Below are 69191 nucleotides of genomic sequence, written 5' to 3'. Positions count from 1 at the left end.
TACAGGACTTTTTTTGAGTTGATACAATGAATTATTTGCCAACATTTACAAGGTTAGAGACAACAAAACTTTGAAGAATTTTGAAGACCACTTAGTAGCAAGTAGTATTAAACAACCATTAAATGCATGCTCTGCTTTATTTTCTGAATCAAAATCTATTATTACTTTTTTGTACAAAATCCTTTTCTGACACACATTTTCTCTCTTTTTCAAGTATTTGTACAACCACAAAACTGTCTATTTTGTGGTGAGACCCTTCAGCAAGGCACTGAACGCCCTGGGCACCACAGTAAAAATTGCTGCACATTGCTGTGTGTTCGCAGTATGTGCACATGGAAGGGTTAAATGCAGAGCACATTAATGTTACACCATACTTGGCTACATGTCACATCACAAAACCAGAATGCTCTAAATGGCATGTAAAACCAGAATACCCTGCTATATGAACCAGACCTTTTGCTGTTTAGTAAAACCTGGCAACATGAGACTAGATTCGTGTGCACTGCTGCATGTGACCCCATCCCATTAGTAGGTAGTAAGTACTGGCCTTCCTCCCTTAGTGACTTTCCATCTGAAATGCTGCAGTGCCGTCAGTTGGTAATGGCACTTCTTAGTGCTCTCCTGCCTGTCATGTCAGAATGACTTCAGACCTGGAGCCAACCCAAGAGAGCGAGCTTTTCCGACCAAGACTTTACTCCAATCCTTAAATTTGATCTGCTCCCAAATCAACAAAGACAACACTCATTTATGTTAGTGGTAATATAAAGCCCTAGAAACACAAAAAGGGGCATTGTGGCGAGGAGGGGAAAGAGAACGAGGGAGAGAAATAACGAACGGCTGAACGCAGAGTGGGAACGAGCAAAAGAAATCAATAGCTAGGTTTCATGCAGGGCAGGTTGCTGTGGGCTGTGTTGTCAAGGTGACAGAGGAGCTATGGGGCTAGGTGGCACAGGCTGATGAATGGGCAGCGGTTGAATGACCTCATGCTACCCATACTGCTCTGCTCTTCTCCAGCCTGACTGAACCTGCAGCGCACACCTCCTACTACTGTATCAACACCAGCTCGCTTCGTGCCACCTGCTCTTCACAATGCCAGGGCCAGATGTGGGCACAGATGCTTACACAAGCCTGGCTGGGTCTTGACGTATCTGCACATAAATCTAATCAACAAAGGAATACGGTTGTTTCTGCTACATAAAGATTCTGGTTTAGTCAAAGCAAGTAGTTGCATATAATAGTTGCAGGACAAATTATGTGAACACTGACATGGATTTCTGTATAAAATGATGATAAAATGTTGTCTGATCACTAGACAAACTGCTTAAATAATACACAATAGCATGTTAATCGAAAAATTAACACACTGAGTTTAGCATGAAAAAGTATGTTAACACCTTTATATTTCAATAACTGGTTGACTCCATAACACACACACACATATACTGTGTGTGTGTACATCATATATATATATATATATATATATATATATACAGTAGCTACTTTACAGAAGTCTTAGACCATTAGACCTCCACTTTTGTCCTTAGTACACTTGCACATAGTTTTTCAGGTATCTTTGCAGGTAGGTTTCTCGAAGTGTCTTGGAGACATTGCCAAAGTTATTCTGCATTTTGTCGGTCACAGTTTTTTTTTCTGTTTCTTCATGTCATTCCAGACAGACTGGATGATAGTGAGATCAGATTTCTGTGTGGAGCACTGGCTGCCGTCAGACTCCTTGCGCACACAAAAATCTCAGTGCATCATTTCAATTAATGGCAAAAGAAATGTTTAGAAATGTAAACTAATATTTCATACTGACACATTACAGCAAAATAGATAAATAACTGACTTAAAACCATTTATTTTGTTGGTGAAAATACTAGTGGCCTCAGACATTTGGACAGTAGAGTATATATATATATATATTAACACACTGAGTGTGTGTGTGTGCGTGTGCGTGTGCGTGTGCGTTTGCGTGTGTGTGTGTGTGTGTGTGTGTGTGTGTGTGTGTGTGTAAAATATAGCACTAGATTTTTTGCTGAGGTGAAACTCTTAGAGTTGGAAAGCATGCAATATTTAAACATGAAATAAATAAGATTGCTGCTCCACCTCCTAATGCCCTTTATAGTGTTTGATGATAAAGAGAGGGAGAGAGAGAGAGAGAGAGAGAGAGAGAGAGAGACAATTGACGCATACTCATGCACTGAGTCGTGCCATCTGCTCAACTTGGCAGCTTAACATTATATATGGGTGGAATGCCCCTCCCTCTCTCTCTCGCTTTTCTCTCTGATGATCAATCAGCAGTGGTTGCGGTCACCACAAAGTTATCTGTGGGGTCACAGCAGGCACAGTGGGCACAGCAGACATTCTGAGCACTAGTAAATCAGCAGGGGTGGAGCATTCATTCAGAGAGTGCAGGACAAACACAACACTCATAGAGACACAGCTCTGTTATACAACAGAAACATTGTTCATGTGAAAATAAAATATGAGCTATGAAATAAAAATATGCTGTTAATTTGTTTTTTTTTTGACAAATCTTTGTCAGAAATTATCAAGGCACAATCTTTCTGCACTTTATCCAACTATTAACTTCCTCAAAGACTTTTGAAACAAAATACTAAATGGGTTTGTGATACTTATGTGTAAATGTATAATAATTATAACGACAGCACTAACACTCAAGCAGTGTACTGTTGCTATGGTTACTAACTCAGGTGAGTGGTTCAAGCAGCTATTTAGCACTTTCTAACTAACTTTTATTTTAGAAATGTTGTGTGTGTATACACACACACACACAGGTTATATATATATATAAAACCCTGGACCACAAAACCAGTCATAAGTTAAAATTTTTCGAAACTGGGATTTATACATCACACGAAAGCTGAATAAATTAAACAAACAAACTTTCCATTGATGTATAGTTTGTTAGGATCGGACAATATCTGGCTGAGATTCAACTGTTTGAATATCTGGAATCTGAGGGTGCAAAAAAAATCGAAATATTGAGAAAATCGCCTTTTAAGATGTCCAAATTAAGTTCTTAGCAATGCATATTACTTATCAAAAAAATAAGATTTAATATATTTACAGTAGGAAATGTACAAAATATTTTCATGGAACATGATCTATTTAAAATCCTAATAATTTTGGCACATAATAAAAGTCTCAAATTTTGATCTATATACAATGTATTTTTTGCTATTGCTACGAATATACCCAGCAACTTTAGACTGGTTTTGTGGTCCAGGATCACACACACACACACACACACACACACACACACACACACACACACACACACACATCCTGTATATACACATGTTTAGATCTAAGGGAAAACAATCAAGCAGTGAGCTGTTGCTACTGTTACTGTCTCACATGAATGACAATATATACACAGAATGAGACTCCATTTATTATTATTATTGATATATAAAGACCCGCCCACTTAGACAGGAAGAACCCATCTGACTGACATGCAAAGACACCAAACATGGCACATTAATCATTATCTACACCTAAAATATGCCTATAGACATGTTGTTTCATGGTCAACGAGAAACCAGGAATATGTTCTACTTGGCAGTTCACGGTCACTTCTTTTTCACTTATAAGAGTTATGGAAATAAGGAAATAGATGCCTTTTAAAAGAAAATAACAGTATACTCTACTGCCTGCTGTTGTTTGCCCACAAGCTTGGTGCATTTGTGTAGTAGAAGGCCATGCTCCAGCGAGATAGAAAATGAGGCACAACAAACCCTCTGACTCATCTCATGGAAGAAACAGAAACAATGTTCCTTCCCTCTATTCGCATCTTCCCCGCTGCAAAGCTAGATGTGGGCTAAGATCAACCTCACTCTCTCTCTCTTTTTTCCCTCAATTCATCGTTTATCTGAGACCCAACCCCACAGGGGGGAGACATTCCTTCACATCTGATGGAGTGATAAAGGTGCCCCCTTTCCGTTCACTTGACCAGACATGGTCGCCACACTCTGTCGCTCTCTCCTTCTTTCTGTCGCATGCACACACACACACAAAATGCCCCCGTTGATTCAGGTTGATGCCGTCAGAGGAGGATCTCAGGGGAAGCTAATTAAGTTGAAGGCAGGCCCTGCTGTCTGCTGATGAGCTGCAGAGACTCAGACTAGCCAGCATCTGAGTTCTCATAACTTGCCTGTATTATCTACAGCACTGCCTTCATATAGTTCGGTTCTGCCTGTCAGGAGATTACTGTCTGTCATTTATGCATAACTGGCTAGGAATGGAAGATTAGGAAGAAAGAGAGCGAGAGAGAGAGAGTGAGAAGATGGATAAATCAGTCTGAGAGCTGGTTTTGAGAAGTCTGATAGTAGACAGGGGGCACCATTGAGCAATTCATGCTTTTTTATTAGTTGGAAATTAATGCACACCTCTATAATACCTGGGTTGTTACTGAAATTGCACCCATATGCGTATTTAGCACACTAATTGAGTGGACAAACATTTGTAAGGGTGTCAAAAAAAAAAAATTGTGGACATTATCAAGTGCATTAGTTCAGTCTCACAATGTACCTCAATAATGAGTATACAACCGACGTGGCTACAGTATATATGCACTGTGAGAACTGCAGCGTCTGAATTAAATCATTATTTTTTTTTTATTCAGTGGACTATATTAGTGGTCTAATGTCGGAAATAGTGAATGAGGGTATTGGGGGGATTTCGGATACTGCCCTGGAGAAAGTCATCCGTTAGCATTCCCATGCATATCAATAATCTGAGATGTAAATGCCATGTTACTAATCATAATAACACTGATTGGCTGATGACACCACAAGAACAACAATAAATCCTTCACTAGCGTCTCTCCAGAGCTGTGATGTCAAAGGCACCAGACGGGGCAAAATAGTCTATGTCTCACTTTTAAGACCACTAACAAAACAACTGGGAATTAAAATAAATAAATAAATAAATAAATAAAAACTAATATATTGTAATAACATTTTACATTTAAATGATGCTTGCATAAAAACATGTTTGCTATTTAGTGAGAACAATAGTAAATTCAATTTGATGGCCAATGGAGATCTTGCAAAATTATATATTTCTTCCCCAGTGCTTGATCAAACATGTAGCCCATTATCATGAAGACTTGTTCTAGTTAATAAAGAGCTTTTTTCTTTTTTTTTTTCTTTTTTTTAACATGGAATGCAAATCTAGTAGGCTAAGCTGTTAGCTTGCTAACCAAGACACTGAAAACAACAAAAAAATTGAAATATTTGACTATTTTTAGCTTTAGTAATGTACGGTGATACAGTAATCTCATTTAAACACATTGCCATGAGTAAATATACAATTACATGACTTCATCAAACAAACATTGAATAGAGTATCCATAAAAAAACTCTTAATCAGTGAAATTCCTTTGTTAAAATGATTCTACATAGATTACATGTGTATAAAATATCATGAAAATAACTAACTGAACAATGTTACTGTACGTCCAAAAATGTCAGAAAACTGGAAAAGTGCAGACCCTGAACAATCACTTGACTTCATACAGAATACCTCTCATATTGACGGTCCTCTTTCTTTGAAGGAGTCAACTAATTACAACTTTTGGGTCTATTGATTTAAATAATACCTTAACAACTGAAAACATGTTCTCATCCTCTTCTCTTCCACAGTGAGAATTACTGTAGGAAAAGGGAAAAATATGGCGCGGAAAAGCTCCCTCAGCTTGTGTACGCAAGAGCATTCTTCCTTACCCTTTCTCATTTTACATTCACATCGTGCTGTTCTCAGCAGCATCCAGATTGCCTGTTGTTTTTCTATAGCGACTCAAATCATGTTAGCCACACATTTAAAACATTTAAAAGATTTCAGTGGGTGGAGCTAAAGAGTGACGAGCACTTGAGTGCTGAATGGCAGCAAAACAAACCCTTGATGATTTTCTGTGATTAGGCTACCCCTGACTTGTATATACCCTGTAGGTTTTTTCTTCTTCTTTCTTTCTCTTTTCTTGTACCTTTTGTTTATTTTTTTTCTCCATCTTTCAGTATCAAACGATGTGCAAATGCAGGCACATTTTTCTGGGATAAATGGCTAAATAAGGAGTTCCACCCTGGCACGGAAACTTTGGCTGGGGACATCCCATAGGCGTAATGGTTTTTATAAACTGTATATTCTATGGCAAAACACCAACCCTACACTTAACCCTAACCCTCACAGGAAACTTTGTGCTTTTTTACTTTCTCAAAAAAAAAAAAAAAAAAAAAAATCATTCTGTATGGTTTATAAGCATTTTGAAAAATAGGGACGTGGGTTATGTCCTCATAAGTCACCCTCTCCTAATACCTGTGTCATACCCATGTCATCATACAAAGTTGTGTCCTGATATGTCACAAAAACATGCCCACACACACACACACAGCAGTGGGCAGCCATTTATGCTGCAGCACCCAGAGAGCAGTTGGGGGTTCGATGCTTTGCTCAAGGGCACCTCAGTCATGGTATTGCCAGCTCAAGACCCAAACCCAAAACCTTAGGGTTAGGAGTCAAACTCTCTAACTATTAGCCCACGACTTTCCATGGTATACAATAAGATACAAATGTTTCAGAGTAGGATGCTAAAGTGTTGTCACATGACAAAACATTAATTCAGCACAGCTGCTGAGGTTGTTACCTCACAAATAAATGTACTAACCATTCTTTTTACAAAGGCTTGTTAATTAAGGATTCATAAACAATGCTATATTGCCCAATTGAACTCATTTAATAATTAATGGACTTTTCATACTGAGCAGAACTATTAATAATTGTGTAACTAGTAGTCAGGTGGTAGATATTTATATTTCAGTACTGTAATACATTATAAAAAAGTATGAGATGTGTTTAAATTATCATACTTTTTCCTCTCATTGGTGGGCGGAGTAAATATAAATAGTCTTTGCCAACAAATTACGTTATTTATATATTATATTACCTTCAATATTTTTATTTTTCAATATCTTTTAAATAAACTGTACTGTATAAAGCACTATAGAGATAATGGTGGCATCGTTTGACTTGATCGGAAACATGCTGTAGAGATTGAAGTACAAATTTACACACAGTTCACAGCATACATACTGGATCCTGCAGAAATAGTAAGAGTAGTATGATCGTACGGCATTTTGAACACAGCATCAGTCTATTCTTAGCATGAGAATCCAACTCTTTAACACTGTAAACAACTCTGAATGCATGAAACAGCATTTTACCCCCACTTTAAAGAGCAATAAGTGTCTTGGAATTTCTTTTCAAATGCAATTGAATGGGCATATTTCTCTAAACATATATAAACACAGCGTGTTTACATTTATTAAAATATTTGAACTGAATAAAATTAAATAAATAAAATGGAATAAATGAAAATCAAACATAGCTGTTAATAATGCACAGTTTAATATGTATATATATATATATATATATATATATATATATATATATATATATATATATATATATATATATATATATATATATATATATATATATATATTAAACTGTCTTGTTCCTGTTAGCATTTACAACTATAATTTTCAACCATTTCCACCTCAGAGCAATAAATTAAATTGTGAGGTGAAGTATAAAATGAGAAATAATCACATTATCAGATATGAAGTCACACTTATGAGAAATATATAATGAGAAAAACTTTCAATAGTGAGATATGCAATTGCAATTATACAAGATAAATTCACAATTATAAGTAAAAGTTGAAATGTAAGAATGTGAAATGTAAGTTGCAATAAAATAGGTCGTTGTAGTAGAACCAAGACCACTCTAAACATACCTAGACAAGCCTTTAATAAAATATTGTGGAATATATCAAATGCTAGATATTAACAAAAATAATAATAACAATTCAATACTGGGCATTTTCCCCTGAGTGTTTAAATATCTGTGGCCTTTTTTCAATGCTTCCTGTCCAACAGAGCTCTTACCTGTTTTTACATTATCCTATATGTATTCTGATATGTATTCTCATCTTTTTCATGTTTTTGCATACTTCCTTTTCTCTATCTCACTGTTTGCTCTCTCCCTCTCTTTTCTGCTAATACCCTGGTGCTCAGCAGGGCCCTACGCCCCACAGTGTGTCTGCCTGCATCTCACGCTCATTAAGATTAAACATGGGACTCTACCAGTGCACAGGCAGAGCTGTGAGCATGAAGGTAACCCAGGTTCACCAGCTGATTGTAGCAATTATGATTTTATTTTTAGCTGTCAGACGAGGAACATGAGCGTGATTCAGTGTTTAATACAATCCCGTGTTCCTCATGCAAGTTCACATGTCCCACTCTTAACAAGTGGGATAAAAATATGCTGTTCTGTCTCAATAAATGCTGTTTGTTTCATAAACATAAACTTCAGCAAATTCCAAAGCTTCGATTCAGACAGAAATGGAACAAATAAATAAGACCAACTCAGTCATTATTTCACTTTATAAGTCAACCAGCTAATTCTCTTTGGCTGGGAATTTCGCATGGGAATGCGAAAGATGATATTAAGCAGAATGTCTGTTTTTGCTAGTACAGTGGAAGTAATTGGGGTACAAATCAACACTTTATGTACAAAAAAAAAAAACACTGAAACATTTTAAAATATTTCACTAAAGAAAGAAAGTAGTACAGGTTTGGAACGACAATGAGGGTTGAGTAATGATGACTGAATGTTTTATTTTGGGTGAACTAACCTTTCAAGAACAGTGTGAACATTTTGTTCCTCAAACAGAAGCTTTTAAACTATTGTGTGCTTTTAAAAGTCAGCTGCTAACAAGTTGCTAAGAAATACCACTACCACAAGAAAGTGAGTTTTATGTGCTTTCTGAATCAGAGAACCATTGTATTCCTTAGGTCTCTATTCTAAAAACCCATACACAATTCCTAAGGGAAATTCCCATGACTTATTATCTTTTGGGTTTCAGAGCTACAAACTGAACGGCTCAATCAGAATGTAATGTTTTCACAAGCCCATGCTGATGCATTTTTGAGTTTGAAAAAGTTACGTTATAAAGCCGCACCATCTCAATGATCCTGTGTTTGGCTGTTGGCGCAATCCGCCTTCCTTCACAGACAACTCGCTCTTCATTATGCATCTAGGAAGATAGGGGTCTCGTCTCTGTAATATTATCTCATGCTTGGTAAAAAGGCTGCTGCATAATTAGAGGTGGGAAAACTGATGGATGGGGGAGCAGTGCAGTGTGATGCTGTGAGCGGTGTGACCCCTCTGACCTTGTTATCATTACGGGTGGTAGGGTTGACCAGTCCAGCCCCTGCTTCAGCAAGCAGCTGTTGCCTTTAATGGCATAATTTGCACTTGACCTTGTCACCCCTCTACCTTTTTCCCACTAACTCTCTCTCTGTCTCTTCCTCTCTGTGGTATCTTGTCTCATGGTCAAGGGCAATAGAGAGCATGCCAAATCTGACTGGCAGCCTCATCAAGGTGAGGACTCCAATGGCATTGGAACTGTACCACCAAGATGGGATGATTCTTCTGAAAACCTTAAAGATATATATTTTTAAATAAACATTTCCAAATAGACTGTATATGAATTTAAAGATTACTTCCTTCATACATGAATACAAAATATATAGTAGATGTCTGACTATTATTGCATTTTTGCAAACTGAGTTGTCTCCATTTTAAAGAAAAAGAACACAATCAAAGAAGTTATATTTAAAATAGATCCAGCATTCCAAATAGAAATTTGTAGACACTTACCAATTGTACGCTGCCAATTTCACTAAATTTGCTTGGAAACCTGCAAGCTGACTTTACATATCCACTGAAATTACCAGCTGGGTAATATAAATTGTAATTCAAAATAAAGAGAAAAGTGTAAGTGTGTCAAACACTTTTTGGAGAAAGAAAAAAATACAGGAAATAATGAATTACAGAAATAACTACAGTACTACAGAAAGAAATAAGGAACTACAGAAAGAAAGGACTACAGAAGGAAAGAGAACTACAGAAAGAAAGAAGGAAAGAAAGAAAATATTAAATAAAGAAATAAAATCAGAGACAAAAGAAAAATACAGAAATACAGAATGAAAAAATAAAATTAGTACAGACAGACAGAAAGAAAAAGAAAGAAAGGTTTTCTTAATGATCTAACAACTCTTTGTGCAAGTAAGGGTGACGGAGACACAGATGTTCCTTCTGTTTTTCTCCTTACAAATGCGGAAAATATTGCTCGGTAGCTGCTTGACAAATGTATCATTAAAAATCCAGCACAACTGGCTCACTTTGGTTACATGTGAGGAGGTGCCGCGGCCGCTTCATCAGTGAGCACGTGATGGGGAACTTAAGCTTTAAGAGAATGAATCTCCTGCTGTGGGATTAAATTGAGTTCTCTGGTAGCTTGATGAGTCAGTCTCATACGCACACAGTCTGAGGCAGCCTGAAGGCCAGGCGACACAGCAGACTCTCCTGAGCTCACTGAATTTAAGTGGCAGTTCAGAGCATGGCCATCTGCACTATTTAGGTCAAGGACTTTGGGTTTCGATGTGCATATATGACAATGCAGTGCTTAGCTATGGAGATATCTCAGTGTAGTGAGTGTTTCCGAGAGCTCCTAAGCAGGTGTACTGTCTGAGAGATTGGGAGGGTGGAGTGAGAAATAATGGGAATGAAAGCTGCAGAATGCCGCAGTGCTGGAGCTCACCTTGTCAAGCCCCTCTCTGCGGGTGGGCCTTGTCCTTGCAAACAGCAGACCACAGGCAGGTGTTTGGAGTTATAGGCTACAATGCGGCAGCTGAAATGGCAGCAAACGGGACCAATTTTTTTTTATTATTTATCAGTAATGTACGTTTGAACCCACAGTCCATTCTAATGGACAGACACATTTGAAAAAAATCCTGATTTAAAACTTGCAATTCTACAATCGATTTTAAACTTTAAATAATAAGTTCAATCCTTCTCTTTGACATACAAACTATGAAATACTGCCAAACATATATATATATATATATATATATATATATATATATATATATATATATATTTTTTTTTTTTTTTTTTTTTTATAAACCCATAGAAAATGCTGCTAACTTCTGTGTTTTGAGTTAAGTGCTGCCATGCTTCTCTTCAATGTAGTGAGTTTTTTTTTTTTTTTTAATTACCACATGCAGAGCTTTACTGCCATTTGATTGGAAGACAAACGTCCAATCTCATGGACTGCAGGCTTTGGTGAAATGCTCCAGAAGTAAAATAATAATAATAATAATAATAATAATAATAAATAAATAAATAAATAAAAAGCAAAACAGTTGGTACAGTCTTGTGTCACAAGAAATAAATCTGCCATTTCACTTTAAGATTATTCACTAATGACACCGTAATGAAAAATTACACGGACCCAACCCCCCATAAGATCATTAATATTTTAATGTTATTTTAACATTAATATATTAAATGATTTTGTTATAGTAGTCTAGCCTACATTATTTTTTTATGTATTTATTTTTCAGATAAAACGTGTGTATTATTTGACCTATAAAACAGTTTAGATTGTTTTCCACACTAAAATCGTGTTACTATTCATATAGTTTTGAAACGAGTACTTTGATGTTGTTACTTTTGGCCCCATTCACTTCACTGTAAGTGCCTCACTGTGAAAACAGATGTTTGGTTGTTTAAGAAAAGGAAGGACGGTAGGAAATGAATTTTGCTGTGATCAACATTATGACAGCAATGTTGTTTAACTTGTACTTAGTAGCCTGTCTTTACAGTACCCTTCGTCACTCTGAAGCGGCTTCCTCGAGCACACCGGAGTAGTTCGCTCCGTGTGTTTACTTCTCTCGGGTACGTTTCTTCTCCCTTCCAATATTTTGCAGCCTCTGATTCCGGCAGCTTCAAAGACTAACAAAATAAACTCTGATGCAAACTTCTCTCTTCGCATTAGCGCATCACAACAACAAGCGATGAGGGTTTCTGACAGAATCTTCTCTGACTTTATCGCAAGAGATATCAAACAGTCAGACTAGTTCTGAGGCAGCAGTTAGTTAGGCTGATGCCGTTCCAGGCAGCTGTCATGGAAACAGATGTCTGTTCGGTTACAAGCTGCAGATTTGCTCCCGTGGTAACGGGTTGCCGGTGCCTTTGATTGTGCCTGCTCCGAATGTGGCTTCCATTGAAGTCCCTGCACAAAGATGCCTCATCGTGTGATTGTTGGATTCATTGGTGGAAATTCCCTTGCACTTTCTTCCAGATTTGAGGGCCGATTCAGCTGTGACATGGTTTCTGAAGAGAGCAGAGACCAGATGTGCTGTAATGATGGGGTGTTTTTGGTGTGCCTCCTCCTTCCCTTAATCTCCAACAAATTATCACCGTGTTTGATTAACAAACAGCCTTCAGATGAGTTCTAAACCTTACCAGTTGGAACAGCTAACTTCTATAATTATTACAAAATGAGCTAATCTACATTCCCCATTAGGCTTGGGATAGTTTTCATCTTCAGATCCCACAATTAGACATAAAGAGACTTTTAGTATACATCTTACCATCTGTCATACAAGGTAGACTCAAGAAACCTGAAGCTGTGAAAGGTTTCAAGCAATAAATCCTCTGTTTTCACCAGGCAAGGACGAGCAGAGTCTCCTGACCTATAACTGTTGACCGCACATCCTGCTCTGAAGGGCTTGGATCTCAGCAGGAATTCAGAGGAGCTGAGCTCTGCAAGTGAAGGTCAGGAGGGACTACACTGAGGCCCCGGGGTTGAGATTCTCACCACTGTTTATTTCATGAAAGAGAAGATGCCTTCACTCCTCCTCAGCCTGTTGTGCAGCTTATCTGGTTTAAAGACGACGTTTAAGGCTTCTGTCTAGACACAGGCTCAAAGCAAAGAATCGGACAGGACCGTCATATAGCTCGAGGCAAACGACAGCACTTAGAACATTTCTGGAGCACTGATCATGAACAACGGACAAAGGCTCTATAGTAAAAAGATAGTTAATCGAAAATAAATATAAATAACTGTTAAACTGAAAAAAAGTAGTAGTCACAGATATTGAGCAAATTTGATGGAGTTGGATGAAGTTATACTCCGCTATGGAGATTTTTTTTTATTTTTTTTACAAAATTAGAATATTCCCATCATTTAGTTAAAATAATGCAGGGGGAGATCGGAAAGACTCAGTAATAACTAAGAGCAAAGCTAGATTTTTGTAAAGATAATAACTGTTTTTTTTTTGGCATAAACTGCAGTGACATCTGCTGTTCATATAGAAGCATTTCAGAGCCATGACCATTTCTTAACTGAAAACCTCTTTCAGAGATAAAGAATCAATAATACATTACAGTGGCAGAAAATTAGCCAGGTTGGAGACGTAATGCTGGTACTCTCACTACAGTTATTTTTGTCACCCAAAAATGTTCCAAGTGCTTATATTTCAGAAAGATGGAAAAATAAGTACCAGGAATCATGAACAATATATATGACAGTTTAATTGACAGAACAATAAAAAAACAAAAGTTTTGGATAAACATTGCTCTTCAGAAAGAAGACAACTTGTTTCAAGTGTTGTTTGCAGCATTACAACACTAGCACAACAAAATCAAAATAAGTCCATTGTGGATAAACAAACTACAACTTCGTCCTAGGTACCTAAAACAATGGATTATTATAAAATGAACGTGATAAGGAAGGGCTAACATGGGGGCTTTGCCGCTCCCTCCCTGGACAGTCTGTCTGCTTCCTCATTGCCTGTATAGCCAGCATGACCTGGAATGTGCATCTAGAAATAAAGAATAATGGATAGTAAATTGTTCCATTTGCAGTCATTTCACTGGCCATGCCAGACATTTGTTTCATCACTCATTGCATAATGCCAAGCATGCATGAGAACAACTGAAAGTAAGCAGAAAGGTTCTGACATGGAGATGCGGCCCTAAAAAAGATTTCACCACAGCAAAAAGATGCTACAAACACAATTTCTTAAAAAAAAACACACACACACACATACATACATACATATATATATATATATTTTTTTTTGAATGTACATAAAATTAAATTAAAATAAAAAAAATGTATTGTAGCCTTAAGGCATATCTCAAAAGTTCTGGCAAGTTTACAACAAGACCTAATTTTGACCAAGAGGTATATACAGTATAGTTAATAACCTACATTCAGAAGGATAGTGAACTTGCAGACAATATAATGGCTATAAATCACAGCATTCTAAATGGATCAGCTGCTCTGATCTTTCTTGCCATTCTTAATCACCAGCATCAGAGAAAATTATGCAGCTATGCAAGACATCTATCTGTGTGTTTCTCAAAAATGATAAGATTGGAAATGTCTACAGCTGCACATTTACATTTCATAAGAATGTTTATACCCAAAGGTTGGGACAACATGCTTAAAACAAACAAATTGAATAACAGATGCCCTAAAGTACATCACTGTGTTAATACAGAAAACATACCCATACGACCTCAAGCTCTGCATTTAGGTTATCCAGCTTCTGAAAGTCTTCCTTGTTGACTATGACCCCGCCACCTTTAAGCCTCCAGCCATTAGACTTCCAAGTCTTTACCCAACTTGTAATACCTTTAGAAAGCAAAAAAATAATAATTATAATATATATATTAAGGCTGAACGATTTGGGAAAATAATCTAATTGCGATTTTTTTCCCCAATATTGCGATTGCGATTTAATATGCGATTTGTTTGGTAAAGATTTTTTTTATCCTCTTTTTTCCCCAACAAAACGTAATGAATTATTTAAATATGACCAACACAATATTAGATGCATTTAGTGTGAAAATGTTCTTTCCCATAGGCTGGGCCTATTTGTTATAATTAAATTAAAACATGTATGACTTGAAATAAATGACATTTTTATTGAACTGTTCGTTACAGAAACATCTATGGCTTTGCCACTGTGCATTTCAATAATTTAAACAAAGGTATGCGCACTTTGTAAACACTGTGTGCAGCATCTTCTTTTTTGAAACCAAAATAGTTCCACACCACCGACGTGCTGTTCCTCTTTGAGATTAAAGTCGTAGCTGTGTCAGTTACTGACTGTTCCGTCGAGCCAGAGGCCATTGCGCTACAGGTTAAAGATGAACTGACAGGATGAAAAGTTGTTGCAGCCGAGTTCTCCGCTCTTTCGCTCGCGTCACGTGCTCACCTCAAATCGCGCACGTTGCGATTAGAAAATCGCATTTTCTCATATCGCGATATTATTGCAAATGCAATTAATCGTTCAGCCTTAATATATATATATGTATATGTATGTGTGTGAGTGTGCTATGCATATATATTTAAAAATATCTATTAATAACAATAAAAAATAAGTACTTCACAGTTTTATGACCAGACATTTTCACAAGAATTTGAACAGAAAAGCAGAAGGCGCATACCATTAATGGTGAACTTGCTGTCCGTGTATATCACAACTTTTTTTAAATTATTTTCTCTGGCTTGCTCGAGTGCCTTGCAAGCAGCCTGTGATGACAAGTTTAATGATACAGTTATTAATAAAAGGGTATGAGAAAGAACACTGCTTGTAAGCACCTCACTGTTCTCACCTGCAATTCTGCTCTTTGGTTGGTCTGTCTCCCTGGAAGCCTCTCAGCCACATTACTGTGGAAACAATAAAAAAATAATAAACAAATTACTTTCACTACAACTGACACAAAAACAGTGAAAATGTTGGCAGGGATTTTTTTTTTTTTTTTTTAACAGTCATGAAAATTTTGTTTTCTGAAGTACCAGTTTTTTTTTCAGAATGCTATTAAATCACAGATGACTTACAGTGGATGATCACGACCCCAATATACACCAATTCCTGCACGGGCTCCTATTTTCCCATTTGCTGTGCAACAGCCATCAGTGTATACTACTACAGCATCACCTGTAAAAAGTGCACAGAGTAAAACATTTTACTGTGGTACTTAATAGATAGTCAGTAAAACCTATAATAATAATAATAAAAAAATATATATATATATATCCGTTATCTATGACTAAGTATGACTATAGTACACAACAGTTACCCATATATGTAAATCCATCACTACTGGGTGCAGCTGTCTTTGGCTGTGGGACCTCAATGAGTTTCACTCGTTTTGGATAGGACGGCCCCTTATCATCAGAGACCTCATGGGTCCTTTTACTTCCAAGGGGAACAGCCATTGAGGAATCAGGCACATTTCTAGAAGGCAGGACCTCATAGTCACATCCTTTAATGGAAACAAATGTCAAGGTTAATCACTTGAATTACAGTATGTTTAAGCAGCCTATCGGTACTTGGATACACAATAATTTGGGTATTTTGGGAACAATTCCTGCTATGTGACAAGCTACAATCCACCTAAAATCATTTTAAACAACGTTTCATCAATTCTATTTTAATTAAGATTAATTATGATTTTATAACATATTTATTAAGAGACCACAAAGAATAATGCATTAGTTAGAGCCAGGGCCATTTAATAAAACTAGGGAAAACAAAAAGGTAAAAAATAAATAAATTGTGACCAGTTATAGGAGATAAAATAGGAACAAGTGGGGTAAGCTGTGGCACTTTTTACATAAGTTGTCTTTTAAGCAAATAAATAAATACAATTCTGTAACAAAAGTCATATAAATATGATTAAGTGACAAAGCATGCTGCACATTAATGATAAAAACAAAGTAAACAAATAAAAAATAAATAAAGTCAAAAATAAAGTACTAATTTGCTAATACATATGATGACATCTTAACCCTGTCTTGTACACTGTCCCTTATACACCTGAAAACTTGACGATGCATAATGGCAGATCTTTATAAGGGGAGCCTGCCATCTTAAAACGAACACCTTTCATAGTACCTTTTGCTCCCCCATAAGATGGTGCTGCTGACTGGCTTTGTGCTGACCTCACAAAGGCCCAAGCATCCTGTTCAGAAGCGAACTTCTTAAAAACCGCCGAGGGAAACTTGTCCACCTGATGTTTACATTCCTCCCTTTAGTGGAGAAATAAAACGTAGTTAAGCAATGCAATGCGAAATGTGCTTACAATTACAAAAAAAATGGGTATCATATAGTTGCTCACCATGTTTGATATACTCCTGGTTTTGATCCTTTCCTCACAGCGTAGAAAAAGTTTCCTTTCTTGCCCATCTCTTCCGCGGCGTCACAGAGAGCCCTGCGTACAACATTGAAAAACCCAGGCAGTCTCAACATATTCTCTGCTTAGAGCAGAGTAACGTTAAACACGGCAATATTCTTTAGCGGTGGCATTTCTAAAAGACAGTGACCATAAACAACAACCTGACAAAGACGAAATCTTTCACACAATATTTTCAGTGATTTTGTCTGTCGTTTGCAAAACCTCTTGTAGCCACCTTTACTGTCTATGGTAGCCACCAACGTTACCGGTCAGCTGACCAATCGCGATGTTGTTCTAATCTTCTTCTTCTTTTAGGATTTAAAGACGATTGATAAATCAACTTAAAATGTGGATTACCGCCACCTACTGGAATGGCGTGTGTGGCACAATGAAATGGAAGTTTTGAAACAAGAGCTACTTGTTAAAATTGTTTAAAAAAATTGCTTCCCAACAAAATCTACAACAAGAGAGATAAACCAGTATCCTAAATCATATTAATCATTCATGTTTCCTTTAAATAAATAACTAATTTGTGATATATTCTTGATTGTTAGGTCCATCACTAAAACCTGGAGTGGCAGATAATTTATTTTCAGAAACGTTCTCTTTCATAAGCCTCACATTTTATAAATAGCCTACATGTTCCACAGTTTCTGTTAACCCACATTTGTCACAATTTTCATTTTCATGTTTTCATGTTGATTTAATAAACAATGCCCAATACACATTCTTGCTATTAAAAAGTCCTTTCCTATTTCAAAATCTTCTTCTCTCTAAACCAACTTTTTCTTGTAAACAGTATAAATGTCTACCTTTTGTTCCTTCTTTCCATTCATTCTGCCATATTCCCTATATTTATTTCACTATTATCCATTTTATTTCTGTTTTACTTAATGCCACTTCAGTGTCTATTTGTGAATGATTTAATGCCTGTTTAGCCAGATAATCACCCTCCTCATTTCCTTTCACACCCTTATGTGATGGTACCCACACAAAATTTACCAGAAGTCCATACTGTCTTGTTACGAAAAGATTATGGATTACTTCATTTTCCACTTGACAAACTATGCTGAAAGAGGATCTGTGCATATCACTGTCTTTGTTGGTTGTATTTCTTCTATCCCATGAAGTGCTAGTAAGATTGCTATTAGTTTTAGACAGATCTGAGGTTATTTTTGACATTTTAATTTTGATCAGGGGATGCTGCTATAGCTATTTTCCCAGAGTCTGGATCCTTTGAACTATCAGTGTATATTTGGACTCCAGTCACCCGTCCCACAGACTGCTCTCTCTGCTGCCCTCAGGAAGACGTCACCGTAAGCATCCGATCCCGCACTAGCCAAATGAGGGATAGCTTTTTGACAATAAAAGTGACTTGACTTGACTTAAAATGTAAGATCTATATATTTCTGTACAACTCAACTTTTCTAATACACTTGTTTCATTGTTATGTTTATCTTTATGCAATTGGATATCAATCAAAGGCATTGGGAAAGGCCGAGGAGGAATTGCTGACCTAGCCACAGTAGGGGCAATATGTTTTTGACTTAAACCTATTTTCTGTGGTTCTTCATTGGCCTTCCATCCAAAACTTGATAGCTTTTTATTCATATTCCCAACATCAGTCTTTCAACACCATGATTGTCAGAATTTTACTTTATGCTCATCCAGTACCTCATCCTTAACTTGAGCCTATGGATTTCTTGAGGCATCTCACCCACGAGATGTATTGCCAACTCTCGCGAGACAAATAAACAACCGCAGCTTCAAAAACAAGCCCAAAACAAGCCCAATATTTTTTGATAATTTATTATCATCAATATGATTTGTTATTAGTTATTTATTACCAATAAATAAATAACTAGAAAAAGACTGCAACATATTAAACTGAAACTACCCTTTTATCTGCAAAGCGAAAACATAAGTTATTTTACAAAAATCAGCAAACTGCAACAAAGCAGGATTAAAACTCATCTCCAGTCATCTGTGAGCAGAATGGGATAGGAGAGATGGAAATGGAGAAAAATATAAGAGCTTCAAACGGGAGCTTTTCAATGATTCCCCAAAACAATAATGTTGGTATTCGTGCCCTTCTTTTGTAAATATAAATTGTTCTATCACACTACAACTTTTTTAATGGTAGAATATCTTAATATGATTTTTAAACTTCGTCATAGATAGCAAGTCAGTATCTTCAGAAAAAAAAAAACTGACTTATTTTAAAGACTGCCCAGAAAACTATTTTTATAAAGTTGTATATGTGAATTAATAAAAAAGAAAATACTGCTTTTTTTTCCTTTACACAACATAAGTAAGAGCGGACGTAGGGCGCCCTCTGCGCCCGGAATGGAGATTACATTTCCCATCATGCAACACACCAACGCGCATTTACCGGCCTCTCGCGAGAATACGGCCTTTTCCCAGGCCGTCGTTGAAAGAGGTGAGAGTACCGAATTTACCCTGCTAAAGAGAAATTAAGTTAAAATGTCTAAAATAAATGATATTTGGCTCCACGTACGAGCTGCATGTGATGTGTAGACTGTGATGCGTTAGATGCGAGTGTATTACACAGTGGATGGGTACTTTAGAAATGGGAATTTGTATATTTATGGTGTGCTAGCAGACGCGTTGGTACTACAGTATTACTGGGGCACATGTGCTGCTCTAAGATGGTCTAAAATGCCTATATGTAGTAAAATATATGTCGACGACCTGTATTTGCGGTAGAATTAATTCTAATGTAAATGTAGTCGTTCTGTACTAGTTGGTCAATGCTAGCGGTATGCTAAGAACATGCTTTGGAGTTAGCCGCAATAGTCTGATTACTAGCTGGTGAATTCCCGAGAACAGCTGAAGTAAGGATAATATAGTTATTGAGACTTTAATTAAATCCCGAGTTATATAATAAAATGTCTCTGAAACTGTTATTATGGATTCTAATGTTTAATGTCACCTTGTTCGCATAAGCAGACGTTGCAGAATGCGTCATCTTTGAAGGATAGTTAACAATTAAATAGTCTTTATTTACTCACCCTCATGTTCTAAACCTTAGTGACTTGCTTCTGCAGACCACGAAAGATGTTACGGCGTGATGCCTTTACATTCACTTTCATAGTTGTCAGCTTCCATTATTATTTTATGTATAACGAGGATGTAACTTATGTTTAAGCTTTGAGCAACATGGGAGTTAATAAATTAGACACTTCTCCCTTTTGAGTGGGCTTTTTCAACTGTATGGTCTTGTTCTAATAAGCTTGTTTGTGTCTTTCAGACACAGGCCATGTTCAGTACCAGCGCGAAAATAGTGAAACCGAATGGCGAAAAGCCAGACGAGTTTGAGTCCGGCATTTCCCAGGTATAGTATATCATATCTCTTTGAAATGTGATCGTGCATCTGTAACCTCTAATGATGAGCTGCTGTCTGTTTGATGCAGGCTCTTCTTGAGCTGGAGATGAACTCTGATTTGAAGGCTCAGCTGAGGGAGCTTCACATCACTGCTGCTAAGGTAAAAGCCCTGCTGGTTCATTTTGGATGAGTGCAGTTACATTAATTACATTTTAACCGCATCAAGATAAGTAGCTGTTTGTACTGATTGACACAACCAACGTGGACATCCTGTGAGATGGCTCTCATGTGGCTCTGTCCGTGTGGCATGAGGGAGCGCAGCACTTTGGTGCCATGACGTACAATCCCGTTCCACGACGTTGGATAGCAAGCTTGTCCCCGGCCTCTGGCTGGTGTGGACAGCGTCCTGTATATTCCTACATCTTCCCAGAGCCCTTTGGGCCGTTACTGGGGAGGTAAACCATGCGGTGCACATGCCCTTAACTGTACTGGACCTTGCTGAGTGCTAAGTAATATATTTATGCGCTTGTAATTTCATGCTATTCTCTTTCTATCTCTCAGGAAATTGAGGTTGGTGGTAGCAGGAAAGCCATCATCATCTTTGTGCCTGTGCCTCAGCTGAAGTCCTTCCAGAAGATCCAGGTGAGGCTTGTGCGTGAGCTGGAGAAGAAATTCAGCGGCAAACACGTGGTGTTCATCGCACAGGTAAGACTTGTCCTTTCTGATCATGTGTCTCTAAGCTGTTGCTGTTTTTTTTTTTTTTGATGCTGATAAAACATTAGTGTTTAAACCTTTTTTTGTTATCCCTTAGAGTGGTATTTTTAAAGACCTCAAATCTTTTTTTTTTTTTTTTTTTTTTATGAATTGTTACCGTTTAGTCCATGTCTGTTTTCTTTAAGGCCTTAAGGTTGCTTTGTGAGTATGTTCTTTACACTTTCACTCATACACGTATTCCAGGTATGCACAATTTAAAGATTGTCCAATCAAATGCTGTCTAGATCTATCTTTTTTCGTAAGTCTAATCATATTTCACTGGTATGCACTTTTTTTTTTTAATCTAGAGACCACTGGATTGGACAATTAAATTTAACTGATATTTAGAGAGCACTGAATAGGATGACGTTTTTGAATTGATGTGCATTTGAAAATTTAAATGGTCCAATCACATTTTGCAGACAAAGAAAAATTTAAAATGAATTTGTCCAATAAATGCTTTTTTTTGTTTGTTTAAATGTCCCTCTATATCTGCAATTTAATTAGCATTTACTGTCTATTGACTTTTTTTCTCAAAGGATCCTCCTGCATCCTTGTCTGCATTTTTTGATTGGAGAAACAACAAATGCTCTACACTGCTCAAAAGTCATGTTTAAATCATCAGTGCCAAATCCTGTGTTGAAAACGTAGCTACTTACAGACTGTGAGTCCGAAGTGCCAGACTGTCTCGGCATTGCCCCACTTTATAGAAACAGACACCTGCATTGTAGGCTACCCACCCAGGAAACGGTCCTCGTCCTCCATAAAATGCGCTGCACACATCAGAATATTTGGGTTGAACTGTCCGGTGTATATACTAGCATGTGAAATGTTATTTAAAAGACATTAATGGTCATTAAAACAAAGTTCAAACAACATTTTTTTCGAATGTCAACATTAATTTCACTTACACAACGTAACTGCATCTCCACGACAAGTAGCCAGCAGCAACTGCGAGAATAAGAGTTACGCCTTATTTCTTTGTGCGAACATTTGGGCGGTGTTATGCAAATCTTCCCTCATCCTGATGTAGATGTGGGTGCGTGTTTAAACGAGGTCTCTATGGGGGGCGTGGACAAGTCTTTTTTTTTTTTTTTTTTTTTTTTATATAAAAAATATCTCTTTGGGTTTGAGACTTAAGTTTCTGCAACTTTACAGATCATCTTTATTCACCAAGAGCTTTGTTACACCAAAGAGAAAGGAAGAAATTAATTTGCATCATGTGACCCCTTTAATGTGAATGAACATAATCCTGTATCAGAGGCAAAATGACTAAATATTGGGAAGGCGATGGCATGTATTATCTTTGTCTAACTCCAAATGATTGGACACTGATCCGGACCAGTTGATAACCTGTTATTTGATTAGTCTCAACTTGACACTCAAATTAACTGAACACATTTTAATGATGCAAAAGCAGTGCACACAGTGAAGTGAATATGAAAGGCTGAGTGGTGTATGTCAGTCTTTGCAGGGCTGGAGTCAAATAATGACGCGGTTACAGGGCGCGTGTTGTTTTTGTTTTGTTAGTTTTTTTTTAAACCGCTTAGTCAGCACTAACAGTACCTATCTAGTTTCCACTGGGATCAGAAACATTCAAGTGATTTCATGATTTTTAGTCATGGTGTGATTAGATTTTTCCCAACGTGGACATCCTGTGAGATGGCTCTCATGTGGCTCTGTCCGTGTGGCATAAGGGAGCGCAGCACTTCGGTGCCATGACGTACAATCCCGTTCCACGACGTTGGATAGCAAGCTTGTCCCCGGCCTCTGGCTGGTGTGGACAGCGTCCTGTATATTCCTACATCTTCCCAGAGCCCTTTGGGCCATTACTGGGGAGGTAAACCATGCAGTGTACATGTTGTTTTGAGCAACAAATATATATTTTTGCTTCAGTATTAGCATGTTGACCACTAAATTAATGATTTTAACCTTGATTTATTCTGTTTTCTAGAGAAGAATCCTGCCTAAACCCACAAGGAAAAGCCGTACAAAGAACAAGCAGAAGCGCCCCAGGAGGTAAATGTCGTCTTGTTGCATTTTGGAAGCTGTTTTGCTGAGTTAGGGTTGGTAGTGCTTGCTTTTTTTCAGTGTGAATTTGCCTACAATAGCACTGTTGTGCTGATTAGCCTGTTAGTGTATAGCAAACCCAACGTGGACATCCTGTGAGATGGCTCTCATGTGGCTCTGTCCGTGTGGCATAAGGGAGCGCAGCACTTCGGTGCCATGACGTACAATCCCGTTCCACGACGTTGAATAGCAAGCTTGTCCCCGGCCTCTGGCTGGTGTGGACAGCGTCCTGTATATTCCTACATCTTCCCAGAGCCCTTTGGGCCGTTACTGGGGAGGTAAACCATGCAGTGCACAACCAAAACTGTTTTAAGATGCTTAATTTTGGGTCATGTGAACTTGTTTTTTTTTTTTTTGTTGTTTTTTTTTTAGTGCAGAAGTTTAGGGTTCGTCCATTTAAACTCTGTTTTCCCTTTCAGCCGAACTCTGACTAATGTGCATGACGCTATCCTTGAGGATCTGGTCTTCCCCAGCGAAATTGTTGGCAAAAGGATTCGCGTGAAACTGGACAGCAGCAGGCTCATCAAGGTCCACCTCGACAAGGCACAGCAAAACAATGTTGAACACAAAGTGAGTACTACTCTCTTAAAAAAAAAAAAAAAAGAATTAATCACCCAACGTGGACATCCTGTGAGATGGCTCTCATGTGGCTCTGTCCGTGTGGCATAAGGGAGCGCAGCACTTCGGTGCCATGACGTACAATCCCGTTCCACGCCGTTGGATAGCAAGCTTGTCCCCGGCCTCTGGCTGGTGTGGACAGCGTCCTGTATATTCCTACATCTTCCCAGAGCCCTTTGGGCCGTTACTGGGGAGGTAAACCATGCAGTGCACATTATTAATTGCCAGAGTGGAGTTGCTATTTTTGGGCTTTTGCTGAATTATCAGGCAATCCTAATTTGATATGTGTGCAATTTAAACATTCTCCGTTAGTTTTAATCCTTGTTACTTCAACTTAATATATAATATAAATTATATGATGTAGCTTTAAGACATGTTTAAATTTGAGTCCATTTTTTATAAACTGGATATTTATATAAGTAATCAAGCTAAGTTGTGTTTTGTTTCAGGTTGAGACTTTCTCTGGTGTCTACAAGAAGCTCACAGGCAAGGATGTGATATTTGAGTTCCCAGAGTTCCAACTGTAAAGAACAGATGGCAAAATAAATTTGTTTACTGTCATGTTCCCTGTCTGTGTTCCTTTTATTTTTCAAATAAGTCATTGACTTCTGACTTATGTGGTCAAATTTGAATAAGGTGCGAGTTCATTAATATATTGCATGAGCAAAAGACATGTTCTGAAAAGGTATTGGGTCATAGCAGTCTTTTACCCTGGTTTGTGCATTATCGTTTAGCAGATTATGAAAACAAAATGCCCTGTAGAGAAGATCAATTGAGGATGTTTTGACCCTGTTATGGAGCCCACAAGGGCAAGTGAACTATCTTTTATAGTGCTCAAACTAATCTCTGATCATGACTCCCAGAAGAAATGGTTAAAGATGAGATATAAACCAGGCCATCTGGCAGCCAAGATTGTGCCTATATTAAGACCATCATATGAAGATAGTATGTTGGTCAATGTCCTGTATTAGCTTTAGAATTAAAATAAATGTTATTTAGGTTAATCAAAAAGGTATTTTTCCCCCCAGTGAATTAATTGATTGAATTTCTCTCACCAGAGCAATGAATGGGCTTATTTTACAGAACTGATTAAGAAAAATCTTTAGTATGAAAAAAAAGGAATGGGTGTTTTATCAACAGAGAGAGCTGTTACTCCAGAGACTCACTGACGTGGTTTGGGAAAAGAATGTAGTTCATGGTTGTAACTTGAATATAGTAGCATTAGGAAATTCTAAATAGAAACTATGCTACGTTTCCGTTAACTATGTTACTATAAACATCCAACGATCGAGTTCTAAGATTCCACTCCGTACTTATACTACATTCAAACTGACGGTTGTAGATTAAGATAATGGACTTAGCTCAGTTTAAGTGGTTGCTTTGGAGAAGGTAATGTTAGTTAAATATTATAGTTAGTCGATATATAACGCGGGAGCTAGCGATTTTGTTTACAATTTTTTGCTTTGTTTCTAGCAGGGGCTTAGATTAAGCTTTTTCGGGCAAGTGTGTTCGTATTGAGGTTTTCAAGAGCTGGTGTCAATAAATATAGATTTAAACTCAAAGAGACGGGGTAGTCTGCGCATGAAATTATGTTTTCGGACCGAGAAGGCGAATTGAAAACTCCTGCAGTGTGTGTTTCACTCATAATCGAGGCCGGACGACGCTCTCGCACAGATACCAGGAAACTCCTAATATGGACAACAGCGTCCAGCTATCGCTGTATGAAAACAGTTTTTTTTTTTTTTCAAGTCCAAAAAAAATCTTCTGCAGGTGATAAAGTATATGAACAATGCAGTGCTAATTGACATAGCATTTATTACAGTATATAAACTATTCTGCCTTATTTTGTGATAAAAAGTGTTTGTAGTATATATAAAATTATTTCAAAGCTGATTTTTTTTGCATCACTACTTGCAGTCACACGATCCTTCAGAATTAGAATAGTTCTTCAGAATAATTCTGATATACTGATTTGCTGCTAAAAAAAGAAAAAAATGCCTGTTATTATGATAATGTTGAAAACAGCTGAGTAGAATTTTTTCATGTTTCTTTGATGAAAGTTCAGAAGAGCAGCATTTATCTGATATAGAAATCTCTTGTGAAATGTCTTTATCATCACTTTTGATAAATGTAAAGAATTCTTGCTAAATAAAATTATTAATTTCTATAATTTATTTAACTATATATATATATATATATATATATATATATATACACACACACAGTATTGTTCAAAATAATAGCAGTACAATGTGACTAACCAGAATAATCAAGGTTTTTAGTATATTTTTTATTGCTACGTGGCAAACAAGTTACCAGTAGGTTCAGTAGATTGTCAGAAAACAAACAAGACCCAGCATTCATGATATGCACGCTCTTAAGGCTGTGCAATTGGGCAATTAGTTGAAAGGGGTGTGTTCAAAAAAATAGCAGTGTCTACCTTTGACTGTACAAACTCAAAACTATTTTGTACAAACATTTTTTTTTTCTGGGATTTAGCAATCCTGTGAATCACTAAACTAATATTTAGTTGTATGACCACAGTTTTTTAAAACTGCTTGACATCTGTGTGGCATGGAGTCAACCAACTTGTGGCACCTCTCAGCTGTTATTCCACTCCATGATTCTTTAACAACATTCCACAATTCATTCACATTTCTTGGTTTTGCTTCAGAAACAGCATTTTTGATATCACCCCACAAGTTCTCAATTGGATTAAGGTCTGGAGATTGGGCTGGCCACTCCATAACATTAATTTTGTTGGTTTGGAACCAAGACTTTGCCCGTTTACTAGTGTGTTTTGGGTCATTGTCTTGTTGAAACAACCATTTCAAGGGCATGTCCTCTTCAGAATAGGGCAACATGACCTCTTCAAGTATTTTAACATATGCAAACTGATCCATGATCCCTGGTATGCGATAAATAGGCCCAACACCATAGTAGGAGAAACATGCCCATATCATGATGCTTGCACCTCCATGCTTCACTGTCTTCACTGTGTACTGTGGCTTGAATTCAGAGTTTGGGGGTCGTCTCACAAACTGCCTGTGGCCCTTGGACCCAAAAAGAACAATTTTACTCTCATCAGTCCACAAAATGTTCCTCCATTTCTCTTTAGGCCAGTTGATGTGTTCTTTGGCAAATTGTAACCTCTTCTGCACATGCCTTTTTTTTAACAGAGGGACTTTGCGGGGGATTCTTGAAAATAGATTAGCTTCACACAGACGTCTTCTAACTGTCACAGTACTTACAGGTAACTCCAGACTGTCTTTGATCATCCTGGAGGTGATCATTGGCTGAGCCTTTGCCATTCTGGTTATTCTTCTATCCATTTTGATGGTTGTCTTCCGTTTTCTTCCACGTCTCTCTGGTTTTGCTCTCCATTTTAAGGCATTGGAGATCATTTTAGCTGAACAGCCTATCATTTTTTGCACCTCTTTATAGGTTTTCCCCTCTCTAATCAACTTTTTAATCAAAGTACGCTGTTCTTCTGAACAATGTCTTGAACGACCCATTTTCCTCAGCTTTCAAATGCATGTTCAACAAGTGTTGGCTTCATCCTTAAATAGGGGCCACCTGATTCACACCTGTTTCTTCACAAAATTGATGACCTGAGTGATTGAATGCCACACTGCTATTTTTTTGAACACACCCCTTTCAACTAATTCAACTAATTGCCCAAATGCACAGCCTTAAGAGCGTGCATATCATGAATGCTGGGTCTCATTTGTTTTCTGAGAATCTACTGAACCTACTGGTAACTTGTTTGCCACGTAGCAATAAAAAAATATACGAAAAACCTTGATTATTCTGGTTAGTCACATTGTACTGCTATTATTTTGAACAATACTGTATATATATATATATATATATATATATATATATATATATATATATATATATATACATACAGACTAAGCTTTTGAATGGAATAGTGTATAATGTTGCAAAAGCTTTTTATTTCACATAAATGCTGATCTGTGGATCCTTCTATTCATCAAAGAATACTGAAAAAAAATTACTCATCTGTTTTAAATATTGATAATCAGCAAGTCCGCATATTAAGAATGATTTCTGATTAATGTGTCACTGAATACTGAAGGAAGTATGCTGAAAATTCACCATTACATTTAAAATGTATTCAAATAGAAAAAAAATATATTTTAAATAGTATAAATATTTCACAATATTTTACTGCTTTTGCTGTACTTTGCATCAAATAAATGCAGGCTTGGTGAGCAGAAAATACTTTTTTCAAAACATTAAAAGTATCTTGCTGTTAAAAAACTGTTGACTAGTAGGCTATATAGATTACAGAAATGTTATATCGTAATGTTTTATATATATATATATATATATATATATATATATATATATATATATATATATATGTCTGTGTGTGTGTAATTTCTGTCCCCCTCACTTCTGAAAAGATGGCTACGCCCCTGGGTTCTTTTAATATTAAACTATAGCTAAATTCAAAATTAGAAAAAACATTTGAAATCTAATCACAATAAACTTGGCAATTCGACCAGTGCAAAAGGAGACCAACAGCAAACCACACTTTCTACAGTTCATGCGAAACGGCTGGAGGAAAGGTGAAAAACGGAGCATTTGAAATCTGTCTTATCACTTTATATAGATTCTGATATTCATTGATTGTGTTTGCATACTGTGATGAACAAACTACTAACGTTGTCATTAAGGGTGATTTTTGCCACAGATGAGTGGTTTGCCCCTGCTAGAAATCTTTTAAAGGTAAAGTCATTTGCATATCCTCTGGTAATATTCATGCGTTCAGCATTTTCTAGTATTATTTGATATTATTTAAAATTATCTGAAATTATTTGAAGACAGATCCTCCAGAATTCATAACCTCAGCATTTACTGAATATGGCAAATGGATGGATGGCCGGGAAACCAGGAGGAAAAGTATTGTAGGTATTAATCCATTTGAGCAAATCAAATGCCAGTTCACTGTAAAACTGTGAAATAGGCCTTTGTGTGTTCCTCATTGCTCTCTAATGAGCTGTAGTTCCATTGAGCCTGGATGAATTAGAGCAGAATAGCTGAAGGCTACTTTCTACGCTCATCCATCCAGTCTCTGGAGATCTGGAAAATGAAAAAAAAAAAAAGTTGTACTGCAATACTGAGACAATTCCTCATCTCCTCAGGCTTTTAGGGCATGTTTTGTAATCTCAAAGAGTGCTCTGTCTGTACTTAACAACAGATTTCGGTGATCTCATGAAAGATGCATGTGTCTTTCATCATGTGTTAAAGGTCACGACTGGTGCATCTTTCAATTAGGAGTTCCAGGAATTATTAATGGCTTTGATGTGAATATCCTTCTTCACGGGGAACTATGCACCATACACCTCCATTTTGGTGGGTCTTTGGCTGCAGTCTTTAAGAACCAAAGTATAAGGTTTACCTTCATTATGTCTAATGTCAAATTTAATTCAGATCAGATGCCATCGTTCACTCTTGAAGGAGATCGTACAGGCATGGCAGCTTCCCCGAGCCAGTTTGAAGCTGTGGCACAGGTGTAAACCATCATCCAGTGCAGTAGATATTCGTGCACTCATTCTAAATTAATGTTGAACAACTTAACTCAGACAACTGGGAGGAGCTCGTCCCAATGATAAAGCTGAATACGGGGTACTCTGATTCATGCCAACCTGAATGTTATGTACCCACACAGAGTTAGCCATATCTGCCTCAACATATACCCAGGTAATTCAGCTTCCACAACATGAATCAGTCAGTGCAATAATAATAATAAAAAAGATCAAAAAAGAGATTGTGTTCATTCATAATAATAAAAAAATGGCCTAGGGAGAGATGCTGGAGCAGAGCAGAATCTTAGAGAGCTTTTTGTTTTGTAAAATGAATACAAATGAATGATATAATAATAAAATATTCATGTTTTATTTATATTCCACCTAAAAACTGGTATTATATGTTTTACACTTTTTTTATATGGTGTTTTATTTCCTTATTCTCACCAGATGATTGCTTGCCCAAGGTGCTTACAAGAATCTTTCAGCAAATTGTTGAAACAGTTGTAGCTTTTGACGTAAAGCTGAAGTATGATTTCCATGCCACTAGTAAAAATATTTGATAATCAGACAGAAAGAAAAAAAGGTACATGACAGTGTACTTAGCAGCTTTAATGAGGGAAAGAACCTAATGTTGCTAATCGTGTAATTGAATCTAAAACAATGGAGAAATAATACAAAAATACCGATGTGAAGATTTTGGTTTTATATATATATATATATATATATATATATATATATATATATATATATATATATATATATATATATATATATATATATATACTCATAGTTGTCTCAACATATTAAAATAGTATTTTAACTTAGAAACAATGGAAAGAGAGTTTTAACAAAAAAAAAAAATAAATAAATAAATAAAAAATGTTTGACAGATGGTGGCATTGCAAGGCCAAAGAAGATGGACTTGTCCACTGTGTCTAGTCAAGACCTAGTGGATCTTGTTGCCCATGTCAATGGAGGTATATATGTAGACTACAGCGATGCTCACTTCAGTCACCCATGCAATATGATTGGTGAGTGATTCTTTGGATTGACAAGTTGTAAAACATCTTAGAGAGGCATTGTCATCTTTTTGTTCAGTTGAGCCAAGAGAAACATCTAAAATGCGGACCACTTTTACAGACAGCAATGTCTGCTTTCAATCAGGCATATCTTTAATAAAACTCTGTCTTCATTTTTAGTAACATCCTGAGAGAATACTACACATCAACTCCCTATAAATAAGTTATGGTCTATTTAATAACTGTTTGGAGAAGGTTATGGAATAACATGAGAGATTTTGAGATCTAGATCAGTACATTGTGATTGTCTGAATGTGTACTTCTCTGTAGGTCTAGGGAGGGCTGACAGCATGGGGGATAGGGAGACAGCCAGACGCCTGGATCGACCCAAGGTTTTAAAGGTAAAAGTAGTCTTGTCATTTTAGGAAACTTCACAGATATTAGTTAGATCCCACACTGATCTCATATGCTGGTTTTCAGGTGGATGAGAAAGGCATATTACAGGTGGATGGCTATGAGTGGGCTATTCTCAGACTAGGACATCCAGGCACCATAAGCAAAATCGAGGTTGACCCCAACCATTTTAAAGGTACTTAAAGCATTGAATATTTATTCCAGTTTTGTGGCATTTTTTTTTTCATCTGAAACAACAGTATCTCACCATAAAACAAATTCTATATTATTAACATATAATACGTTGTATCACTTTGTCACTGTTAAAATGAATGTTTGCACACATAAATAAACATTTTAAAACAGTAATGTGAGCAGATGCATTAAGAGTGTCAACTTAACTCATGTGTTTTGTATGGACATCATCCACAGGCTATACAGTAGCATTGTAAATAACTGGCAAAATTATGTATTCAACAAGATAATATTTGAACAACATCTTTCATACATATTTGAAAAGTTTTGCTTGTGTGCATCATAGAAACAACTAAAAAAAAAAAAAATTGTGATTAATATTACACTTAAAATAACTATAAAAAATGCTAAATGATGGTAATAATTATTATTTTAGTATTTTTTATTAGTATTTATTGTTGCTTTAAACTTTCAACTACAATGCTATATTATAAAAGGAACAACAGTGTGTCTGCTGCATGTGTCACTCTTTGATTGGCAGTATTTTCTAATATATTTTGCTGACATTTTTCAGATAAAGGAACATGCATCAACAGGTCTTTGATTTAAAAAAATATATGTCTGAGTCAAGAAACGAATTGGAGCTTATCTCTATTTACATGAAAAGTTGCAGTTGACATATTCTTTTGATGTTTCTTCCACTACGTGCTTATCCCTTGGAACAGTTGGTTAAAAAGAAGAAGGTGGGATTTTGACGTTCAGTGACATCTTTCAAACTTGCTGGCATTTACTACAGAGATTTTCCAGTGGGCTGTTTTTCCCCCAATCATTTTGTTATGTTTTTTCCACAGATTAAGGCAGCGGTCCATAGCAGAAAAAATTGTGTTGGCATGGTTGAGAAAGATTCTGCTGGAGTCATGTGCTATCAGGTATGAACTTCTGTGCAGTTATGCCCCAGCCATATAAAATACAGTCAATGGACCTCATACATGGAAAAGAAATCTCAATGTAAATTGTTCATGAAACCATTCCATTGCAAACTGTTGCATTAAATTGCCATAAGAATGGGTTTATGAACTGTTCATGTTCTGTTTGTGTTTCATGAATGAGGCACTTATTTTAACTGAATCTGAATCAGAGTGAAAAGAGTTATCACTAAGTTTTACAAACAATAAAATAAACCCACATAACTAAGATTTCAGCATCAAATGACATAAACAAGCAGAATTTAAAACTGAATAAATGAATATGCTCAAAGTTCTAGATGTCCTTGAACAGCCTGACATGTGGAGACGCAGACAGCACCAGACATCTCTCATTTCTCTGGAGTCAAACAGGCTGCATTGTGATTAATTACAGTATATTATGCTCCCTCATGCAGACATATGAAAACTCTCTCTCACACACACACACACACACACTGAGCTCTTTGCTGTGGAAGAAGATAAGTGTTTGTTGGACTGAGCTTAAATGACAGAGGGGGTTGAACTGCACACTCAGCACTTTGCTTAAAGAAAAGGTCAATGTGAAATATCTTGCGTGTATTGATTATCATGAAATATTACAGCTTGGTTTTCCACACCAACTAAAAAAAAATAAAAATAAAAATATGTTTGTGTGTATAACTAAAAATGCTGAAAACACAAAAACTAAAACACAAAGACTAAAACTTTCATTAAAATTAAAATGAAAACTAAATAAAATATTAATATGAACAATTAATAAAAAACAACTATACAAACATTGGAATCTCGATACTATAAAATAACACTTGTATATACATATATACAAATCAGAGCACATCCGAAATTGTTAAGATCCTGTCTGAAACATGAATATGAAATTATTTTTTGTTTTTGTTCCTCAATCTAAGAAGATGAAGACAAAAGTCTGTTTATGGGAAAGATTTCAGATATTAACGACATATAATCTGTGATGTTTAAGATTGGTTAGAATCATTCAGAGAAAAAATGGAGAATTGTGTCTGAATATATATTTTACATTTTGGAAATGGTTATGTTCAAAAGTCCTGTTATATGATTAATTTTAAGACTAAATAACCCACATGGAGTACTACACATAATATTATTAAACCACTCTTTATAACTATTCAGCAGAACTGCCTGGACTCCTCTGTCACCACCAGTGATGGGAATAACGGCGTTATAAATAACGGCGTTACTAACGGCATTACTTTTTCCAGTAACGAGTAATCTAATTGATTACTCTTCTCATCTTAATAACGCCGTTACCGTTACTGCCAAAAAATGCGGCGCGTTACTATAACTGATGATGAAGCTGTTTTTTTTTTTTTTTTCATCAGACCAACTAGATCTCTGAGCGAGAGGCAAATACTTTTTTTTACTGTTCTTCCTTGGTTAGTGGGCAGAGCACGAGACAAGCGCATAAATGCTGACGATTGGCTGAGGTAGAGTAAAATTTCATTGTAAGCCAATCAGAGGTAGAGTTGGGCGGGTTTTCGAAAGCACGCATAGTAGTGATGGGAATTCGGCTCTTTTGACTCAGCTCACTGAAAAGAGCCGGCTCTTTGGCTCACAAACGGCTCTTTAAATGACTTTGACTATAATATTTCAGTTTTTATTACATAATTATTTAATTTCTATAGGCTAAATTTGAAAAAATAGAGTTGGCTCTTCAGATATGCGAGCCAGCTCCCGAAGTTCAACTAAAAAAGCCGGCTCTTAGAGTCGGCTCATTCGCGAATCGCGAACGACTCATCAAAAGCTCATTCGCGAACGAGTCGATCCATCATCACTAACGCTCATTCGCGAACGACCCATCATCGGACAGGACAGGACACACAACGAACAACACAAGCCAGTCAGTCAACCAGAGACAGGTATGGCGACGAGCCCAAATAATCCAAAAGTAGCCTTCTCTAAATGGAAGTATATACATTACTTTTTCCTTCAAGAAATTAAAGAAACAATAAAAGGAAATATCAAAAGTTCCCAAAAATCTATCGTGTTATTTGCATTGATCCACTATATAAACATAATATCTACATACATGCCATTTGATTGGAGGCTAGTCTCACTTTGTCCCACAGCAACTTTTTTTTTTAGATGTGTGTACAATGTTTCATGTTTCTGTTAATAATGTATTGTAAATAAGTGTCCATTTCATTATAATATTCAGATTTATCATAAATAATTGAACATGCACATGTATTTTAAGTTCCTTTAAAGAGGGGTAGAGGTGGGGTCACGTTTGAGCATTTAAAATTTAATTTTACTTGAAAGTAACGCAATAGTTACTTTCTTAAGTAACTAGTTACTTTAAAAATTTGTAACTGAGTTACTAATTTAGTTACTTTTTGGAAGAAGTAACTAGTAACTGTAACTAATTACTTTTTAAAAGTAACTTGCCCAACACTGGTCACCACATACTGTACTCAGATGGTCACCAGCAGGGGGCGACAGGAGCCCAACAAACCTATTCTCACCCCACAGGTAATGTGATACTTGTGTATATCTGCTGTCTTAGCATGACCTCTCTTCTATCTGTCACTGTGTGTGTCTCTCTGTGGCACGGTGTGTAATCCAGTGGCCCCAACAGGCTGTAAATGCAGGACATTCTGAATCATGCAGTCTCTCAATCAAACGTATGATGAGGTGAACTATGAACTGTCATTGTATGAACCAGAACTGCATTCAAATTTCTATTGTCTTCAACTGAACAAAACATATGGATCTGTTACGACTTTAAGGTGACTAGATAATGACAATTTTTATTTTGACTGTCAGTGGGTTTGTTTCTTTGCTCTCATGCTTGTTTTGCCCCAAACCCTGAAGTTCACATAGTCAGTGTATATAGAGTGGGGGAAAAAAAGTTAATCTATAAATCTGCTTCTCATCACCCCATGGCAGAGAATAATTTCACCTAGATGCCCTGATCTGATATGAAACGCTCCATGAAATTCAGATTTGTAATGTACGCACTGGCTCCCTAATACATACACAGAAACACACAAACACAAACTCCCTTTCTACTTCCACCTTGCCCTCCTCTCTTATTCGGCAGCCCTCTCCATCAATATCTGTTGGTTGGCTGCCAAAAAGAAGGATATGCTCTGGAATTAACTCTTTTTTTCTAACCCTTCCCTTCCAGCATGTTTGGATTTTCTCTGTTTGATCTGGACTGTTAAATAAGACGAATGCTATTAGAAATTCATGGCTGTGCCGTGCCATCAATAAATGATTAGTTTGCAGTGCTTGCCAGTGATTGATTGGCTGGGCAGGGGATGTATTGGAACCAGACTTATTCAATGCCACGGCGAGTCCCTGAGGAACGGCTTAGCCTATCAGTGCCTGAACAACTTAAAGTGGTGTTTGTTAAGAAAGGTAGAAAAAAGAAGACGTATAGAGAGAGAGAGAGAGAGAGAGAGAGTGCTATGAATTTAAGACTGCTTGTAGTTAATTGCACTTATTTACTATATGCATCTTGGAAAATGCCATTTTGAAGGAGTAAATCTGATCAGTGTCAAGGTATATTAATGACTGTGTATTATGCTTCATTTTTATGATATACATGTTTTTCCAGCCCTCTTAAATCTCTTATGCCAAGACTGTGATAAAAATAAAAATAAAAATAAAATAAAAATGCAGTAAAAACTGTGAAATATTATTGCAATTTAAAATAACTGTTTTATGTATTCATAAATTTTTAAATGTAATTTATTCCTGTGATGGCAAAGCTGAATTATAAGCAGCAATTATTCCAGTCTTTAGTGTCACAAAATCCTTCAGAAATCATTATGAATGACAAAATTTGCTCAAGATCTTTTTTACAATTATAATAAGTGTTGAAAACAGTTGTGCTGCTTATTTTTTGTGAAATCTGTGATGTACCTTTTAACATAATTATTGTACAAACAGAAAATTCTGAATGAGAAGGACAGAAACAATGAAACAATAAAAAAACAATGAAAATCTTCACTGTCACTGATCAATTTTATGCATCCTTGGTGATTTCTTTCAAAATAAATGCAAATCTTTCTGACCCTAATCTTTTGAATGGTATAAACACATATCTCTCTGGAATAATTCATTCTGATTGGTCATTGGAAGCATTGAGCATATAATGATGCTAAATTGTATATTTCACCATTGGTCGTGACAAAATACTGTACTATATACATTCATGACTCCTGTATCATTCCACAAGCTCCTGTCAACACAAGTACGAATAGCTCATTAGCGCCATCTTGCCACTCAAAGTGGTTATTACAACTATCAACTGTAATTAGCACTAAAAATAGATAAAAAATATTATTAATTATAATACAATTAATGGGCACAAAACATCTCCCAAGAGATGAAAGCAGCCAAGCAGCAGAAACAAGTCTCCAAAACTCCATCTCCACTCATCGATTCCTGCTAACAGGCCGAGTATATGTGTGTGAACACATCTTTAAGAACCATTAATTCACAGGCTCCTAGATGCCACCTCAGACAGTAGGCAAGAAAATCAGTGATGTGAAGCGAATATTTTAGCTCTGCTCAAGCTTAGATAGAGTCATAAATTAATTCAGTGCTTACAGGGAGTCCTCTCAACCTTGCCAGAGTCTTTCTCGGTCTCGCTTTTAGTATTCTCGCACACTTATATTTTATGTGGGGTGTGGAGACCACCATAAATCATTCATGTCATCATAACCAGATCAGACAGATGATTGTTTGGGCCATAAAGTGAATAAAATAAAATTTAAAAAACCCTATTCGCTTAAGACTGCACTGATATTTCCAAAGACAATGAAAATCAGTGGGTTTTTTTTTCCAATGGAGGTTTGGACATTTACATTTTTGGTATACGGGTGGAAACACAGTTTGTAAGATGGATTTATATATAAAATCATAGTTGTGCATATTGTAGCTGTCTGGACCTCAATCGATGTATCAAATGATATTTGGTGATGAATGCTCTTAATGTAACCTTGGGGAAGTGGATTTGACTCCCTTACATGTTATTCTGAGTCAGAGCTCCAACTGCACCTTATACCAGCTTGTGATTGACACGGCGTGTTGCTGATGCTGAGATTCCTATTAAACTCACTCACATATTCAGCCGCCCGTCAGCATCAGCGCTAGTGCCACTTTATTGGGACTGCAGCCAGAGTCAGCGAGGCAGCAGAGGTCAAACATCTCTCCCTCCTGCTTGGGCCAAATCACATTTCAAACACCCACTTTTAAGGAAAAATAAGGGCCCTTTTTTAGTTTATCCTCATACATTTTAGATGCTGGAAATTAAAGCCGTTTTTGAGCTGGGAGGTATAAAGAAGTCAATTCTTCTACCTTTCCAGGTGACAGTCACGGGGAGGCTGGGCTTTAATTGTGATTGACAGGCTCATTGAGTCCGTTTATTGTTGAAGAAAGGCAGAAGAGGGCACGAAGCGGTCTGTACGAGACTGAACCAATGAGTGAGAGAGTGTCAGCAGGCTGAAGTAACACTGATTAATGGCCTTTTCTCAGAGGGCAGCACGTCCAACGCCAGAGATCGCCGGATAAGACAGCAGAGGCAGCCAAAGAGGACCACTTGAGGTAGATCTGCTTGTCGATTAGGTGTCTCTTCAAACTGTTCAGTGCTAAGAAAATAACACAGTATCTAACTGATGTCATTGGAAACACAGAAATAAAGATGCTTTCCAGGTTCGGATTGTTTGCTTTTGGTTATTAAGGGCTGTGAAAAATGATTTTATCTTTTAACAGTCCGGCCTGAAATTCAGCTGAAATACAGCTAGGAGCAGTGTGACAGGAAATGAGATGGACTCTTTTCCCTTACAAAAACCTTACAGAGTGGCGACATGACCAGTGACACTTAAAGGGATAGTTCACCCAAAAATTAAAATTCTGTCATCCTTTACTCACCCTCATATCGTTCCAAACCTGTATGACTTGCTTTCGTATATTAAACGATAGATATTTTGAAGATTGCTAGTAATCAAAAAGATGGTGGTTCCCATTGACTTCCATAGTATTTTTTTTTTTACCTACTATGGAAGTCAATAGAACCACCAACTGTTTGATTACTAGCAATCTTCAAAATATCTCTTTTATGTTCAACATAAGAAAAAAACTCATACAAGTTTGAAACGACATGAGGGTGAGTAAATGATGACAACATTTTCATTTTTGGGTTTACTATCCCTTTAACAGTCAGACTCCACTGTATTCTTGCAAAAATGAATCTGTCACTTTGCAGAAGTTAGCCAAGATAGGCAGGTAAAATAAGAAGAAAAAAGTATTAAAAAAGACTCAGATGCACACTACTTTACACTAAGTTTGTGGTCAGTTAGGTCATTTATTTCTTAGTTTTTTTAAGAAATTACTTTTATTCAGCAAAATGTGACACTTCCGACATTTATAATTGTACACAAGATTTCTATTTAAATTACTTGTTTTTTTGAACTGTCTATTGATGAAAGAATCCTGAAAAATGTATCTCTTTTACCACAAACATTTTAAACAGTATGTCTGTTTTCAGCACGGATAACGTAGCCTAATATTTCTTAAGTGCTAAATCAGCATATTAGAATGATTTCTGAAAGATCATGTGACAGTTTTTATTTTTTACTGTATTTCTGATGAATAAAGGCAGCCTTGGTGAGCATAAGATATTTTAAAAAACACTGGAAGGTTTTACAACTCCAAAACTTTAGAATGTTAGTGTACATGAATTCTGATTGGACACGAAAGACTCCGACTATTTATGTCTTGGACTTCAAAAGTGCCTTATTTCTCCCCACAGGATGTTAAAGTGCTTTTCCCCCCAACTTTGTGTATTTACATATGAGAAATCCACATCAAGGTTAACCGTCAGGCTCATTTTATGTTCATCACAGGCATTTATTCACACTTAATGATCTCAGCCGATTCATCAGTCAGTCAGCTGGGCATTTCTCTTCAATGAATAACAAAGTCTGCCGATACAGTACGGGTGCACTTGATCAATCTCGTACCCCCTCCTTCGTCAAAAGAAATTAGCAATAAGAAAAATCAAATTGCTATGGATTGGTCTTCATTGATTTCCTTTAGTCTTTTCCACTGCAATTACTCCTCGCACAACAGCCGCTGTTTTCTGGTGATTGCCGGACGGCCAGCTGGGGTTACAGCCACACGCAGTGCTTCTCTCCTTTTTTTCTCTCTCCCTCTTCCTCACTTCACGATCAAGGTCAACTTTAATCAACCTTAGGGCCTGTCAGTGGCTGCCGACAGTCTCAGCTCTGCCCCGCTCTCAATTCCTCTGGGCCTCGACGCGACGGCTTACAGAATTACCCTGCTGTTCATCAAACACTCAGTTGCTCATTACTCACCGCACTCCTCCTGGAGTCATTAAGAGCCTGGTATATAAAGGACTTACAGCAGCCAGGCGAATGCGCTTCGATACACTGTTGGGCTCCCGTGAACCACAGGAGGAGAACGTGTATGCTACTCATGAGCGACACTGTAGTCGTTTGTTTAGAGAATGATGTTGTTGTTGACAGCGCTGGTTAATCACGTTTTGCATTTGCAAGGTAAAACCAGAACCACATCATTCACAAATTGAGCCATACCATAAAAACGGATTCTTGGAGGGGTGGTTTGAAAGTACATATACTTTATTATTGGATTATTCTTTTGAAGCATTTATGTTTGAATGTGTGGAGGCTGTTTGTAGTGGAACATCTGATCACAATGTGTTCTTGGAATAATCTGGGTTTGGAACAGTTTAAGATACCTTAAGAGTATTTGTGATTATTTTTTGCTGATTACCTCCATTCACTTCTAATGTAAGTGTCTCATTGTAAGCCAGATTTTTACCTTTAAGAATAGCAAGGAACGTTGGAAATAAATGTTTGTGGTATAATCAATTTTATTCCACAATTACTGTCAACTGAGCTTAACCAAACCCAGAATATTCCTTTAACTGTGTTTCATTGAATGTCAGCTGCGGTAAACAGTGTTTGTGCTTTGTGTTTTGTATCAGAATACTGTCCATGGCATCACATATACTGTAGAATACTCTGTTTGATTATACCCCAGTGCCTTGATGTCACGTGGAATAAACATATAAAATATTTCAGGCCTGCATTCGCATGAAGATGAACTAGAACTTCTTTTGCATATGTCCTCTAAGAGTTTTTGTGTAGCTTTGCTTTGATGGTACTCAACCTGTCCTATGCAGCAGATTCTTTCACATGTGCTGTCACTCACAAACAGACAAAAAGAGTCTGGAAAAGATTAAAAAGCACTGAAGTTCCTTTATGTAACTTTATGACTGATTGATGCTGCCTGCAGTGCAGATTCAGATATGAGGGTCATCACCTAGTTTTTCTTTCTTTTGTAATAATTGTTTTCGATTATTAGAGTATGTTTTAAAAGAAAATAGTATTTCAGTCTCTCTACTTCCAAATGTCACGTTTAATTCAATGTCTTACTGTATGTCTGAATTCTACTGTTTTTTTAGAACATACAACATATCTAGTTCAACTTCAAATCAGCTTCGATATAGTCTTCAAATTAGTTATATAATGTAGAGTATATATATTTGCATAATTCTATCAGTTCAAGGTTGATGTTGTAACCTAAGACAGATTAGAAAAATCACACAAAAAAAATTTATGAGCAAAATTGTGGCCAGTTGACCTTCCTCAACACTGATGATGCAAACTTGAGTGTGTGGTGTTTATATGTTTCAGTTCATATTGTTTTTTCATATTCATTTACATTAGTTGATTCGGATGTGAGGGGTGCTATGTATTTTAACCACCGATCTATATTATAGATCAGTGATTTTAACCTTACTGTAGATTTAAATGTTCATTTATTTAAAAACACATTTTTTTTTTGTGCCAGACAATTAAGATAAATTGCATTATTATTAATATATATATATATATATATATATATATATATATATATATATATATATATAGTACAGACTAAAAGTTTGGAAACATTACTATTTTTAATGTTTCTTCTGTTCATCGAGCTTGCATTTATTTGATCAAAAATACAGAAAAAAAATGTAAAACTGTGATATATTATTACAATTTAAAATAATTGTTTTTAAATGTATTAAAATTCATAAAATTCAGCTTTGCATCACAGGAATAAATTATATTTTAAAGTATATTTAAATAGAAAACTATTATTTTAAGTTGTAATAATATTTCACAATATTACTGTTTTTTTTCTGTATTTTTGATCAAATAATCTTGATGAGCAGAAGAAACTTCTTTCAAAAACATTAAAAATAGTAATGTTTCCAAACTTTTGGTCTGTACTGTATATATATATATATATATATATATATATATATATATATATATATATATATATATATATATATTAACTAAATCTATATTAAATATTTATCATATATAAAAATATTTTTAAAAAAATTACCATGTAGCTGTAATAGTGAGTCTTCAGCCTTTTCCAATATTTATATAGGAACGCTGTTAAAATAATCATTATTTATATACAGAACCATATATTTCTTTAAATTACCTTTTACATTTAATGTGGGAGGTACAATGACACATTTCGATTTTTAGCTTTAGTTTTCACTTTATTTGATTTACTTTAACTTATATTGTAACTTGACTCCCTGTTGAAGACCAATGTTCTAAATTTTACGAGAATATTTTCACTGTACTCTGTTTTCCTAAAGTGTCTCTGTAAAAATACAAATCTCTTAACTCCCTATTTCACATGTGGTCCAGAATCTTCTGCCCTGTAAAAGAGACATAACCACAGTCTACTCCAATGAAACCTCCCCCAATGAAAATGTCACATCTTCTTCACATTAATTTATTCGTTTATAACAAAGTGGATTTATGGGTGCCCTACTACTTCTGGGTTAACAGTGACAGCCCATGCTGAGTTACTACCTTCCACCTGAACAACGCCACATTCCTCCTACACTTTATGAGATCTTCATTGTGGCCTGAACACATGGGATATTCAGCCCTTGGTGCGCTGTTTCCCCTTCAGCAGCCATCAACTCTGTGAGCGCTGACCTGCCGATTTACTGTGACACTGCCAGCCTGCTGATATCACTCATAAAACCCACTGATTGACGACAAGGGAAGAAGGTGCGTTCAGTCATCACTGAATGTCATAAATTCACAGGCACACACTGATGGTGATGCTGTGGCTCCATGTGTCACGGTTAAACTGATTCAAGTGCACTGGTATATCACAGAGTGCACATGATGATGCCCTTCACTCTCACTGCGGTTTCACCGCTGTAAATCAGATGGCTGTATGCATGTGTGTATATCTACTGTTGATTGAAGAGTTAGATGTCATTAATATGTTATACTGTAGGTCTCCCTGTTATAAATACTGTCAAGAGTGCAGTGACTTTGCACGGGTCAAAAAGCTTGTGTTTCTAGTTCTTTTGTTAATTCTGAGTTGTTAGAAATACATTATTTCTATGTTAATAGTTTAATTTTAATGCAGTTTTCTTATATGAGCCTACAAATGTAAGGGATTTTTTTTTTCTCTAGTTTTTAAACTTTACCATCTTGTTTTTGATTTGGTGTAGAAACAATTTTCAATCAGAAATTGCTAGTTAAGTGCACAAACAATTACAAAGAAATGGCAAGTAACATATTGAATTAAATGTGAAATTTTGATGGCAATAAAAATGGCAATAATCTTTGTGTTAAAGTATGCTACAGCTCAAAAGTTTTATGTTTTTTTTTTTTTTTTTATCAAATAAATACTATCTTGGCAAAACTTCTTTCAAAAACATAAATAAATATTTTCTCAAATCCCAAAACTTCTGAATGATGAATATTATAAAAATAGTTACATTATTTATATTTAAATAAATATAAATTATATAAACATTTTGATCATGTCCCGCTTCTGATTCTCTATGTTCTCTTTTTCATTGGCTATACATTTCTCTTCGTGAATTGTTTTATAGTAAATCCCTCTCCAGTAATCGTGGACTGTGAAAGTAATGGATCTTCATTGTGGGTGGGAAGCTTGTGTTTTAAAGTGTAGCATGTCAGGGCAGATGTAGACCACAAATGATCAAAACACTTCTCCTTTACACAAACCCACCCCAGTTGTTCATCATAGATGCATATCACAGGCTTGCTATCTCCCACAGTGTGTGCAGGTCGGCCATCCATCCCTGCCTCTGTTCATTAGACGCTGTTGCCTGGCCTGCCAGCGTTGCGGATGCAGAGTGTGAAGCGGAGAGGCTGAAAATGTGTCAGGCTTGTCCACTGCCGCAACACTTTGCTTATTTTTCCCCCAGGCAGCCATCAAGGGTTGCAAGACATGCTGAGATTAACTTCATATATAATTCATCATTCTGCACACATTCTCAGACAGGCCGGTCCCTATCTAACTCAGTTTAGCATTAAAACCCTTCCATGTCTCCACCTCTTTCTGACCCCAACAAATCTTATTCAGTGTGTTCTGGAACCCACATTCCCCTTTATAGTATTGCAAGCATTTCCAAGCAGCTCATATAAATAACACATGCACTCATTTATTCTCTCTATCCTGTTTTTGTTTTTGTCCTCCATCTATTTTTCCCTATGGATGAAAGGAATTCAAAGCTGTTTTGTTTCTTCCCAGAGACCCCAAAGACTGTTTTAATAGATTAAAAAATGGTATTAGATTGATGCTTTTATGCTTTTCAAGTGCATCAATACTCATTATGTCATATTTTACTCAACCTTATGTCATTCAGAACCTGTATGACTTTCATTTGTTGTACTGTACATAAAGATATTTTGAGAGATGTCTAATTGTTTTTTTGTTTTTTTTTGTCCTTGGTAACCGAAACGGTTCTTCAAAATTCTTCTTTTGTGATCAGTAGAAAAAGAAATACATGTAAGTATAGAACAACATCAATGTGAGTTAATGATGACAGAATTTTCCTTTTAGGGTAAATAAGATAAAACATGATTTTTTTTAACTGACTAGCTCAAAAAGTGAAACAGTACATCCCTGTCAGTTGTTTATTTAAAGTGATTGAATTATTATTATTTTTAATCCCTTTTTACATTATGGGCGACCTGCAGACATAGGAAAAAAAAGTTAAATAGCAATCATAAGTTCATATAAAAGAAACGTGTGTGAAAAAGCAGCTGCATTTTAAGAATAATTTCCCACTTTTTAGTTTTCCAACCAGGGACCGGACAAGTTTTGATTGCTAAATTAATTAGAATGCATGTGTTGACTAGTTTCACAATAGGGGATTTTCTCTAGGTTTCTTCTGTAGTGATGTTTTGGTTGGTTGGTTTGTGTGTGTGTAGGTGGAATACAGTCTCAGTGTGTGTGTGTGTGTAACTGATTTTTAAGTCTAATATCAAAGTTAATGGCACGACTAGCTCAGCAAATTTGCAGATGGAGCAGGCCCGGGGTTCTAATGTGGAATAAATCACTTCACTGATTAAAAGTGAGCTGAATCAACTAATAACATAATGATAGTTAACTCAAAAGAATTACAGTGAGTACACTTCTATCGATATTAAACTCGCTGAGGCCTAATGAAGCAGAAAATGAAGGTGGCTAATGTTTTTAGCTCTAGGCTGGGGGTGGATCTGAATGAAAAAAAACAAAAACAAGACAAACTTTAGAAATGATAAACATAACTAAAATCTTGTTTTTGCCTAATAAATTGTGTACATGTATAAGGTATATGTGAGTTTAAGCAATCCTTAAGCTTATTTATATTGTACTTCACTATCAAACCATACTCTATAAATTACTACCATTTTGAAATGTTTTTGAAAGAACTCTACCAAGGTTGCATTTGTTTACATATATATTTGTAAATGATTTATTTCACTGTATATTTAATGTACTTTATTATTATATTTGATGTCATAACATGTCCCAGAGTGATCGAGAGGAGGTGGTAGATAGGCTCAGAACCCAGATGTCATCCAAAGAGGACTTTTATTAAATGCCAGTGGACAAGTAGGGGTGTACATATTCACAAAAGGTTTAAATTAAATACAAACAAATTTACAAAATAACCAAAAACGTACAAAAAAAAAAAATAGACACCCAACTCAGTGCCAACTTTGGTACATAAATGGCCAAAGAAAACAAATTGCTACAGGCAGCAAACTCTACATAGACACTTTAAGCAGTATGCCCTCACCTCTCTATCCAAGGTTCAGTTCAGACTGGCTTATATAGCCTAAGACAGGCTCATCACATAGAGGACCATACCAACTGCAGGGGCATCAATACCCAAAACCTTTGAAGCAGACACAAGATCATTCAACCTTCAAGTTTAAACCTTTAAACTTCAAATATAGATACAATAAAACATAAAATGCAATTATTCTACATAAACCAAATTTAAACTATACCATAAGACATCTCTACATCACCAAAGGATATGTCCCCTCTGTTTTAGTAGAAATGGTTTAACCCAACACAAGAAAAAGGGAAGCTGTAGTCCCGCCTCCTCCTTTGAAGAGTCACAGAACCAGGATATGGTGAGTACACCGCATGTAAGGTGGCTGCAATGTGAAGATAAATACAGACTTGAAATAAATAACACATAACTACAACTTGCCTCTGTGTGGTTAAGTGGGAAAAAATATTTATCATAGGGGAACTCTGGTAAACATAACATGATGATATGTGGACCTATCTGCAAATCAACACCAACCGCATTATATCTAACTGTAAATAAATAAAGCAAACAATTATATTTTAAACCTAATAAATTACAACAGTCACAAGAATTACTCAAACATTAATAGCAAATGCAAAGATACATGAAACAGTTGTTTGTACAGACTTCACATGCTTCTGTTATCGCAGTAGTGATGAGGTCACCCTAGCACCCGTCATCACATTTTAATGTATATTTAGGTGACATTTTATAATAACTTTCATTAATAAATCATTAACAAATATTATATAATGCTTAATGGATCATTAGGTAATGTTCAAAGAGTTAACGTGAGATAATGAGCGTGTTAATGTCTGCTAATACACTTATTAAACATCAGATGATGTTCAAAAAAATTTCTTTAATATAATTAAAATTACCTTCATTATTTCATGTAAGTAAAAATGCTTACAAATATCCATATGATCAAGCACTTCTTGAAAATTTACAATTTTCCATGATTTTACGATTTTAACAGATGTTGTAAAATGAAATGATTTAAAGCTTGAGTTAAGAAATGATCAATAGTTTCCACTTTAGATTGGGTACTTCAAAAACATGAACACATAATGAATAGATTATTTGCTAAGATGTGTAAATAGAGATCTACACACACACACAAAACAAAGACAAATGGATGTTTATTGACATTTGTAGGCATTTCAATTTACATGAAATAATATTGTTAATCATAAGGTAATGTTTAGTAAGTTCATTAGTAAGCAATAACAAGAACATTCTCATATTTCTGGCTATGTGAAGTAAGGAGTAATTCAAGTTCAAAGAGTTTATTGTCATATGCACAGTGAGGAAAAAAAGATTCCCTGTACAATTCAATTATTTATTGCTGTCCACATTGAATGCCAAGAGAAGTGCAAACTATGCATAAAAGATACACATATGTACAAATAAACATAACAAAGTATAGCTATGTTGCAGAAGTAGAAATATATATTATGTACATTTGTTTGTGCGAGTGTCCAATATTGACTTGTGCAAACAATAGTACATAACGTACAATTCTGACTTATGTACAACAATAATATTGTAACATGTAGTAACAGTAACGTGTTTACATATAGTAGTAGTATGTAGGATTTCTGTTCTAGGGTGCAGTTTTGACTTATGTACAAAACAATAGTACTGTAGCCTGTAACAAATTAAGTGCAGTTACATAATAATAATAGCAGCTGTAACACTAACAATGTGCAAATCAAAAATGTAAAAATTTAAATTGACGACAGGCCATTTAATTATTAGAAAAATAATCATGGAGTGGCCATTGCACCTCGGGTGTGGCAATTATTCCACTTATACTACAGTTACCACACCTCAAGACATTGATCAGAAGATACATTTAAAGGGCTTTGTCCAGTTTTTGTACTTGAATCGCTATTGTGAGTAGGATTATTTCTTCTGCATCTCATCTGAACTCGTCTTTACCATTCTAAAGCATGTGTCTATAATATAGAGTGTGGTAAAGCTGCTGTCATTCATTGGAAATTTCAATTATATATTTCATATTTCAATTATATATACATTGCCCTTTTGCTGCCACTTATTGACTGGCCAAGTGAACTACCTAATAACTGATAGCTTTTCAACCCAACGCAATATTTCTCCAAGAATAAAGACTTTTTTGCCATTTTCCAGAGTGAGAATGCTGGAAGAGTGACATATTTGTTCCATAATCTCATATGATGTGAAAATGATGGTGGGCTGAACAGCTCCATTTATCTAAAGACATATGAACATGTGTGGTTAGCCTGTCGTGCTAATGGTTTACACTGGAAGTCATGAGTGGTACATTACACTCTTTCACAGAAGTGAAAGCTTTGCCCATTATTTGATGTCACTGAGAAAATTAGAGGCCACAGTTTCACACATTTATTAGCTGCTGACAGTTATGGTCACAGCCTCTGCTCTCTGGGTATTAGTGGTGCTCTCTATCAATTTGTAGCTCAGCTAACAAAAGGCAAACCGTGTGTGTGTGTGTGATTGTGTGCAAAAGCACATTCCAATTAGAGCACGAAATGCTTCAGCTGTTGTGAGATCTTTGATGATATTCTCTATCAATTATTCCAATCACTGAGAGGAGTGCTGATGGTCATAAAACATTATCAGAAGCATTGACCCCTGAAGGAAGGGCAGACTCCAAAAGAGAGTCCGCTAGCATCAATGTTAGCAGAGGGTCAGGTGCTACTGAATTAGCTTTACTGTAGAAGAGCACTTGAACTCACAGCAATTTCAAAAATATATTGAATGTGGCTTGAACATGCACAAACAAGCATACAGTCAACACATATCAGTGTGAACCAGTGTTGATTCTAAATTAAGTGCCGCAAAATGTTTGATTCACCAAACTTTGATTCACCAAACTTTTCCACAATTCTATTCCATTCTATATGTACACAGTTTTGATTCATTTTTTAATATTTGTATATATTTATTATTAATTCCAGTGTTATAATCAGAATCTACTGATAGAAAACCAATATAATCCTAAAAATAAACAACATCAAAATATTGTTATAAAAATCAAAATGTATATTATTTAATATATTTTTATATTTAAATTTTTAAATAAAATGTCCTTATCTATTTTGCTAATTGTTATAATATTAAATGTATATATTTATTAATTTATATAAATTCAAGATATATTTTTTTTTATAAATAAACATTTTATATAATTATTTCCTTATTTATTTAGCTCATTCTGCTATTATATAAAATTGTAAAATGAAAGATTGTAAAATAAAACAACATCTTTATGCTTTGATAGCTGCTGTTATTAAAACAAAAACTAACCAAAGACATTCTCACTATTTTCACTATTGGGGTCAAACTTCTGGACCCCACAGTTTGTTACTGATGTATACTGGGTGATATAATCTGTGCAGAAAATGTTGCCTTATTACTACTGAGAAGATTAATGCTTAAATCATATTGTCTTTATATTTGAGCTAGTACTTTATATCTTTTATGGCTGACTCCTGAAATTGAAACCGTTAGCTCATTTGACATTTTCAGTGCACTGTAGGAACTTGCATAGATAACAGTAGGATGGATCACATTCATGTGATGACACCGATATCCGTGCTTGTAGCCTTTCTTCCTAGACCCTAAATCAGCAGCATTCCTCCTCCGACTCCCCAAGCGGGATACGGATTTAGAGCTTTAGCTACCTGACACTGGTTGTAAATCAGAGTCTGAAGTGAACGTGAGGACAATGCTGAGGGGCTCTAGCATCAGTTGCGGGGGCTTTCTCAAGGAAAGGAGACTGTATTGTATAGGCTGCAAAGACAATGTGAAAAAGAACACATGGACAGAGAATGATGACTGGGCACATGCTTATCAGCTACTTTTGTTCAAGCAAAAAGTCAGTATTGGTGTCTATTTTTGGAGGCTGATATTGAGTTTGGTAACATGTAAGTGGATTTTCTCATTAACCACATGGCGAAACCGTGTTACTCAGGGATTCATTGTCCCTCTGTGCTTTGGAGACACAAGATATGAGTTTGACTGAAAATTGGGGTACATTTTTCATAGGATTTGGTAGCTCTTTTCCAAATCCTAGTGAGCTGCCGTACTGCCTTGCTCCCCACATAACTCTTGAAGTGATCAATATGAAACACTCTGCACTGCCAAACAGTGAGAAGCCTGACATGCAATTAATTTAATCAGAGTTTGTTGTTAACAATGCTAATGTAAAATACATAGTTTGAAGTACAAATATTATTTAAAATACAAAATTGTTAATAACAGAAATATTTTAGATAATTTTTCTGAAAAAAACTATACCATTATAATGTTATATTGTGATATTTTATTGTTTAAAAAATTGGGGGACTTTTTTCTTTTTCAGCAAGGATCCATTAAATTTATCAAAAGTGGTGTTAAGGCATTTATAAAATTACTAAATATTTATATTTCAAATGAATGCTGTTTGAACTTTATATACATTAAAAAACCTAAAGAAAACCAATGTTTCATGGTTTTCACAAATATGTGACCCTGGACCACAAAACCAATTTCAATTGAGATTTATACATCATCCGAAAGCTGTATAAATAAAACTTTCGTTGATGTATGGTTTATTAGGATTGTATAATATTTGCCTGTGATACAACTACTGTATTTGAATATCTGGAAAAAAAAAATCTGAATATTGAGAAAAAAGTTTTTATATATTTACGGTAGGAAATTTACAAAATATCTTCATGGAACATGATCTTTACTTAATATTCTAATGATTTGTGGCAAGAAAAAGCGATAATTTTGACCCATACAGTGTATTTATGGCTATTGCTACAATTAAACCCGTGCAACTTAAGACTGGTTTTGTGGTCCATGGTCACATATATTAAGCAGAACAGCTGTTTTCAACATTGATAATAATAAGAAATGTGTTTCGACCACCAAATCAGCATATAAGAATGATTTCTGAAGAATCATGTGACACTGAAAACCTGTGTACATTGCTATCATAGGAATAATTAACATTTTAAAATAAAGTAAAATAGAGGACAGTTATTTCACAGCACTGATGTTTTTACTGCATTTTTTTGCAATATCGTGATTTTTGATCATGGACGATTTAAAAGATTCCATGATCTGCTTTTGCAGAAATATAATTGGATTGTTCTGCAGCGCACATTACAGCTGAAACCCATGTCTTGCATACATCTGTGCGTAGTGGTTCTTGAAGCACTGACTCCAGCTGCAGGCCACTCTTTGTGAATCTCCCCCACATTTTTGAATGGGTTTTGTTTCACAATCCTCTCCAGGGTGCGGTTATCCCTATTGGTTGTACACTTTTTTTTCTACCACTTCTTTTCCTTCCCTTCGCCTCTCTATTAATGTGCTTGTTCACAGAGCTCTGTGAACAGCCAGCCTATTTTGCAATGATCTTTTGTGTCTAGCCCTCCTTGTGCAAGGTGTCAATGGTCTTCTTTTGGACAACTGTCAAGTCAGCAGTCTTACCAATGATTGTGTAGCCTACAGAACTAGACTGAGAGACCATTTAAAGCCCTTTGCAGGTGTTTTGAGTTAATTAGCTGATTAGAGTGTGACACCAGGTGTCTTCAATATTGAACCTTTTCACAATATTCAAATTTTCTGAGATACTGAATTTGTGATTTTCCTGTAATAATCATCAACATTAAAAGAAATAAACATTTGAAATATGTCAGTTTTCACTTTCTGAATGGAATTAGTGAAATAAATCAACTTTTTGATGATATTCTAATTATATGACCAGCACCTATGTTGCCCACCGCTAAATAAAGGCAGCCTTGGTGAGAATAAGACACTTTCAAAAACCCTTAAAAACTTACAGATCCCAAACTTTTTAATTATAGTGTACATGAATTCTGATTTGCTATTGAAATAAAAGGCTCCTACTATTTATGCAAGTTAATTCCAGAGGGACCTTTCTATGAAACACTAATACTGTTGTTTGATTCAGAATGATGTGTAATTGTTGGCTTTTCTTTGCCTCACACTCAGGAAGTGAGAATAGAGCCAATGGATTTCTGCCACCTCACAAAGGAATAAATTACATTGAAAACATAATAAAATATAATAATGATAATATCACTCTTTTACTGAATTTTTGATCAAATAAATATAAACATCTTTTTTATTAACTTATAAACTTCCAAAAATCTTACTTAATCTGTATTTATAATCAACATTTTTCACTTTTTATTATTATTATTTTAATCACAATTTATTAAGGGAAACTTTGGACATAATAAAATATCTTAAGAGGCAGTATTTTAAGGAATGTGTCTTAAAATACTAGCTCTCACTAGTTTTTGGAACACAGCTGCACATTACAGAATGCTTGTGTGTAATTTTAAATATCTGACTTTTGAAAAACGACATCTGTGAATGCAACTGACTACTATAATTAATGCAGTTAGAACCATTTAAATTTATTCAGGCTTCATGAATGAGTTGAAAAATGTATAAAACTTTCAATACTGTGAAGTTACTGTAAAGCCTGCCAGGCCTCTGTATTGAGAATAAATGCTTTCGGGGGATGAATAGTGATGACTTTTCCATCCCTCACCTCACAAACTCTCTGATCATCTCACACATATTCACAGCAGGCTGATAGCGATGCCCAGTCCCTCTTGGGAGGCAGAATGTCAGTGCAGTGTGTTGGGTCAACAGAACAGGAGAAATTCAATACTTCCTCTGTCACGCCCAATAATCAAGAATGCTTACTTTGAGCACGGCTCTATTGATCTCTTCTACATATAAATATATACTTTCCAGTGAACACAACAATGTAGCATAGAGTTCCAGCTGTGACTGTGGCTTCCAACAAACAAAACTCTGAAAAATGAGACATTTCTGTTTGAAAACATCCTACGTTGTTGGGTGGATCAACACCATAATCAAACAGATATCGCTTCTGCTTAATGTGCCAATTACTTTGCATTCTGCCTTGTGGGTGGCCAGTCACAATCGTCCCATCTCTCCCACTCTGTAGGGAAAACCAAATGCAAGTAGGTGTCCAAACACAAAGCAACTCTCCAGAGACTCTCTTCAGGAGCCCACCACGGCTAGAGTGCAGCTACTTTTACCAGCATAGTAGAGAAGTGAGCTCTGGTATTGTTCTCCAGTCAATGGTCATCTATAAACCTTAGACCGACTCTTACAGAGAGAACTCAAGAATATATAACCATTACTGGAACTTGATCAGAGCTGGGGGTACAAGGGTTTCTGTTGTGCTTATGCAACATGCAATGCAATGCCTGAGGACAGGATCGTATGCACCTTGACAAAACAATCAAAGTCAATCTCAGTTCTGCATGGAGAGTTATAATGTGATCCTTGGATCGTGTTGGGTGAGAACAAACTGTTGTTTTGGTTCAATGAATGTGCTTGAAAAGGAAAGCTTAATTTGTTGTTGTTTGCATTTTTTTTTTTTTTTTTTTTTTTTTTGTGCAGTGTAGTTTGGTACACAACTGAATGGGAAAACATACAAATTTTATTGCAGACATCAATTTCAATAATAGTATCAACCATATAACCAGTAAATAAGTTTTCCCAGCTTTCTGTATGTGAAGACAGTTTTTAAATTTCTTATTTAAAAATATAAAAGGATAAAAAAAAAGAATATCAGTAATTTATTTAGATTTAAATTAAAATGTTGTTATCATTTACTCGGCTTGATGTTGTTGCAAACCTGTATGACTTTTTTTTTCATGTAGCAACAAAAAGAGAAATTTAACATAATGTGTGAACTGTTCTCTCCTATACAATGAAAATACATAGGGCTGTCAAGTTCCAAAAAGGCAAAAAACACCATAAAGCATCATAAAGCAGTCAATATGACTTTTGCATATACCAAGCCTTCTGAAGCCACACAATAGGTTTATAAGGAACAGAGTGAGATTTATGTCATTATTCACTGAAAACCTTCTGAAAGTTCTGCTATTTTGTTTTCTTCAGAATAAAGACTGTTATACAGGTTTGGAACAAAATAGGGGTGAGTAAGTAATGTAAGAATGTTCATTTAGGGGGAACTATTCCCTAGGGCTGTAGTACTCGAGTCCGGTCTTGGACTCGAGTCCGGACTCGAGACATTTTTCTGTCGTCTCGGACTTGTCTCGGACTCGTTGAATTTGCACTCGGACTTGTCTCGGACTTGGCCATTGAACTCGCCAAGTCTTCTAGTTGGTCTCGACCGAGTCCAGCAAAAAAATAAAATAAAAAATTTCTCCTTCAAAACAAAACCACATTTGCATGATGTCCCGACTGAAAACGTGTGGAAAACGCTAGGCGCGCCGCTCTCCTTATTTCCAAAGCACTCTGTAGCCTGCGCTCGCGCTCCAGTGGCGTCTGCTGTTGCTGGGCAACCATGACCCGCTCTCCATGATGACGCAGAAGTTTCAGCAAAGAATAAATGGAATTCCAGCACTTAAAATCACTTGCAGTAGCTCTGCTAATAGATTCATTTAAAAAATGGCTATCCTTGTACAACTATGATCATCTGTTTCTCCATCTTGCCTTAGCTTTCAGTATTGTTCCGGGAAAGGATGTGCATGACCAGCGGTGCACTTACTGCGACCTGAGAAGTTTAGATGTTTCTAATTTAATTTTCTACCTGCTAGATTGTGTTTTATTTACGTCTACACCTAGATAGCCTCTTTTTTTTATCAATAAACGCGTATTAATGTATAGCCTTATGCAACAATTACATATGTAAATTTTAAAAACTTTATATAAGACATTACATATTTACATTTTCATGTAACAGCCAGTATTTGTATCTGTAACAATCACAAAATTTTTCCTATCTGCATTCGGATACAACATCGTACAGTTACTTGATAAGACTGTTATGACTTTTTATATATTTTTTCGTAGTTATCACTGAACAAGTATGTCGTGTTAAACTGAAATAATTATTAATTTCTAAAATAATATTTATCATGCAAGCAGAGAGATGTCGTGACAAACGTTTAGTGATCATTTGAACACGACTGAATCTATTCAATGCACACATTCTCATTACGCAGAACACTTTGAGCGAGTCTTAATGTTAATGAACTTCACTAAACAAATGTGTGTGTGCCGCGCAAACCAGCAAAAGGTAAAGATACAAACATGTAGGACAAGTAGACAATGTATCCGTATCGAAGCTGATTATTAGCCTACTCTTGAGAGAGAACTGATTTGGTTTTTGAGAGACTGAGATGCGCAGCGCGGCTGTTTGATTGGTGAGCGCGCTATGCTTATTCCATTCATTCGTATCATATGGTAGCCTAAGCTTTCAATATTTGCCTTTTAAATAAATACAAATAATATAACGTGTAGCTATGATGTATTATTATAGGTAAAATTACTCTTGCAACGCTCTGATTTCTGAGAGATAAACAGAGAGGCGACAACAATGCGGTGTTTGATTTGCTCTCTTTTCACTCATAAAGTTTACATTCATTCACTTCTGGCGCTGATGCCCTGGCTCACCTGTTATCTAGCAAACACCAGACTCTGTCAGCTTTAGCCGAGTATTCAGGCAGAATTATTCCTTGAGCGTTATTCGTTTTTTAAGCCATTAACCTTGCCATTCCGAATAAGGTATTCGGCTTCAGGCACAACCCTAATTATTACATTACATATTTTATTTTTACATGCAACATAGATAAGGTCATATAGTAACAGCTCCACGCAATATTGTAATTCTAAAATTCATGTCGCACTTGCAAACACTTTGTATGCATTATGGTTAATGCATGCTGGAGTAGTCGATTGTTTCCGACAGAGCTCGACTAGTCTATGCAAGCCCTAGAGCAGTATGACAAAAATGTCGCTGTATTTATGTGCGCATGTCCAGTAGAGCCAAACATATCCATTCTAGCCTTGCTGCGCGCATTTGTCATATCCCGAGCTTTGCGTGTGTCTGTGCACTGTGCCAATTAGGCATAGTCATATACATTTTTGACCACAGATATAATGTCAACAAAAAATAGAGTACATACAAATTATTTGACCTTACAGTTCCAAACTTTGTTTGTTTATCCAAGTTTAGCTCCCAGGGTCGGACTGGGGGTAAAACCAGTAGCAAGGCCCCAAAGGAAGAGAGGGCCCTTGAAAAGTATGAATCTGAAATATATATTTTTTACCTGGATATTTTCATGGGTGGGGGCCATGGGGGCCCATCAGGACTGCCTATGCATAGGGCCCAGGATCTTGTTTAACGCCCCTGTTAGCTTTAACCCTAATTATACACCCTTGAACCTAATCAAGCTCTTACTAGACACACTAATCTTCCAGGTGTTTTAAGGCCAGTTGGAGCTAAACTTTTCAGGACATTGGCCATCCAGGATGTAGTTTGGAGACCCCTGTCCTACAGAGTTGTTACTTTGCACATGCTTTTTGATCATTACAAATAATAATGTAAAATGATTTTCTTAGAATAGGAGATATGCTTTCTCTCGCATCACAAACATTATCAGTAGTTAAGTATGTGGTCTTGAAGAGGACCCTTTTTTCTTTCATTTGGACTCGGTCTTGGACTTGGACTCGAAACTTTTGGACTTGGACTTGACTTGGACTCGAACCTCTTTGGACTCGGTCTTGACTAGTCCTGGACTTGGACTTGACTTGGACTCGACAAGGCCGGACTTGACTACAGCTCTACTATTCCCTTTAAAAATGTTACACTCTGTATATTTCAGTAGTTCAAGACTAGTATGTGCAGATCTCGTCTCTTTATAGTCTCAAAGGTGGCCCAGTCCTTCATGTAGAGCAGCATTGCTCCATGGCTCTGCAAGAAAAGGGTCAAGGGTCTGAAAAAAGCCAGTTCAGGCAAGGTGGCAGCTGCACAAACTCAACTCTCACTGCTTGGTCAACGCTGAGCTTGGACCTGACCTATGACCTCTCGCTATGTGTTGTCTGTATAGTATCATGACACGGGAGGTCAGGTATTCGAGGGAATCTATAGCTACAAAAATAGAGCAATTACACCCTGATCCTGTGTGACTTAGTTCTGATGTATTGCCTATAGGCATTTAATGTGGTCTTCTTTTAAAAGACCATACAGTTTATGTAAAAATAACAACTGGCTTCAAAAATATACCTAAAACAACATTTGATAAATAAAAAAATGTATATTTTATTTGTGTTTGAGCCCAAATTTGTTGAGCCATTGTTTGTCGAATCAGCTTCAAAAACAAGACATGCAATCATTCAAACCAGAGACCTAAAATGGAGCAGAATGTAATCTAGGCTGCAGCTGTATCTAATATAATACATATTTATGAAGCCTTTATGAAGCCTTTATGGGGGTGCTTCATCAATGAGCTATGTGTTAGAAGTTGACAGAAACTCCCCTGGGATGCCATCCTCCAAGAACTGCCTTCTAGCTGGTAGAATCTACACAAATCCACCTTCTGCAAGTTCATCATCTCTCTTTCTCTTTCATCTCATTTACTGTCATTTCTTTTACTGATTCGCTTGCTGATGATCTGATGGAGCAGCATAACTCTCATAACTTTTTTTTTTTTTTGTCATGATAGCAGCTGTCCCATTTGCTGGAAATGTCTTGTTTGTTCACACAGAAAGATACTAATTAAAACACAGTAATCAAAATGTGGATAGCCTTATTTATTTATTAGATTGGAGTAAATATTTAATTAATTAATTCAGATGATTATTTGTCATTGAGCATTAAGGCCAACATTTTGACTAAATTCTACACACATCATAATATTTAATACTCTAAGTTCATTGCCTGTGCTTTTAAAAAACTGATATGGTGAAATGACTTTTCTATTTTTTTTTTTTTAATTCTGAAAAAGCATGCATGCTGCTGACTGTCTTGGCCACACAAGTTTCTCTTGTCTCTCCAAACATTCACTCACTCCAGTGTTTGCATTACCAGATAAAGAGACCAATCCAATCTCGACCAATCCACAGAAACAAGTTAATTTCGATATGTTTATTTATTCATTAAGTAAGTGGCATTGGAAATTAGTTTGTTCGGATGACTGCCGCTTGTTTCTCTAACACCAGATTTTGCCTGGATGTCTCATATGGGATACTGTGATGCATGTTCTTGCCGAAGATTTGTGACCAGCGTTATTAAATATGTGCGTGAAATTCATGCTTTACCCCTCTCCTCACCTGGAGAAGTGAATGTCTAGCTATCAATCGAACTGACAAGTGCCGTAAAGCATGTGGATTTAACAGGCCAGCTACATTTCAATGAGAAGCAGTCTCAATGTTCCAGCAGAGTGGCTGCATATAAGCACTTCCCTCTACCATCTTCACCTTGCACTTTACATTTACATAAAACAATAGCTAGGCAGGCCATCTGAATGTGGACAAGAAGTATCACCGTCATTGCAAATGAACATATAAACTGATAAATGAAAGTTATAACTTGGTTATTTTAAAAACAGAAAAGATTTGCCTCCATTTGTGGCCGGTAAGATTATACCTCTTACCTTTACTGAGCAAGGAGGTGTAAAATTGATTTCAAGTTAAAATACAAACATTTATTATCTTTCAGAATATTCCTGTTTTGAATAAATACTGTTCTTTTAAACTTTTTATTCATCAAAGAATCCTAAAATGCATCACGGGCTCCACAAATATATTCAACAACTGCATTTAGCATTAATGAAAATAACAAATGTTTATTGAGCATCAAATTAGCATTAAAATGATTTCGATAAAATGATTCATCACATGAATAAATTATATTTTAAAAATATAATGAAATAGACATTTTCTGTTAGATACTAAAGTTTTCCTTTAAAAGGATAGTTCCCCAAAAATGAAAATGATGCCATTAATTACTCACCCTCATGTTCATAGTTCTCATACAGTAGTTCCAAACCCAGAAGACCTTCGTTCATTTTCGGAAAACATAAAGTAATATTAAGCTATTAAGATATACTGTTCTAATTAAGCTATAGTATTTACATATATTGTACATATTACACAAGACAAAATAATTGCATTTACTAAAACAATTTTGTTTTAAATATTACATCACCTTGGTTCTCGCTATGGTGTTCAGCTTTCTGGATGATCAGTGCCTGTTTTGTGAAAGTCCCTGCTTTGTCCTTAGTATGAATGAATTAATGAATATTTATTTATGTATTTTTTAAAACAGTCTTACAAAAGACCAAAAACAACACTCGACCCTACTGACTTTTATTTTTTAGGTAAAAAAAACTTGTGTGTTTGACAAGAGAAAGAAAGTCATACAAGTTTGGAATGACATGATGGTGAGTAAATAATGACAGAATTTCCGATAATGGGTGACTTATCCTTTTGGATATTTGGCCCCTCAATAAGTTTTGACATGACCTTTTCCCCATGCTGTACTTTTCAGTTCTCTGTGTGTCTTCGCTTTGACCCAGAGATGTGTTAGTAATTTGTTCCAGTGATACTCATAACGATCTCCTTCGGAGCAGTGCCCTGGCTTGGTATTTGTCATTGGGGCATTGCACAGGCAGTGATCGAAGGCCTAATGCAATTGACTACCTGCTGCTTCTGACATTAATAAAGATGGAACATGCGCTGGAAATTAAAGCCTCACTTTCCCATTTTAATGAGATCGTATCCATCATACTTTGCTCTTTAACCCCGAGCACCACTGGAACACTTCAATAGGAGCTAAATCAGCCTCCATACCAGTGCCTTTTCCCTCCCCCTTTTTATCTCCTTTTCTCCTTTCACTTTGCCCACTTTTTGGTCTCTCTCCATCATGCTGTCATTTTTCCTTTCAGCCTCCATTCCTTCTCTGTCCTTAGCTTCCCTCCCTCTGTTCCTGCAAATGTCATTCTCAGATCCAAGTGACCACGGCTTCATAAGGTGTTCGTTTTCCATCTGTGCTACAGCGGCAGGCCAGCACGGCCTACATTATTTATGATTGCTTCTTTCACATGTCTGTGTGCCTGATCAGTCGGCTGAATGGCTTTCTCTCTCTATCCTCAGAGGTGACTGGATACCGTGGCCCCGAGGTTAAACAGAAATGACCTGCTTTTCAGCTTCCAGGATGAGAGAGTGTGAGGTCAGAGCTCAGCGGTTCACTGAAGACAGAAACATGTGCGATGCCCCACTTTCTGAAGACTCAGTGGTGAGTGACACCACGACACTGTGGCTTCCATAAGAGGGCAGTAGTGAGACAGTCCTGGTGGTTATCTGACATATAGAAAAGCATTAAGGACCTGGAGTTCAGTTACTTTGTATTCTTCTGTGTGGATGTTCAAGGTAGATGGGGGCAGACCGTCAGTACACAAGAGTGCTTCTTGAGTCTTGTGAGGGACGCTTTCATCAGTGCTGAGGACCTGGATCAAAAGAGCTTAATACTCAGAGCCAGTCTGCCTTATTATTATTGTCAGACTTTAGCGCTTTGTTGTTCAAAACTGCATTATTTGTAGGAAGACTGCTTGCTCTGTCTAGGACTACATTTTAGATGTGTGGTGGAAGACCATAGAAGTGACAGGAGAGTCCAGAAATACGGCCAGAGGAAATATTTTCTGTGGTATAATCGATGGCAATTTTATGATAACAGCTCATAAATGCCAAAAGCTTTTTTTTTTGTGACTGTTTAAGTCAGTTGGTTTCCAACCCAAGTGCTGATAGGCTTCTCGCAGTTTTATTTGGTCCTGTGGCGATATTATTGCTCGCCTGACAGAGGTGAGGTTATTGCTTTACCTGATGGGAAACCACCCCACTTCCCTTCATCCCCCCCTCCCAAGTGGCTCTATAACCTGGGTCTGCATGGCCTCCTTCTGCCATTCTTATTTCCCTCGGGAACACTGAATCAAATTTCTGATGACCCTCACAGGAGAAATTTGGTCAAATGGGCCATCACAGGGAGTGAAGTCTCATCAGCATAACATCAAACGAATAAAGAAAAAGAAGAGAAATGAGTTCAGAGCAGAATTGCGTGTGACCGGTTTAAAGAGTGTGTGAACCTCTTCATCCACACTTCAGGTATCAGCTCAAAATAAAAGACAATCTGATGAACAGGATGATGACAGTCATGTTTTAGTTTGGCTGTTTCTTTGACTATAAGCACTTTTGGAATATAAACACATTCTGTGACTCAGATTTCCATCAGTTTTGTTATTAGAGATCATTCTGTGGCAGAGATGAAATTTTAAAAGTTTTTGGAATAAAATGATTAAGTTTTGTTTAATATATAATTATGCTTTTGTTCAAAACTTTGGGGTCGGTAAAATTTTATGATTTTATAAGAAGCCTTTCATGCTCACCCAGGCTCCATTTATTTGATCAATTGTTAAAAACAGTAATACTGTGAAATATTACAATTTAAAATAACTGTTTTCTATTATAATATATTTTAAAAATGTAATTTATTCAAAAGATGCAAAAAAAAAAAGAGATGAAAATGCAAAAAAAAAAATAAAAGAAGAAAAAAAAAACACAACTGGAGGTGCAAAGGCTAGCAAGGGCACCCAAACTTTCCAAGCGGCAGAATATGGGCACACAGGAGGAGAAATTGCTGTTGACATTTGAATTTAAATTTCATTATTTAATGGAAATCATTCCTTTCATGTTTAAACAATGAAAACAGACATCAGTGAATAGCAGAAGTCATGTTCCATGACCAATGGAAATATTCTATTCAGTTTCTGTTTAGCATTTTCAATCACATTACCTTCACAAACAATATGAATAAGCTAATGGGTATGTGAGCCTGAACAAAGATTATGCTTCTTTATTTGATAAGTTGATGACAAGTGAAAATGCTCAAGCAGATGAAAAGCCAGCTTTGGGTATGTAGAAGTAAGATGGCCATTAATGGCCCACACTGTCCTGATGTTACCTGGCTCTGTAGGAGCTCTGAAGCACTTTCAGGTCAGCAGTAGTTTAATTGGGCTTCTGAAATATTCATGAGTCCTAACCACAGAGCTTTAGCATTATGGCAATGGAAACGACCACAGGACGATCCCAATAAATCACAGGAAAATTTACAACAGGTCAAGATGTCAGTGGCCACACTCAGGGAATGATTCACTGACCCATTGGAAAATGTAATAGCAATTAACATGTTAAGTACAAGGCCGCACCCCTTCCATTTGCTTGTCAAGAATCTGCGCAGCTAATGCTGTGGTCAGAGTCTGAGTTAGCATAAATGGGTTTGACTTTCTCTGGATCAGATAGTTTACATGCTCAAAAATGTCCTCTAGTCACTCAAGAATGACTCTATTGATTTTAAAGGTGTGATGGGTGTATGTTTATTTATCAGTTTGAATCAGTTAAATCCAATAACAGTTTTATTGTCCTAATCTATTCAGCATTTATAAACCATATTACCATAGCAATTAGAACCGTGTGATGTTTTGTGAATATAATGAATAAAATTCATATCAATCAATTGATATCAGTACACTCATTTTAGAGTCTGTAAGATTTTTTTATGTTTTTGAAGGACATGTTTATGGTTACCATTTATTTGATCAAAAATAATAAAAACATATTGTTAAATATTAAATAATACAATTTCAAATAACATTTTCATTAATGTTTTCTATTACATTTTAAAATTCAATTTATTCCTGTGATTGCAAAGCTAAGGAAGCTTGGTTCAACCATGTGTTAAAAAAAAAGTAATTGGGAATTTTTATCAAACAATTCAGACTTTATATATACAGTAGGCTATGTCGTCTGTGATAATACGGTAAGTGTTGTTTTTACGATGTATGATCTGACATTATATTACATAAACACACATAGAAAGTGCACGTAATTTAGTTCATAAAAACGCATTAATTCAGGCCATTCCTATCCTGGGATGGGATAGGAGAAAGTTTGGGGAAAATGACATCAGTTTTAAATACGTGTAGCCTTCACGTTTCCAGAGGCTGCAGAGATAACATAACAGCATCAACAAATAACAGCTAGCTTTATTTTAAGTTTGAGTTGCAGAAAGTGAAGGAGGTTACACTTACACTGCAGCACCATATGTTTGAGTCCTAAAGCTGCTGCTTTAAAGAGCAGATGCAGGAGTTTGTGAGGCAAGCCAAGGGGAGAGGAGCAGCAGAACCCGCTGAGTGTCAAATCGTCACCCTTTCTCAGCAAAACGCAGAGCGGGGGGTCAACTCCAGCAGCAGAGAGCCAATATCAGCCTGAATCCCCTCCAATAAAAAATCACAATGGAGTTTTACTAGATCGGCTTTTATAGGGGAGAGAGATATACAAATGTATTAGTGTGTACAGCCTGTGTACAGGGTATCTGTGGTTTATATATATACAGTGAACTGCTCTGTAATACAGTCTCAGCATTTAGGATTTATCATACCTGAAGTTATTAATTTTTTCTCCCACCCAACATACAAAATAGGGATTGAATTATTAGCTAGTGCTATTAGTAAATTGCATGATGATCACATAATCACTATCAGCATCTGAAATCAAATTCTCCACCCATTATAGCACATAAAATACTCAGCAATAAACTAACAACACTAGAGTTATTGGAGAATTACTGCTGGATGGATGATGAGACTAGAACAAAATGTTGCCAAAGACACAACATAATTTAAATTTTATGATGATGTGTCTGTTTGTGATGATTAAAGTTTAGATAGTTTAGAAGATTAAAGTAAAGAAGATAAAGTTTTTCTTGTGTAGGTTGTTGGTGGATATATAGAGGTTAGTCATGTTGTTGTTGGTGTATTGAATTACAAGCGGTCATCAAAATGTTATTTCAGTCTGGTTTAGGGGTCAGCTGTAAGAATGAAGGGATGGTTTCAAACCATTTGACGGAACAATCACTTTTCTTTTTGGGCCACTGCTGCATTGCAGCTAAAAATTGACATTGATTGACTTCATACTGTACATCAATTGTTGTGCTTTACAAACTTAAATGTTTGGTTTTCTGTGATCTATTGAACATTGTTGCAAGTTATGCTGATTTGTTATTTAGATAATGTTACAAAGAGAATAAAATAGAAATCTGTAAGAATGTGTTCAGTACCATTCCATATTATTTTGTACCTTTTCCAACAATGGAATTACGTTATATATATAACGTCTAGCTTGTTGCAATGTTTGTAAAGAAAATAGTTTTAGTGAACAAAACATTTTGGAAATAAATGTAACAACAGTATTACTATTAACGACAATATATAACATTATGATTGACATTTTTAAGTTTTACATTCTCATATCTTAAATATTTTTTATAAAAAATAAAATACATTGCAAAAATACAAACTTGTTTGTTTTGGGTTCAGTGAAAATGTTGGAAGAACAATAATGTTAAACTCTAAAATGACAAATATCACCATAAGGTATAGCATAAAACTGTAATATATTTCAAGTCTATGGAAGCCATGTGCATCAGCATTCTTGTAGTTGAAACAGTAGAGTATGGTGCGATCAACCTGTGGTCCTGGGTTCGATTCCCAGTTAATGCATAAACTGATCAAATGTATACCATGAATGCAATGCAAATTTCCTTTAGAGAAAAGCGTATGCAAAATGCATCAATGTAAATGTGACAGATTTGTGTGATGAAAACACTGAAAATGTTTTGCTTAACCTTTTTGCTTTATGATTTATTCCACAGGTATTCAGCAGCTGTTTATAGTAGGGTTATTATTTTTTCAAACTAAAACCATATTCTTGCTAAAACTAAAATGCTAATATTTGTTTTTAAATTACTTAAAAAAAACTTATTTTATAAAAAACAAAGCAAAAAAAAAAAAAAAAAAAAAAAAACGATAAACTAAAATACTACTGAAATAAGTGGTTGATGCCACTGCTGAGCAAAATACAAAAGGCATAGCTTACTTTAGTCTTGTCTGAGCTTCATCCTCAATTTCTAAAGTTTTTCTGTGTTTCTTTCAAATCTCTGTGAAGAGTGGGCACCTCTGTGTTTCAGTGCAGGGTCATTGAGTACATTCACCCAGAAAAAGGCGTTCTGTTAACTCCTAACCAAAGAGCATGACTAAACTGTTCAGACCATACTCACTGAAGCATTCTTTGAAAGCTTTTTCTGTTGAATCAGTTTTGATCGTTTTATCTGACAGCATATAGCAATGCAATCTGTTCTTGAAGACAGAACAGAAGCAAGTACAAGCTGTTGTTCTCAGATATTATTCCGTATGTCTGCATTATTGATCATGGCCAAAATCATATCAAAATTTAACCATCCTGTGATAAAGAATTCCAAGCAGAACCCAAACAAATTCTATAATTTTGTATCCAGACAGTGTCATTTTGGAGACAGAGTTGAGATACAACTTTAGGAGCAATAATTATTGTTTATGACGTGTGTAAAGGCTTTGCAGGTATCCAAACATTGTAAAGTAAAGCTCCTAAAGCCGTTAAGCTCTGGGAATTCTGTTTATCCATGTCATCCCAAACAAACCGACTGGCATGAATACAGTTCTTTTCTTTGTAACTGCCATATTCACTTGTCTGTTCCCTCAGCTTGTCTGCGTACATGTGTGTTTCTTCCTGAAGGCATATGGGTGATATGAAGAGATAGCTAATTAACACCAGCAGACAGGTAGCTAGCAATCACCCGCTGAACTGAGGGAGCTGAACACACCGCTAAGCTGCCAAGCCCATATGTGGAGCATCTTATGGGCTGCCAGAGTAAAGAATGTATGATTGCAGGACGTATCACACATGCCAACACACACACTTTCAGTGTTTGTTAATGTATTCTTATTTGTCATCCTCTGCAACACTTGTACCTTTCAGGTTCAGAACATATGGAGTTGACGTTCTGGCTAAGGATTGCAGGAGGTCTTTTGTGTTGTAAAAATATATATAAATATTAATATAAAAAAGTATAAAATACAGATTGTTATTTGTAAATATGGTTCTATGGGTTAACATAACCAAATGGCAGTTCTTGAGCAAATATTCTTCCATTGATGTGGATGGATCTAAAGTAGTCTTACAGAATTTCCTACACTCGTATTAAGTGGTGCCACCAACCCAATCTCTTTGGAAAATGTATTTAAGAGGTTGCGATTTCATATTAATTTTTTAATGATGTGATTCATACAAAAACATCATGTCTTTATGAAAAAAGTAAGCTATTTAAGAAGATTTGTCCCTAATCCTAACCATCAGGGCCTAATCAGATTGCGTGAAAAAGTGCAAATGGGATCAAATGGATTCATATGAATTATCTACTAATTTGGCAAAATGTAAAAATAATTATGAATCACCATGAAATTGTTTTAGATGCCGAACCATGCAGGGTTACTGAATCTACAGTGCAAAACTGAAAGCCTGACCAGTGTAGTGCGATTGCTGAAATACCTTTTAGTGTATCAAACACATACAGCAAAACCAAGTAATGGTTCCTCAACTAAAGAATCTTAAGAGTTAATTTTTGTTCCTAAAGTTCCTAAAACGTTCCTAGAAGAGTACCTCAACTCTACCTACAAAATGACGCTATCTGGACTGAAAATTACAGTATTTGTCTGGGTTCTCCTGTAACAAAAAAAAAAAAAACTTTAAAAGTGTGTGTTATAACACCTTTTTCATGAGTTGTTTTAAATTTTAATTTATTAATTTATTTGCCCTTTTTTTGCGAGTGCCAACAAAGTTAACTGTAGCCCTGCCATATATATATGTGTGTGTGTGTGTGTATATATATATATGTGTTTGTGTGTGTGTGTGTGTGTGTGTGTGTGTTTGTTTGTTTGTGTGTAGGCCATATCTTGCATGCTAGCATGGTAAGAACCAGTTAAAATTTGACTGCAAATTGAGATTTTGGGTGTAAGCTTATAAACATGAAGTGTATTAAATGCATTTGATATAGACAAAGATTAAATAATAATGGCCTTTGTGGACCGGTAGCAAGAGGCCATCATACAAGACCTGTAATATCTGTAACTTGTTCTGTAGATAGAATAACCCTTTAGTCTGAGGTTATTGATTTTCATAGAAAAACAAATCCACAAACAGATGAGTAGACGAGCATTTGATACACGAACAAGGTACAGATCAGCAAACCTGATGCTGGACACATTACAACTCATCTTATTACGCTGCTCTCATTGGAAAGAAACAGCCAGGCAATCAAACAAAACAATTTAGAAGAACAAATCGATGAAACAGCCAGTATTTATTAGCTTTCATTGTTTTTCGACCTTCAATGCCTTCTATTGTTTCATTTGATTGAGTGTGTGTTATTCATATCTGCCATTTATAGTTATGGTTCTGGATCAGTGCCCAGGAGAGGAAACTGAGCCCAGGTTTTAAAGGGTAGTTTTCACTCTGAGTGATGTTAAATAATATATCCTAGAATCAAAAATCAGACAACATCAAAATGATCCAGAATAGTAGAGAATTCATCCTGCAAGATGAGTGTAATAAGCCTATGGTCAACCCAAACATGTAGGCCCAATGTTAAGTGGGTTTGCCACCATTACAAAGCCCTGTTAAATCCCCTGAAATAATCAGTCGGTCTAACTCTGAAGAGGCCCTGTGAAACAGCCCGCTGCATGTGTCTGTTAGCAAGAGTGCAGGGGTTGAATGTGGAGCGGTTAGGTATAGACCATCGGCTGGAGGGCTATTATAAGACTGCAGTCTCAGCGGGGCTTTGTTCCATGCTGGTTCCTCTGGCTCATCATTCCAGGCCTGATAAATTGGCCTTCTCTAATTGAAGTTCTTGTTAAGGGGCTTTTTGTGGAGATCTCATTTGTGGGTCATCTATGGCATTTCCTTAAGCTGCCCACCATTCTCAAACAGAAGATTTACAGTGTTTTAGCATATGCTAAAGTCATTAGCATGTAAGAGACTAAAGACAGTAACCATGATTGGTGCGTGGAACATTCCTTTAACAGTCACTGGGAATGTTACTTAACTTTTTTGTTTGTTTGTTTGTTTTTTTGCCCAAAGGCTTTATAAACTTAACAATTGAGAAATTGAGTTTAGGGAAATGGGTTTTAAATTGTTAATGAACTTACGTGTCGACAGGAAGTGACATTATTAAGCAGTGGCATTTTTAGTTTATTTATTATTTAATATTTCTGGCCTCAGTTCCATTGCTTGAAAAGGAATAAATGTGTTGTCATTTAATACTTCTACTATGCATTTTCAACTGGAAACTTTTGTATTGTATATTGCATGTATAGGAACATTTTTATATAGGAATTTTAACTCCCTGTGGCATTTTAGTTATGTAACATTAAATTGGTTAATTTCTTTGGGTACTGGCACGATAGCCTGACATCATAAAACCCACATCTTGACAATACTGGAATGGTTGACTTAGAAGCAATCTGACTTTTCAGAGTTTATAGAAAGGCGGCATAACTAATACATCTTTTGTGTCTTTATGTAGAAATGATTATTGCATCAACCTAAATTTTCCCCAGTGTGACAATAATGGAGTAAAGTCTGAATAGCATTATCCAAATGTTCGCTAATACAGATTATATAGAGTATGCTAAAGGCTTCACAGTCCTTGGAGATATGGAAATAGCTTTAAACAAGGCCAGTTTCAGATATGGTAGAGACTGTTTAGCATGTGATGCAATCAATAGGTGCAAATGAGGCTCATGGTGGTTCTTCTCAAAAAGGTTACTGCAAAATGAACTCAATTATAGTGGTTAAAGTGGAAAAGTCAAACACTATTTAATCTGGCTGAGGTGAGGGATCTGCATTGGTAATATACAGGTGATAGACAGTGATGGGTCACCTGGAGGGAGGGAAGAACTAATTTAATGGAGCAGGTGGATCCATATACCTCCATTAAGTGTGGCAAAGCCAAATGATTTCTGATTCAAACACAGATTGAGATAAGCTACAAGTCTGGATAATCAATGAATCGATTATACCTATCAATTTCTCAAATTCTCTATAATAAGCAGCTATATACTCAAAGGCTGAACAGATAGAGGATGCCAAAACAAATGTTAGATAAGTAAAATAGAGCATATTTACATTTAAAACAAAACTTTTCAGACAGGCAGCAAAATATCTGATTGCATATAAATCAAAATACATCATAAAAATCACATTTTTGCTAATGTCTCAGTCTGAAACATCAGATTTCATGTTTCATGCCCCCTAGATGGACGTATTTAATCATTGCGACATATTTTTCTGCTTTTTCAGTGTTTCATGCATGAGCCTCACATTTTTAAGATGCTCTGTCAAGGTAATAGAAGTTTTTACACAGTGGCAGCTTATAGGTAAATCATTTTTCTGCTACATGTCAGATAAGGCAGTAGCTATTTTCTTCTTAACTCTGACATCAGTTTCTGGGTCCAAATGTCATCTGCAGACTCCATATCCAAATCTCATCTTTTATGAATTGTTAAATTGTTGGTTCCCATGACAATGTGAGTCTGTAGACTCTAGTGTACTACACTGAGATTTTTTAAAAACTTAGCATAAATGTTTGATGATATGATTAAAAAGTGCTCATAAACAACTATTGAGATCTTATTCTCAATTAAAACTAGGTTTGGACCTGGAAACATTATTCCTTATTTCACAACTTAATAAGTGGGAGCCTTATTTCCATACCAAAAGATAAAAATTTTTTTTTTTCATATTTGGATACAGCCCTCAAAAATGTAAACATAATTTATGAACATTCCACATGTGAATCTATACAAAATTTACACTGTCAATTTGATAACCAATGTGGATGTGCAAACAAAAACAAACTTATCTATTACTATAAAACTTGATGTTTGTTCAAATCTAATCTAAAAAAAGATTTCATCTGCAGTGTAAACTTAAGCCTATATTCTAAAAAAGCATAACACTGTGAAAAAAGCATTTAAATAGCTCCTGCAAATTTGCCAGAACTCTCATTAAACTTGCCTGAACATGTTTTCCTCCAGTATTCTGCTATACTGTACAAGGCCTCTTTTCACAACAGACAAAAATAACTATTAAAAGGAACCACAAGAGACACCTTTTCTTCTTTTATTATGTCGAGAGGCC

At 36.1% G+C, this 69191-nt stretch overlaps 2 protein-coding genes, 4 non-coding genes and 1 pseudogene across 7 annotated transcripts; 6 read left to right on the top strand and 1 right to left on the bottom strand.

The window, feature by feature from the left end:
* Positions 1-13452: 13452 nt before the first annotated feature.
* LOC127938679 (ribonuclease H1) lies at positions 13453-17371 on the bottom strand. Of its 2 annotated transcripts, XM_052535482.1 has the most exons (9): positions 17292-17371; positions 17074-17166; positions 16851-16984; positions 16033-16218; positions 15791-15890; positions 15565-15619; positions 15397-15481; positions 14454-14578; positions 13453-13760 (listed from the first exon to the last, which is right to left on the bottom strand). In XM_052535482.1, the coding sequence occupies exons 2-9, from the start codon at positions 17139-17141 to the stop codon at positions 13674-13676; spliced, it is 840 nt and encodes a 279-aa protein (XP_052391442.1). In that variant the 5' UTR covers positions 17142-17166; positions 17292-17371; the 3' UTR covers positions 13453-13673. The 2 variants fall into 2 exon arrangements, with proteins under 2 accessions (XP_052391442.1, XP_052391441.1); XM_052535481.1 differs by having other exon boundaries at positions 17074-17365.
* A 2101-nt stretch (positions 17372-19472) lies between these two features.
* Positions 19473-24478, top strand: LOC127938680 (40S ribosomal protein S7). Its single transcript, XM_052535483.1, has 7 exons — positions 19473-19570; positions 20402-20485; positions 20565-20636; positions 21038-21181; positions 23184-23248; positions 23719-23869; positions 24367-24478. Exons 2-7 carry the CDS (start codon positions 20411-20413, stop codon positions 24442-24444), a joined length of 585 nt encoding a protein of 194 aa, XP_052391443.1. The 5' UTR covers positions 19473-19570; positions 20402-20410; the 3' UTR covers positions 24445-24478.
* Positions 20733-20953, top strand: LOC127939088 (small nucleolar RNA SNORA73 family). Its single transcript, XR_008148889.1, has one exon. It is a non-coding gene; the product is annotated as a small nucleolar RNA SNORA73 family (small nucleolar RNA).
* On the top strand, positions 22871-23091 carry LOC127939085 (small nucleolar RNA SNORA73 family). The gene has a single exon (XR_008148886.1). It is a non-coding gene; the product is annotated as a small nucleolar RNA SNORA73 family (small nucleolar RNA).
* Positions 23379-23599, top strand: LOC127939086 (small nucleolar RNA SNORA73 family). Its single transcript, XR_008148887.1, has one exon. It is a non-coding gene; the product is annotated as a small nucleolar RNA SNORA73 family (small nucleolar RNA).
* On the top strand, positions 23914-24134 carry LOC127939087 (small nucleolar RNA SNORA73 family). The gene has a single exon (XR_008148888.1). It is a non-coding gene; the product is annotated as a small nucleolar RNA SNORA73 family (small nucleolar RNA).
* A 3952-nt stretch (positions 24479-28430) lies between the features above and the next one.
* On the top strand, positions 28431-31094 carry LOC127938223 (allantoicase-like; annotated as a pseudogene).
* Positions 31095-69191: the final 38097 nt, after the last annotated feature.

The sequence above is a fragment of the Carassius gibelio genome, chromosome A20 (assembly GCF_023724105.1).
Source record: "Carassius gibelio isolate Cgi1373 ecotype wild population from Czech Republic chromosome A20, carGib1.2-hapl.c, whole genome shotgun sequence".
In the NCBI taxonomy this organism is placed as follows: Eukaryota; Metazoa; Chordata; class Actinopteri; order Cypriniformes; family Cyprinidae; genus Carassius; species Carassius gibelio.
This window is presented reverse-complemented; position numbering and strand designations above follow the sequence as displayed.

Bases quoted from the DNA above. Each gene is read 5' to 3' on its own strand.
- LOC127938679 (XM_052535481.1), bottom strand. From the start codon at position 17,204: ATGTTGAGACTGCCTGGGTTTTTCAATGTTGTACGCAGGGCTCTCTGT. The intron at 15,891-16,032 runs GTAACTGTTGTG...CACTTTTTACAG, and splicing joins TGATGGATTTACATATATGG to GTGATGCTGTAGTAGTATAC. The intron at 15,482-15,564 runs GTGAGAACAGTG...TTGTCATCACAG, and splicing joins ACCAAAGAGCAGAATTGCAG to GCTGCTTGCAAGGCACTCGA.
- LOC127938680 (XM_052535483.1), top strand. From the start codon at position 20,411: ATGTTCAGTACCAGCGCGAAAATAGTGAAACCGAATGGCGAAAAGCCA. The intron at 20,486-20,564 runs GTATAGTATATC...TGTTTGATGCAG, and splicing joins TTGAGTCCGGCATTTCCCAG to GCTCTTCTTGAGCTGGAGAT. The intron at 23,249-23,718 runs GTAAATGTCGTC...TTTCCCTTTCAG, and splicing joins AAGCAGAAGCGCCCCAGGAG to CCGAACTCTGACTAATGTGC.